Here is a 72089-nt window from a genome sequence, read left to right on the forward strand (position 1 = left end):
TTCCATTTTTGTATTGACTCAAGCACTGAATATCCTTTCTTTGTCCTTTCTTAAAAACAGTTCTAAAATATCCCAATTGGATAGAATATATGTTGTCGCTTTTCAAGTATGTTTATAACATCTCAGAAACAGTTGTTGCTTATGTCACCTATTATTTGACTGTTTTTTGTGGATTTTTAAATACGGGTAAAAATGACCCACAACATAAATCAACATGATTTTTTTTCAACATAATATGAGGGTTAAAGGACGACCGATGTCACTTTTTTGTTTCCTAACTATCATCAGAAAAACGTTTTGTAGCATCTAAAATACCCAAAGCACGCAGTATATTTGTATTCAAATGCAAAACACCAATAAAAATGACTTAAAGTGTCCAAAATCTGCAAAAAAAAATGAGCTGCGAATTGGGCATTTTCAGAAAGTCCCGCCCTCAGTTCGTGACGTCACGCCAAGACGTCTTGCATTGCTGGAGAATCAAGACAATGGCTTCTTTGTTGTTACTCATCCACTTATGAATATGATTCAAATAGCTCTGAAGAAGAAAGCATATATGTTTGCAATCGATTAAAGAATTTATTCCGTGTCATTTTGAGGCATCAGGGGTGGGAAATGTCGCATCCAAGGAAGGTAGAAAATGGCGACAAAGCCGTGTAGGGAATTAGTCAGCCCGTTTCCACAGGCTGATAAATTCCTTCCATGGAGCTTGGTCGCCCTCTTCTGGCGGCTTTTGGGTGCAACATGACGTTTTCAGACCAAACAAGTACAGCAAAATGCATTGACGTGATGGAAGGACTGCTACAATGTGTCTTTTTTTTCAGTCAGGGACGTTCATTCAGTGACGTCACGTATGGACTCGAATATTCAGTGCAAGTCTTAAAACTTAAAATATAGCTATATGCGGTGGTATATTATTAAAATACGCTCAGTAGAAGTCATTCGAAGCCATTTTACAAATTATAATACTAATAATAATATATTTAATTTACAAGCGGCTTTCAGAGCACCCAAGGACACTTTACAATTAAAAGAACAATAAACACTAGAACAATAAGAACCATAAATAAAATGATAAATAATAAAAGAGTTGAGTAAACTAAACTGAATACAATTTTAAACAGCTGGTTTTTGAGGCGGGATTTGAAAGTGTGAATAGAGTCAATATTACAGATGTTGAGAAGTGAGTTCCAGGAACGTCAGACAGATTAAAAGTTAAGGATGGACACTTTTGATAATGATGGTGAGGCCCTGTGACTTTGAAGATCCAAAAAGGTATTTGGGTCATCAGGATGCTTTGAAAAATCCTGATAATGATCCTGACTATTTCAATCTGGTTTATTAGAGGACGGAAACATCGAAAACATGTAGCATTTGTGCCCTTAAGGACCATAGTTGTTGATTTTAGATGTAAATATCCGTCCATCCATTTTGAAGACCGCATAATACTCATTATGGTCGTGGAGGGTGCTGGAGCCTATCCCAGCTGTCTTTGGGCAGTGGGCGGGAGACACCCTGAACTGGTTACCAGCCACTTGTAGGGCACACATAGATAAACAACCATCCACGCTCACACTCACACTTTAAATAACAATTTAATGTTCAATGCATAAATTGACGGCTGGGGTACGCCCCAGCACCCCCAGCCACCCCAGTGGGGAATATGCGGTTTTGAAGAATAATGAATGAAAGAATCACTGTGATGAGTTGGTGTTCACGCCTGGCTACAAAACAAGAGTTTCACTGCGGACATGAGAAAGGTATCAAAGCATGACTAATTATGGACGGAAAACGCACTTCATTGTACAGTTTGATTAACAGTTGACAATTGAGGTGGTTATGGTCTCTGCGCATTTTAACACTTTTCTCTGCTGTTTCAAATTCACTATTTAGTTTTACTTTAGGGGGACTTTGGTACTGTAGCTACATAATTGAAATTTAAAAAAGGTATTTCTTGTTTATTTGTACTTAGTTTAAGATCCCAATTCTGGATTTACGTATTTCACTTGAATCAACGACACGGGTAGCTGAACGGGGAAAAAAATGGAATAGCAAACCGTATACATTTTCATTGGCTGGTGTGTTTTTAAAACCACGCCTCCACCAACCAATCAGAGCCCTAAACAATGAGCTTATGTGTTGCAGTTGCTGGGTAGACAACTTGAAAACGACGTCGTTCAAGTCATCGCAAAACGGAGCTCGAGGAGTGCAGGCGACTACAGATTAATTTGTGAGTTATTCAAAAATGTACAAGTCATAGGGTGTTGGTAAGCAGAGTATATTGTAATGCATTTTTACAAATTAAAAAAAGAAACGATATACTCCATGCACATACCGACGCGTTGCTTGCGTCTGGTCTTTTTAAACGACGTGGCTGCTCTGCAGACGGCAAATTGCACATCTACTTATCTAGCATTATCGATTTATTGTTAGTCAAGACAGTTTGTTGGATTTATGCTTTCCCCCTGTCAGTGAGCCGTCATACTATATATGCTACCGCTAGCCATTGTTTATCAACAGTGGGACTTTGAATGAAGGGGAACCGTGGGGGTGGGCCTCTGTTGCGTTACTTCGTGTCTAGCATAATTTTTTTGTCTGACGTCTGCATTCTTCTCTGGACATTACAGGTTTTGCCTAAATCTTTTTTGCTGTTACGACATCTCTTTCCTGTTGTGTGATATGGCAGCTGACTGCGAGGCCTGGCTTAACGCAAACCCCGTCGGTGAGTGTGAGCCATTCCAAGCCATTTTATCAGCTGTGTTCGAATGGAGAGAAAGGGCTCTGTACATAGAAGTGGTATTATTTTGCCACTCTTTTCGCAATTCATCAATCGTGCAGGCAGGTAGAATGGTGATAAGGCTTAGTTTGGTGTTGATTTTTAAACACTAATTTGTAAGTCACAGTTTAGTGGACATGCAGACATTTCAGTGCACTGTATTTCTGTTATTGACGATATGTTGATAGCCTATTTAAAATATATGCAAACGTCACCCCTCATGTAGTAATCTATTTAATTACGTACTCACCAATGACATGTATTGTATACTTTGTATGTTTGCCCACTGTTTGCTAAGATGTTCTCTAAATACCCCTTCCCCCACACGTTTCAATAACATTCATATTTGGTGTTTGTTTGTTTTTCCTTCAGTTTGTCCCATCAGGAGTCACCATACTTTGAGACAGACATGATTTGTTGGTCACAATTTTTACAGATGTTGCCATTCCTGACACCACACTTCTATTTTATTTGAACCCAGGCATTTCATGTTGGGATATCAGTGCCCAGTTGTCAAATCTTCATTCACGACATGTAGTAGTAAATGTATGGATCGCCAATATCACGTTATTCTATCAAACTGAATCAACTGTACCTCCATCTGTTGACACACATTGGATGACACTTTTTTGCCATTATTATTTCACATAATGATTAATCAAATCTTTTTAAAAACCTAACAGAAGTCGACAATGGCAGTGACTCGTTTGTGTCTGAAGACGAAAACAACGGCAGTGCACTTGCGGCCAACAAGAACATTAACAACGAGATTAATGGCAACTGGCTGTTGTCGTCGAGCAACAGCATCCAAGAGGCGCGTCTCAAGGCCAAGGCTAAACGAAGGCTTAGGAAGAACTCATCCCGGGATTCTGGCCGAGGGGACTCCCTTAGTGATAATGGTGATTTGGTCAGAAGCGTTGCCCCCACCAGCCCCAAGAGTAAGCTGCTGGACAGGAGGTCCAGACTGGGTAAAGGGAGAGGTCTGCCAAAGAAAGGTAAGACAATGTATTAACTTAATAAGTAATGGCAGTCACTGTTAAGATATGCCAGAAAACATTTGTAATTAATGGATGTTATTGCCTTCAGTTTGGGTTGACGTAAACTGGTTAGTTAGCAAACATTGCGAGGGAACAGACAAATCTCTCATCTGACATACTGTAGAGGTACAGTTCTCTTGTGTCTTAACAAGGTATTTTGATGTAAGTTTAAATCAATTTTAAATGGAAACTGAAAAAGGACTCAATCTGATCCAATTACTGGTTGATTTTGTGATTTATTAAGTGTGAAATAATGGAAATGGACGTTGATGTAGTTAACATGTGCATGGAAACACACCCAACACTTCTGTTGTAGCATCATAAAATGCATCATTTCAACACCTTTGCAGTACAATGAAAAGGTAATTATTTTAAATATTTTGTTGACTTTAATATTGATTGCTGCATATCAGAAGTTATGAACAAAAGTACACATTCCACGTTCTTTTAGTTTTTTTTTTTCATATTGTTATTGAGATATCTGGCAAAAGGTTTGTGACGTTAAATCGTATCCATATCAGCCCGAATACAATTATAACATTACTCCTGGGGCTTGGCCTCTGTTCATTTTATGACGACCGTTGAGTTGTGCCTTTTTGTATTACCATTGTGCCAACCATTATACCTGAAACACCTGTTGCTCCGGTCCTATTGGTCTTCTGGCTTTAAAAAAAAAAATCATGGTTAAAATTGCTCAAACAGGTTGAAAATGAGACAGGAAATAGGTGATTCACAACACACAGAAAACGGTAGAAATACTTGTAGTATGCTCATTAAAGGACAACCGACGTCTCCGGACAAGTTGTGTCCATAATTTGTAAAATGGCTTCAAATGACTTCTACTGAGCATATTTTACAAAGATTCCACCGCATATAGCTATATTTTACGTTTTAAGACTCGTGCTGAATATTCCGGAAGTCTTGTTTTTGAGTGGGCGACGAGTCCGTACGTGACATCACTGAAGGAACGCCCCTAACCGAAAAAAGGACACATTGTAGCAGTCCTTCCATCAACTCAATGCATTTGGCTGTACTTGGCTGGTCCGAAAACTTTGTGAGCTGCTGGAATGAGTTAATATACACAAGTCTATGAACCACTAAACGTGAGCATATAAATTATGTCATTGTAGTAATTTGCATCAGTCGCTTTGATTGAAAACATTTGCTTTTAAACTTTTGTCCGCAGGTGGGGCTGGAGGCAAAGGTGTATGGGGAAGGTCTGGTGAGGTGTATGAACCAGAACATGTCGATGAGAAAGACCCCAACTATGACGAAGCTCAGGTACTTACGGCAAAGTTAATCAACGCACTGGTTGTCAATCACAAATGACCGTTATCTTTATGAGAAGTGTATTTTGGAGAAAATTCTTTTGTACCTCATTAAATCACATACATGATGTGTAGATTATTTCTGTTGTGACATTGTGCTTTAACACAAATGTGTATTTCACCATTCTCCAAATAAGACTATTAAAGGACAACCGACGTCTCTGGACAAGTTGTGTCCATAATTTGTAAAATGTCTTCAAATGACTTCTACTGAGCGTATTTTACAAATATTCCACCGCATATAGCTATATTTTACGTTTTAAGACTCACGCTGAATATTCCGGAAGTCTTGTTTTTGAGTTGGTGATGAGTCCTCACCCTACGTCACTGAAGGAACGCCCCTGACCGAAAAAAGGACACATTGTAGCAGTCCTTCCATCACGTCAATGCATTTTGCTGTACTTTGGTCTAAAAACGTCGTGTAGGACCAAAAAGAGGCAGAAAATGGCGACAAAGCTCCATGTAAGGAATTAATCAGCCTGTGGAAACGGGCTGATTAATTCCTTACACGGCTTTTGGGTGCGACATTTCCCACCCCTGATGCCTCAAAATGACACGGAATAAATTCTTTAATCGATTGCAAACATGTGTGCTTTCTTCTTCAGAACTATTTGAATCATATTCATAACTGGATGAGTAACAAGAAAGCATATTCTCCGAATCTGAAGACATTGTTTTGATTCTCGAGCAAGGCAAGACGTCTTGCCGTGACACCACGAACATGGGGGCGGGACCTTCTGAAACTGACCACTTCCGGTTTCAAATTGAAATACTTTTTAGATACTTTAAGTCATTTTTATTGGTGTTTTGCATTTGACTAAAAATATCATACTGCGTGTTTTGGGTATTTTAGATGCTATAAAACGTTTTTCTGATGTCAGGAAACAAAAAAGTGACGTCGGTTGTCCTTTAAGAGCAGTCTAATTTGGAAATCTTCAATGACTGCAGACAGCAGAGTAAACCAAAGCAAAATAAAAGCAAATGATGGAAAGTAGTCCAACTATATATTTGTTGTGAACGTTGAGAATGTTTTAACAGGAAAACTGCGTGTATGAGACTGTGGTGCCTTTGCTGGATGAGAGGGACTTTGAGAAAACGGTCACGCCCATTGTCCAGGAATACTTTGAACACGGAGACACAAATGAAGTTGCGGTAAGCATGAGGGGTGCAATCTATGAATAAGCTTAAAGACTTGATCTTTTTAAACGTGTTCACATCTCCCTGCCCATTTAGGAACTGCTAGCGGATCTGAACCTGGGGCCCATGAGAAGCGAGGTGCCCTCACTGGCTGTGTCATTGGCGCTGGAAGCCAAGGCCAGCCATCGGGAATTGACCTCAAGGCTGCTGGCCGATCTCTGTGGTCCCGTCTTAATTCGCAGTGACATGGAGAAGTCTTTTGACAAACTCCTACAAGACCTCCCGGATCTGGTGCTGGACACACCTGGAGCCCCGCAGGTGAGTGGTTCTGGCATTAAACCCATCTATCAATTATTAAAATACCATATTTTATAACAAGGCGCATCCCTAATGAATAGTGTATTTTCAAACTTTTTCCATATCTAAATTGCACCGGATTATGAGGCGCACCTTCAATGAATGACATGTTTTAAAAAGTTTTCATATACAGCATAAAGCGCTACAGTAGAGGCTGGGGTTACATTATGTACAGTGTCCGTTAGACCAAGGGTGTCCAAGGTTTTTTCTCCGCGGGCTAGTTTCCTCTCTGGGGGCCGTTATGAATTTAAGGAAGCCATTTTAATGTTTAATCCCCTCCACATATTACATATAGAGGGCACAACAAATAAATGAATAAGTAGTTTAAATATTTGAAGTAAAAAATAATGACTGTTATTATGGTTTAGTTGGGCTACTGTGCAATTTTGATTTAAGATTTTAACAAGCATCATGAAATTCCACAAGTTTGATTTGCCGTCGCGGGCCGAATAAAATGATGTGGCGGTCCAGATTTGGCCCCCGGGCCTTGACTTTGACACCTGTGCATTAGACGGCACTGCGATACAGGGAATGACAACAAAACATTCAGATAATCAGATGCTGTATAATCCAGGATTTTGTAAGAGTTTATCACACTACAATAATAACTATAATTTTCAGAGATTACAAATCTTCCTTCTAAAAATGATTTATGTTCCTTGGAGGTTTTCGTGGAATATTTTGGCCTTAAAACTTTCACAAATAAACAAATTTCGCTTTCTTGAGACACTCAAGACAAAAACAAGCAACAAATAACAATTTTTCCATTTGTAATCATTGTCCCATAAAATTGACAATTATATCATCATCGGAAAAGAAAATCCACATTGTTTGTCTCATTTCTTTGTTTGAGGCATCCGGATTGTAATCCTTCTGTGGTATTTTAGTTTTATGTCCCTGCAAATAATTATAATATTCAAATCTTTGCAGGTCACGCAATTCTAGATATTTTTTGAGGGTTTAATTAAACATTTTATTCAATTATGTTGTTGACCTGTGCGCGTGCGTGTGCGCATGCATTCATGTGTGTGTGTGTGTGTGTGTGTCCTTTTTCTGTAGACATTAGATCTGTGGTCATTGTCTGGCAGTGCAGTAAAAATGCAAGCTCAGCAAAGCGCTCTGAAAAGCCTATGAGTGTCCCTCTCCCCATAACCCCGCCCTCTTTCTCTCTCAGTTGCTCTTGCCGATTCTCTCTCACAGATCTGTGTTTATACGGCCAGTATAAACATCCCTCTGTATCTCTCACTCCTCTAGCTTTCTCAGATTCTCATACATTTACACGCACACACTGCCTTTTGTTCCTCTGGCAGTAAGTCAAGCCAGCACCAAATTGAGAGTGAACTGACTCGTCTGTACAGGAACAATAGTCAGAGTGCTGAGTGCCTGCTTTGTGTATGCCAGAGCAGTAAAGCCAGCTTTTTCATTTATCGAATCACGCCTGCACAAAAGTAAACAAGCACACGCACACATGCCACCACCCCATGTTGTGTGGTTTTGTCACCAGTTCCAACTAAATCACATTTCAATTTTGTTCTATGACACTGTCTGCTATGGATATAAACTTGCCATATTCTGTGTTACGAATGAGCTAAAGCATATCATCAGACTTTGAGCAAGAGCCAGGGTAACACTCTGGACTGGTCATGAGCTAATCGCAGAGCACATATTTTGGAATGCAAATCGGGACGTGACTTTTGAATACTTTTCATCGTCTGAATATTTTTATTGAAAACAATTTTCATCGCTGAGCAGCCCAGCATAGACGCAAATGCACCTTTAAAGGACAACCGACGTCGCCGGACAAGTTGTGTCCATAATTTGTAAAATGGCTTCAAATGACTTCTACTGAGCGTATTTTAAAAAGATTCCACCGCATATAGCTATATTTTACCTTTTAAGACTCGCACTGAATATTCAGGAAGTCTTGTTTTTGAGTTGGTGACGAGTCCGTACGTGACGTCACTAAAGGAACGCCCCCTGACCAAAAAAAAAGACACATTGTAGCAGTCCTTCCATCACGTCAATGTATTTTGCTGTATTGTTTGGTCTGAAAACCTTGTGTTGCACCCAAAGGCCACCAGAAGAGGGTGTCCAAGCTCCATATAAGGAATTTATCAGCCTGTGGAAACGGAGGTGGCCACAGGAGGTCGCCATTTTTTGCCTCTTTTCTGGTGATCGTTTCTCCCCAATGTTGCCTCAAAATGGCATGGAATAAATTCTTTAATCGATTGCAAACATGTATGCTTTCCTCTTCAGAACTATTTGAATCATATTCATAACATCTTCTCCGAATCTGAAGCCATTGTTTTGATTCTAGAGCAAGGCAAGACGTCCTGGCGTGACATCGCAAACAGGGGCCTTCTGAAACTCGCCACTTCCGATGTCATTTTGAAGTAGTTTTTGGACACTTTAAGTCATTTTTATTGGTGTTTTGCATTTGACTAAAAATATCAGCCTGCGTGTTTTGGGTATTTTAGATGCTATAATACGTTTTTCTGATGTCAGTCAGGAAACAAAAGAATGGTGTCGGTTGTCCTTTAAACAGGAAAGAAATGCTCAAACAATACAACAATCTCAGGTGGTCTTACTGCTATTTCATTCCAAGACTCCCTGTAAACTTTTATCATATCCCCCCTGATCAGTGGCGAAAAACAAATCAATCCCTCTGAAAATCATGTGATATTAAATACAGATGTTTATTCTTGTTCCCTAGCTAATGGGCCAATTCATCGCACGAGCGGTTCGTGACCAAATATTGTCGAAGAGCTACATTGACGGATACAAAGGCAGAGTTGGCTGTGAATACACAAGGTATGTGGTTTCATTTAGTTAATATGTTTATTTAGATGTGGGATGTGGGAAGTCGTTAAATAATTGCACTCAAGTTTTGATGCTTTTTTTTTAAAATCAGACCATCAATATTCAATTTTATATACAGTACTGCTAAAAAAAAATTATAAATCTGTAAAAGAGGCAAAAAATGGCCACCGAGCTCCTGTGAGGAATCAGCCCATTTCCACAGGCTGATAAATTCCTTACATGGAGCTTGGACGCCCTCTTCTGGCTCTTTCTGGTGCAACACGAGGTTTTCAGACCAAACAAGCATTGACGTGATGGAAGGAATGCTACAATGTTTCCTTTTTTTTCGGTCAGGGGCGTTCCTTTAGTGGCGTTACGTACGGCCTCGTCACCAACTCAAAAACAAGACTTCCGGAATATTCACCGCGAGTCTTAAAACGTAAAATATAGCTATATGCCGTGGAATCTTATTGAAATACGCTCAGTAGAAGTCATTTGAAGCCATTTTACAAATAATGGACACAACTTGTCCCGAGATGTCGGTTGTCCTTTAATGTTTTGATTTGAATAAACATGAATCACTGTTCTTGCAGGGCAGCCCTCGACCGGGCGGCTGTGCTTTTGAAAATGAATAAGGGTGGAGTTCGTATCGATAACCAATGGGGCGCAGGCGGCGGCCAGAGACCTGTCACGCAGCTTGTCAAAGAGGTACCGGTCCTTAAGATCCTTACATCATTCCTTTTATTTCCATTTGCGCTTGACTTTTAATGACTGAAAGTCCAGTTTCGGGAAGAGCAAAAAATACACCCCCCCCCCCCACCCCCTCTTTTTAATCTTATCAGATGAACTTGCTGCTCAAGGAATACATCCTATCCGGTGACAGCAAAGAGGCTGAGCGATGCCTGAAAGATTTAGAGGTTCCTCATTTTCACCATGAGTTTGTCTATGAGGTAAGTCAGTCTGCAGACCCCAGTGAGACATCAACTGACCTCACTCAATATAGCAACTTAATTTCGTTAAAGTACAACCGACGCCTCCGGACAAGTTGTGTCCATAATTTGTAAAATCACTTCAAATGACTTCTACTGAGCGTATTTTACAAAGATTCCACCGCATATAGCTATATTTTACCTTTTAAGACTCGCGCTGAATATTCAGGAAGTCTTGTTTTCGAGTTGATGACGATGCGTGACGTCACGGAGGGAACGCCCCTGACCGAGAAAGCGACACACAATGCATTTTGCGGTACTTTGTTTGGTCTGAAAACTTCGTGTTGACGGTGAAATTAGAAGGAAAAAACATAACGCGATGATGAATCATTGTGTTGCACCAAGACTACTATTTGATACTAGTTGACACAAATTCCCAGCAGACAAATCAGCCCATTTCCAACGGAGCTTGGGTGCCATCTTGTGCATTTTCTGGGCAATACATTGGAGTCCAGATGCCTCAAAATGAGACGGAAGGACTTCTTTAATGGATTGCAAACATTTATGCTTTCCTCTGCAGAACTATTTGAATCATATTCATAACTGGATGAGTAACAAGAAAGGATCTTCTCCGAATCTGAAACCATTGTTTTGATTCTCTAGCAAGGCAAGACGTCCTGGCGTGGTGTCACGAACAAGGGGGCGGGACCTTCTGAAACTCGCCATCTCCGAGGGCATTTTTGAACTAGTTTTCGGACACTTTAAGTCATTTTTATTGGTGTGCTTGCATATTTTGGGTATTTTAGATGCTATAAAACGTTTTTCTGATGTCAGTTAGGAAACTAAAAAATTGTGTCGGTTGTCCTTTAAGGCTATAGTTATGGTTTTGGAGTCCAAGGGAGAGAAGACATTCAAAATGGTTCTGCGGCTTTTGAAGTCACTCTCAGTGTCCTCCATTATCACCGTGGACCAAATGAGAAGGGTAAGATGCCACTTTCTGGTCTCTCTGATGAACTGCACATTATTTCACATAGGGTACTTTTTTTTTCTTCCATAGGGCTATGAAAGAGTTTATATGGATATAGCTGAAATTAACATAGATGTTCCTCGTGCGTACTTCATCCTTGAGCAATTTGTTGAAAAGAGCTTTAATATGGCAATCATTGATATAAAGTTACGAGATCTTTGTCCCTGTAGGTAAGTGAACCTTCTCTTTGCAAAATTATTCAAACATACAGGTATGAATGAAACTTATGAACAATATCGGTTTCTTCTCTCAGGGGTCGCAAGAGATTTGTCAGCGAAGGAGACGGTGGTGTCATCAAAACTGAAAGCTAAGGAAGTGCTTTTTTTCCAGCTCCAGTACCTTTTTTACTTGCATACTTTTCCAAACTAGAGGTGGGGAAAAAATGCACTTTTTAAACTGAAGCTGGATGATTTCCTTCTGTGTTTCAATATAAACAATTACATAAGTTAACCCTAAAAGTGCCACACCACTGTCAGTCATTCCATATTAAGATGTACAGTATTCAACTGAATTTACTGCCACACCTTTTGTGTGTTCGAAGAGGCAAACGTTTGTACACATGACTGCTTTGTGTCAAGAGCTTTATAGAATGACGTATGGAAAATAAAGGGGAGAATGTTGTATGCAATAATGACCCCCCCTTTACTTGCTGCTTTTTCTATGCTGTGTGACTCATTTTCTGAAGGTCAATTCAGGTTCCAAGAAGTGGTGTGAAAGAATGTTTATTTTTATATCAATAGCATTACTGGTACTCATGATTTGCCATGTATTTCTCCTTGTCTGTTCATTAAAACAACTACAAAGATTAAGACTTTTCTTGGGTGGGGAGCAACATAAAATGTTATAAATTACAGAATATAAAAATAAAACTAAAAACACAAGACATACATACTGTAGTTGTAACTGATTAATATTTCAACATCCTGCCAATCCATCAAAACATAAATATATTTAATTGCAGGCTGGTTCATATCCAACAGGGGTGATTACATTTTCCTGATTCCTTTTTCATTCAAAGCTCTGATGGAGAGAATCCACCACAGGACTAAGACTGCTCCTTCATTGCAACTTCTTGTTGTTTGATAGCCTCTTGAGCCTCCATCTGCATCTTCTCCAGCTTCTCAAGTGTGACCGACTTGAGTGGGAGGAGTTTGGGTTTACAAAGCACCATCGTTGGGACATCTTCCATAGATAGCTGCCCTGTGACGGCAAAGAAATCCGACAGCAACAGGCACAACTAATTCAGTTTTAGTGATTGATTTTTCTTGCATCTAAAAAAATTTAAGACAATGATTGGTCAAGGCAGATTTAGTTCATCTTAACATGTCTTGAAATTCTGTTTCTATAATTTCAACACAGTCATGTTAAAATGTCTGTTTTGTAGATTTTACAAACCTTGCTTCGGTAGAACTTCTCTGAATACGGATTTCACCTCAGGCATTGTGCCCTCTTGTGTGACCTGTCGATGAGTGGTAAGTATTTAAAAACTATTTTACTTGAACCGGAGTATTGACATACACACGTTTTTAAAATAAAATAAAGTTAATAAAAGTCGATATGATTTAGCCGTGATCAACAGCGCTTGGCTTCCGTACAATGTAATGGGCACAACGAAATTTAAACTTCAATGATATTGTTAACGGAATAAATCGCGATGCAATCAACACAGCATTTTTGTACCATTAGGATTCTTATGTACAAGTTCGCTATACAGTGACTGAAACACGCACGTCGTACCGTAAATCTGATGAATTGTATGTAATTCAGTGCCAATTAGACAGTTTCAAACACTGACTTGAGTGTTAAAATTAAGACTTCCAAATAAATTTTGTCTATCGATAAAGTTTTGGCAGAGAATGGTTGTACATGCAATGAGTGCTGTAATGAAAAATGCCTTTGCTCAATATTGCATGCGGCGTGAAACACGCAGCCAGTCCGAACTGGATGTTAAACGACAATTAAAGTACAGTATTTTATACTCAAGAGTTTCGTAACTTGGAAATAGCATTCGGCTAGCTGTCCTGACGCTACGATTAGCATTTAGCTTAACTACACTTAAAACAATGCTTTATTCTCTAACGCCGAGATTTGTCGAGAACGTGATCAAAACTCAGGCTTGCCGTTCTAATCTTTCCACAAATTACCGTCAAATACCGAAAATACTCACCTTTCACTGGAATTATCGCAGTTGTCAAGACAACGTTTTACTCGAAGGCGTCACTTTCTTCTTCGCCTTTGCCACCCTAACATTGTGCTACTGACATCTACAGGCAACACTTTGTAGAACATAAAGACAAGCTCCGGCCAACATTTCACTTCATTTAGTTTTAATGAAGGAAGGATAATTGCATAAAATTAACGTTTGTTGATTTCTTCACAACAAGCTGTATTATTGAGGAAATCTGGAGACGTATTTTTGACCACCATATTTTTTTTTCCCAGCAAATCGTTTTTAAAGTCTTTTTTTAAATCTGACCTGTAAAAGCTAACGCAATTGGATTTTAGGATGCATTGTAATTTATCGTTATGAAGGTTCAGAGAAAATGTTCATCGTATGCTGAGCATAATCCATAACTCATAAATATTACCATATTGCATACATTTGGTTATTCTACTGTACTACTATTATTATTATTATTATCATTATCATTATTATTATTTTTGTTGGTAGTAGCAACAGCAATGACAGCAGCATTATACATGATCAAAACCTGACATACGAAATAAACACTGACTGTAGATTCTGAATTAGCACAAAATATTAGTAGTAATTAGAGAAATAATAAGAATTAGTTTCCCTGCTTTTCTTCATCTATAATGTCCGAACAAAAATATTCAAGCATGAAGGTTTTGGTCAAATATTGATCTTTTGGAAGGAGAAAAGTACATGGTGTCCATGTATTCTTGTACATATTAACAAAGAAGGAGAGATACCACCGACAGTTGTTTTTCTGAAACATTTTTGTGCAGTTGTACAGTTCCCTTCTGAAAAGAATGTGTGCATGTAATACTGTATTTTGTTGTTGTTTTTTCTTTTCGACCCCTTTCAATGTTGCATGCTGTAGATAGAAAATGTCCACACGTGGGACGATTAAAGGCTTTCTTATTCTTATTATTCTTATTATTCTTATTATTAATCTGTGGACCTTTCACGTTGCTCAACAAGAGGGTGATTACCACTGCCTAGAATTGAAGACTAGGACACAAATCTCGCTGTGGTTTTAACCACAACACGTGCCCCTAAAGGTTAAACTACCTTCCTTTTACCACTGGTATTTTGATGTTATTTTGAAAACGTGTATTTCTAAAACATGGGAATAGATGTGAGGAGTAGATAATACAATTATTATCTATTACTTAATTATCTCATAGAGTACAGAGCATTTGATTTTGTTTATATACCTCATCAACTCATGAAATGACAAATACAGTGTAGATAAATACTTGGATGCTTGGATCGAGTACCTAATTAAATCTGATGAATATATATTTTGTTTTATTTGTATTTATTTTTTTGTAAAGCGACTTCGTGGACAGTTGACATGCACCGTGAATTTCCGTTCTTGGAAAGCTGCAGAGAAGTTTTTTGCAGCTTGTCGCGTCGTCTACGGAGCTCATTGCGCATGTCTGTCTTGCAGGAAGGCGTGGCGAGTTGGTATCAAACGACGTGATTGGTCTACATGGAATGACGTAGTTTAGTGGTTGCGATGCGAGGAGGGGCGGGGAGCGGAGCACTAGTGCTGGTTGGAAAAGAGGAGGAAGCGGTAAGGATGGCGGAGTCATACCTCTGAAGGTAAAAGCACTATATTAACACTATATTATACATGCCATTTCGCCTTGTTATGCTAATCCAGATATTGTATACTGACCAGGTTTTTGCTAAAACATACGTAACGCCAGAATGTCATTTTACTGCAACGAGCATAAACGCACTCTTTTGTTCAGCTTCGGAATGGCCGCTGTTTTTTGGAGTGTTTTCTTTTTTCGTTTGCTCGCATTCAATACACGAACAGCTTGGATGCTGTAGTAAAGAGGAGTCCGCTCCCTCGTTGTCGTCATCTCATCTTACGCCAAGATGTCGCTTGCTTCCGTGGCTCTCGTTTGTGGGTGTTTACCGATCGACTGACCGTCCGTTGGCCCTCAGCTGGCCTCATTGAGGGCTTCGCTCTTCTTGGTCCAAGTCGTTGCTTCGCGTCAGTCAGCCGCTCTGCTTGGGCCTACGTCGCACTAGGTCCATTTGAGAAAAAAAAATGCAATCGCTAGTAGACAGCAGCAAAGACAAGACGCTTGCCATCTCGCCAACTAATTGGAAAGAACAAGAGCTTGCCTAGAAGCATCGAATTGCAGCGGCGTGTTTCGGACTTGTTACATGTCTCGGAATTCAGTTAGCCCGAGTGGCTAACCTGCTGGCTCGCTGACGTTAGCAAGTTAGCAGTCTTCTACACTGACGTTTCATATTGACGTTTAGCTCACTTTTTTATTTCCTGAATCATGTCAGGCACACATTCCATTAGTTTTCATCGAATTTCGGTTCAACTAATGTTTTGCCCTTATCCAAGCAGTCGAAATTATTCCTCTTCCGCGCATTGTTTCTTAACACTTCGTTACGCCGAATCCACGTAACCCAATTAATGATCCGGGTTGTGTGTGCCAGGTTTGAAACAACGTACACAACTTTTTTTGCATCGCATGCACAGGAACTAATACGGCTAAGGTGTCATGATTTATGACATGCACGACCTGGTACTGATGCGTCGTTAATCCGATCCCCAGGATTTGTCACTTACACAACAGACAACCACGTTTGAACTGTAGTCTAAACAACTATAAAATACAAGCAATGGTTCATCTATATCAGCAACCCAAGAAGTTAATTGAATGTACTCGTCCCTTACAATTGTGCTTCGTTTCATTTTAAATCAGCACCATCCAGCAACTTTACTGCAAGCTGGATGATGCATATCTGATCGTCACACATTAATACCTTTATTGGTGATCGCCATGTTAGATAACACTAGTCAACTACAATTTGTGATTAGAAATGGCTTGATGTGTTGAAAGCTATTTTTGATGGTGATTTTCTCCGAGGACATACTATTTTTGACATATTTTCACAATTGTTTTTCAGTTTGACCTATAAAAGATAGCATATTACAAATTTAACTCTCTAATAGATTTGACTCTCGGTAATAGTTAAAAGTCTCCGATGAAACATTTAGGGAAAATGTGTTGACCAGTATTATCGTTGGTGCATTTCATTGCACATGTATTCCATGATCTGTTTTTTTCCAGAGACATAATCTAAATAAAGCGTTTCACTGAGAATTAAAAAAGCATCAAAGTTAATCATAACAACATAAGCCAAAATGCAAATGTTCAACTTAATCTTACTTAATAATATAAAATAAGTCACGCCTCTGTGTACGGACAAAGAGTTGGGTCCTTTGAGTGCTGCTACTGTCTTTATTTGGGCAGAGTTGTACTGCCGCTATTTGTTCCTATTCCCGTTGGTTTGGTAGGATGCCCAGCTGGAGCTGGTACTGACCAATTTTCTGTAACTAGTGGTGTCTATTTGTGCATCCTGATATAGTACAAGAGGCCATTTCCCACCATACCTCAGAAAATAACACACACACGCACACACACACTAAAGCCCAAATAATTAAAATTAATACATCAAGAGGCTTTTCAAAAAGCATTGAAGTATCCCTACGATTTTAACAGTGCAAGTGTTCATAAATTAACATGTTTGTGAAAATTATATCAACATTAGTTTTCATTGTTACATAATACGTGTGCAGGAAGCAGCTGAAGGAGACTTACCACAAGTTACAGCAGAAAATTGAGCGACATTAGCTATAGCGCGCCTTCTGGTTCGAGTGGATAGCAAAAACATGAAACTGGCAGCTCAGATGGGAATCATGTTTGCGGTTTGGAAATATTTTCATTTGGAATGTGACGACATTGACTGTAAATGGAGCGTTTCCATTCAAGAGATTTAATAATTTATATATTTGAGTAGTTCATCCCTATTTTGTACAATACTGAAATGATGACTTCAAATGTGATCATTCAGCTGCCCCATAAAAGTAGAGTTGAGTGCTCTGGTTGTACATCTACAGCAGTGTTTGGAATCGATTTGTTGACCACTAAAGAAGGTCGTTAGTTTGTTGCTGCACTCAGTGGAATTTTGTTTCCAGGACATGATTTTTTATTTTTATTTTAGTTTGTTCAATGTACTCGTCTCCAGATCCTTATGACAGAAACACACTTTAAAGTTTCCCTAGCCTACATTTATGCATTTTATAAGACATAATTTCTATTATTTAACCTGTGAATTCACTGACAAGCATCAATTGATGAAAAAAAAAAATGATGACTACCCAAATAAATCCATCATTGTGAATCATTGTTTAAAGGACAACCGACATCAATTTTTTGTTTACTAACTGACATCAGAATAATGTTTTATAGCATCTAAAATACCCAAAACACGCAGGCTGATATTTTTAGTCAAATGCAAAACACCAATAAAAATGACTTAGTGTCTAAAATCTGCAAAAAAATTGAGCTGCGAATTGGGCATTTTCAGAAAGTCCCGCCCCCTTGTTCGTGACGTCACGCCAAGACGTCTTGCCTTGCTCGAGAATCAAAACAATGGCTTCAGATTTGGAGAATATGCTTTCTTGTTACACATCCAGTTATGAATATGATTGAAATAGTTCTGAAGAGGAAAGTATAAATGTTTGCAATCGATTAAAGAAGGTCTTCAAGGTCAATTTGACGGATCAAGACTGGTGTGTAGTGTCATAGAAAATGCAGAAGATGGCGGCAGAGCTCCGTTGGAAATAGGTTTATTATTCAGCTTGGAATTTTTGTCAACGAATATCAGAGTTGTCTCGGTGTAACATACAACGATTCACCATTGCGTTATTTATGTGTTTTCCTTCTAATTTCGCCATCAACACGAAGTTTTCAGGCCAAACAAAGTACAAAGAGGTGATGCAAGGGGTCAGGGGTCTCAGTCAGGGGCGTTCCTTCAGTGACGTAGGGTGAGGACTCGTCACCAACTCAAAAACAAGACTTCCGGAATACTCAGTGTGAGTCTTAAAACGTAAAATATAGCTATATGCGGTGGAATCTTTGTAAAATACGCTCAGTAGAAGTCATTTGAAGCCATTTTCCAAATTATGGACACAACTTGTCCGGAGACGTCGGTTGTCCTTGAAGGTCATGCGTAGCTTTTGAAAGTAGCAATTCTTTTATTATTACATATATAATCATCTGCGGCTAGTGAAGGCTCAAGTGGGCGGGACATAACTAATTGACATATTGAGTCCAGTGAATCTAAGGACCACTGCTCTAGTGCCAAGCCATGAATCAACTTTTAGCATACTTCAGAAGGATAATCTTAGAAGACAAACAACAGTATTTTCTTCATTTACTGGTTAGACGCGCCAACTTAAATAAACATTTAGTTGAGCTTGACATGGCATGTCACTTACACACAGACACGTAGACACAGCCACTCACTCACTTGATACTTTTATGACTATTCCCTGATCACTGTTATCAGCATTTTTATTCTAAATGGTTAAACTTCTCTCCATAGCAATGTGGTTGACTTCGCACATTAGCCCAATTTTGTGACAATAGGAGAGCGAAAGCACCAAACACCATGGATGAGTTAACTTTGAATTCACTCTCAGCTGCTCAATTCCTACGTTCCTCCGTTGAATTGATAGTTTTCAGTTTAAACTGTGCTTTGTGAGCGTGTGTCTCCCGACGTGCGTTTTCAGCGCGTTTAATATTTGTTTACCCCCAAAAAGCTTCTTTTGAACGAGCATCTAGTACACTCAATGATGGATTGGTCGAGCATTGATTTACATGAATATTGACGTAATTTGTTTATTTAATCTTTCGATGAGGTTTCTTCAACCGTCATCTGTACTTCTAAGTACAGATGACGGCTGAAGAAACCGAATGAAATAAATATGTCATTGTAAACTCTGTCGTACAGTAGTGGTCCATCGATGAGAAGGTTTCTTCAGCCGTTATCTGTACTTAGATGACGGCTGAAGAAACCTTCTCATCGGTGGACCACTCTTGTACGACTGAGAGCTTACACAGACATATTTATCTCATCTTGTCTCCCAAAGAAATGATTGGATTGGATTGGATATGCCTTTATTAGTCTCACAGTGGAGAAATTTACATTTCACAGCAGCAAAGTGATGATGATGAATCTAATTGTATTTGTATGCTATGTGCAATATCAAAGCATGTTCTCATGCAGGGATATGGAATGCACAACCATAAAAGGAAGTTTCTTGTTCAGTTTGGATGAGATGACAATGGAGGGAGGATCTGGCATTTCTCATTTTATGGTCAGAATTCTTTTACACAGACGGACGGGCCTGTCACAGCCCACAGTTAACAAGTGTCCTCTGATTTATGATTTCATGTTTGATTTCGGGAAAGGTCTGTCAAACTCTGGGCCATGTATGCGGTGTCGTGATTTTTTTCCCACCCTAAAGGTCATATGATCTCTTGTTGTGGAGATTCAATGCTTTGAAGGCCACTTCTAAAGATGAGTCTCAGCAGTGCTGACCTTTTGACTTCTGAGCCTCAACCAAACACGTCTCTATTTGCTGTGGTCTCCCATTTGTGAATCCCCTCCATACACTCACTGAGACTTAACAAACCCCATCTACCCTAAAAACCACCACTTTATGTTAAAGATTTGAAGACTCAGGACATAGCCCAATGATTTCTGGAGGTAGTGACAATGAGGGGCAGCTAAATAGCAGACTTCGGATCTGGTGTCATCTGCCATGGCCATACCCGCTGCTTCGCTTATTTAGTCGCAGAAAGTTGGTGTGAGTTCAGGTGCGTTACATTCAACAGATGAGCTGTGAATGGTCAATTTTCCATGTGCGTTTTGTACTCAGTTGTAGTCACTGACACGTCACCAAATGTCTTTTTGTTTCATATTTCTATGGAATACAAAAAGATTGTTCAAATATAGAATTATCAATGCTGTTTGTTAATGAGGGAATGGGGGACTTGAGTCACATGACTTGGACTCGATTCTACAAATGTATTTCATTTAATTTTTACTGACTTGGAAAAGGGTTATTTGACTAGAATTCCATTACCTGATCCGCCAATTTCAATGTAGTGGGCCTTTTGTTTATGAAAGAAAAGTTAAATTCTTGTGATCTCCATGTCACCAATCTGGCAACCTCAGCAGTGACAACCAGCAGTGTGCACCGGCCACAGACAAGTGTTGCTGCTCGGTATGAAGCAAGCTGGGAAACATAATAGCAACTTGCAAGATTTGATACCTGAAGATTTTATATTTCTAAACTAGCAAGAAAACTTTTAATCAGTTACTGACTACTTCACATATTTCGGGTTCTTTTTAGGAAATGAAACCTGCGTATCACTCTATTGTCGCATGTAAAATATATGAAAATCATTGCATTCTGTTTTTTTTCTATACATTTGACGTAACATTCCAACTTTATTGAAATTATGTGTTTTTATAATTTGCTACATTACATATTACACACTGTTGACTCAGTCGCCGCCTTTGCTTTCGGTCGACTTCAATGTTTTGTGTCTTCTTCATACTGTTGCAGTACACACTGGTTGGGACTCATAACTCATTCACTGCCGGACATGTGCCAAAATGTGTCCACTGCAGTGACAGGGTTTTTGTCATTTTCACTCAAATTGCAGGACCCACACAATATTGAGTTTTTGGACTACATAAACATTCAATGCAGCGTAAGAAACCTTAGACTCTCTTCTTTCATCAGAAAAAACAGTTAATTCTTAAGTAAAGTGGTTCTGCAGAATTATATATATATATGAGCTTGAAATGAGGGCGGCTGTCCAAAATAAAGTTCGTTGCAATACATACATATTGGTTTATATAGCGCTTTAACAACAGCTGAAGCTGGAACAAAGCGCTAACATGAAATTCTGGGAAATTCTGCCCCCTTGTGGAAAGGAAAAATATTGCCGGAGGTCTGGCCAACGCTTTATCGACACCTAAGCAAGAAAAAAACGAACTAATTTGGGAATGGTGCTGTGTCATTTTCAATTCTGAATAAATTTGTGAATGGCAGTGAATGAGTTTATCTGTGCTCTCAAAGTTGATTTGGAGAAGTACTAACTGTTATGTTTTATTAATGATCCATGAACTGTTGAACTGTTGAACTGTGAAAGCTCAAAATCAGTGTAAGTTGTTACATTTAAAAGTGTTAAAATGCTTTATTTTTTTTCCCCTCCACAGGGCGATTAGAAAGACCTCGGTGATCCTTTGAGCCGAAAGAATTCCACAAGTTTTACCTAAAAGACCCCACGACTGTGTGCAACTTCAACGTTTAAGAATGCGGTCCACGGATGCCACAGTCCAGATTGAACAGATTTTTTACTTCCTGGAATTTTAACAAAAAAAAAAAAAAAAACATTTTAAAGGTGTTACAAAACAATTCTTTTCCCAATGCGTATCACAAGTGTGCGTGGTCCTGCACAGTGATGTTTTCTTTGAAAGCCCGCTCAACTGTCCGCATCCCTTTTTTCCTTAAATAAGTAACCTGACAATAACCTCATGAGCAACTCTGTAGGCCACCCGATAACGTCGACATGAGTAGTACTTTAGGAAAAGAAAAAGATTCAAAAGAAAAGGACCCTAAGAGTGGTTCGGGAGGCAAAGAAAGGGAAAAGGAGGCTAAGGCTCTGGCAGGTCTAGTTAAGGATGGGGGCAAAGAAACCAAGACCAAAGGGAAAGAAACCAAAGAAGGTAAGAAGGACACGAGCAGCTCAACACCGGGTGTTGCCTTCTCAGTTGACAATACCATAAAGCGGCCAAACCCAGCACCAGGTACACGCAAGAAATCCAGCAATGCCGAGGTGATTAAGGAGCTTAACAAGTGCCGGGAGGAAAATTCCATGAGACTGGATCTTTCGAAACGGTCTATTCACATGTTGCCCACCTCCATCAAGGAGTTGACACAGCTGGCTGAACTCTATCTATACAGCAACAAACTTCAGAGCCTACCACCTGAGGTGGGTTGCCTATCAGGCCTGCTCACGTTGGCCTTGAGCGAGAACTCCTTGACCAGTTTGCCCGACTCGCTGGACTCCCTGAAAAAGCTCCGCATGCTTGATCTCCGGCATAACAAGCTGAGGGAGATCCCGCCTGTAGTCTACCGTTTGACGTCGCTGGCCACACTCTACCTACGCTTCAACCGCATCACCACCGTGGAGAAAGACATCCGCAACCTTTCCAAGCTCACGATGCTCAGCATCCGGGAGAACAAGATCAAGCAGCTTCCCGCAGAAATAGGTGGGTTAAACGAGCGGGTATGTCCCATATGGAATGTCATTTAGTCATCCCCCTCCGCCCCGTTCTAATTAAAGCATGGCCAGTGATCCTCATTATATTTTTCCAGGGGAACTTCGCATCCTCATTACTTTGGATGTCGCCCATAATCAGTTGGAGCATTTACCAAAGGAGATTGGAAATTGCACACAAATTACCAACCTAGATTTGCAGCACAATGAGCTCTTAGACCTCCCGGAGACTATAGGTATGGTATTGACGTTCTGCTTTTTCCATCTCTAAATCATCATTGAATTACGTGTCATGTTGATATTTTGCTCATCTTCTATTTCAGGAAACCTTGCCAGCATAAACCGTTTGGGTCTTAGATACAACAGATTGTCAGCCATCCCCAGATCGTTAGCCAAATGTCGAGAACTGGAAGAGCTAAATCTCGAAAACAATAACATTTCAGTGTTACCGGAGGTAAGTAAAAATAATGCTTGGTGGACCAATATCAATATAAAAAAAAGTTATATTGATTTATGTTCTCTGTCTCTTATCCTCTCACTCTCTCTGTCTCTGTCTCTCTCTCTCTCTCTCTCTCTCTCTCTCTCTCTCTCTCTCTCTCTCTCTCTCTCTCTCTCTCTCTCTCTCTCTCTCTCTCTCTCTCTCTCTCTCTCTCTCTCATTAGTTGCCAATTGACAATAAGAAACAATTACGGTACATTGATTTAGTGATTAAACTAAACTATCCACAGGAAAATTACCTGGGAGTAAAATTATTTTCCGGGGAATGCATACGGTTTCTTTCGCACTGTCATGTAGTGTGATATTCAATGTTGTTTACACCCATGGTCCCATAGCATTCCGAAATGCTTATTTTGGGTAGATGCTACCTCAAAGAGGATCGTTGATCTCGTTACACGAACCTTCTTTTTTCCATGCAGTGTTAGTGTAGCGAATACAACAACCATTTTAGGATAACTACCGTGTTTTCATGGTATTCTACGAATGTGCGCCTTACAGTCTGGAAAATATGGTACTTCTTTTTGGTGGACTCATTATTGCCATCATTTTATTTCTTTATTTTTTTTCCGTTGGCCATACATGCCTTCTTCTGGACAGCAAATATATCAAGTATTGCTGCTTCAAAGGCAAAACTGTTTTTTTTTTAACACTCAAGGCTCAGAAAGTGTGTTTTCAATGGCTGTCCAGTTACAATCAAAGCTGAGTTTGTTTCCCACAGTTTCTGTGTGATCATGTTTCGCTTCTGTTGTGTCTCTGTTTGTTATTAAACAGGGTCTCTTGTCAAGTTTGGTCAACCTGACCAGCCTGACGCTAGCAAGGAACTGCTTCCAGTCATACCCCGTGGGTGGACCATCTCAGTTCTCAACCATCTACTCGCTCAACATGGAGCACAACCGCATTAACAAGATCCCCTTTGGAATCTTCATCAGGGCCAAAGTTTTAAGCAAGCTTAACATGAAGGTACGTGTAAGGTACAGAATAAATTGCAATTTGTTTCAATTACCTTCAATATGTCCAACTCACCGCGCCCATCGCGGTTGACACTGTTATATCTTACAGAGCTTTTGTTCTTTTTAGAATTTTTTTTCATGCTAGAAATACACACCCATATTTTGATATGTTTAATACATGAAAAAAAAACATACCCGTAAAGATCTTTTGATATATTTATGACATAAAATGTGTGTAATGAGAAGCAAGCAATATTTTATGGGCTTGGCTACATGTCAAATCAGCATTACTCTACTCGTCTATTGTCACCGCTCGTAAATGTCAGTGTAATAAGTTAATCACAACCCGGGCTAAAATACAGTATATTGTTGGCTTTTCACGCGCTTCGAAGAAGAATGAGGAGTTTCTAATTTTAATAATAATAATAACTCAAATAGATAGAAAGCTAGCTAGCTAGCAATAGATAGCCAATGGCTAGATAGCCACATAGCTAATAGATAGCTAGGTAGATAGCCAGCCACAATTCATCAACTAATCCACCAATATTTATTGACAAATGCACGACTATTTAGCTTTGACGACACACTGACTGACTTGTCGTCGTTGGCGAAATGGATATATCCTTGTGAAATGTGGTAGTTGTGTGATATATAAAAGGTGTACATGCCATGTTTCAATGTTTTTTTTCTGAAAAAAAATCCTCCACATTGTTTCTCATTTGTGAACAGTAATTCGACTCAAATCTAAATTGGCCTAAATAGGAAACATTGTTTACAGATCCATCGACACTGGGTGCCATTTGAGTTTGAACAAATCTGTAAGAATTGATTCTGGATCGAGGCTAACTCAATTTGCCAAGTGTGCTGGTTTGCTCTGCTGCCTGAACGGATTCCTATATTGGCCCTCTGAGTTGTCTCGCATTAGGCTGATAAATACATGGCATTGTCTTCCTCAGGACAACCAGCTAAATTCTTTGCCGTTGGACTTTGGCACATGGACGAGCATGGTGGAGCTTAACTTAGCCACCAATCAGTTGACAAAGATTTCGGAGGATGTGTGCGGTCTGGTGTCTCTCGAGGTGAGCCTTTGATGATTGTCACACAAGACGACGTGTACTCTATATCATGTCAGTGCTGTTAGGTTTGTGTTGTTCAAATGTTCGCCATGACTGACACATTAGTCCTGCTTTCTGTTGTCATGTCGAGAAGGTTTTGCATTATGTTATGTTGGAATGAAGGGACCTACAATATGTTGTTGTTGAATTCTCTTTAGATTATGTCTCCATTTTATACTTAAGGGGTGACAAAAACATCTTGAAGCAACACAATTTGACTCTTATGTGGTGAGTTATTTGCAACTTTTAAATTTACTTAGCGACAGAGAAAAATGGTTCCATTGAACCGCTCTATGCAGTAAATTTTGTAGAGTCATATTTGACTCTGAAAAGACCATTTTGGTCAAAGTCTAACTGGAGTCAAATTTACACCTGGAAGAAAGTAAATTTGGCTCAAGGTGTAGTGGATGAAATGTACCCCAGAGGATTAAAATCAACTTTTAGTTGATGAGAACATACATTACTCACCCACATTTTACACAGATGAGGGCCTTGTGTACTCTAAGTGACCACATGTTTATCTATTATGGAGATAATCGTACCCCATTTTTAAAAACATAACTCAATTACAAATATTCTGTATACAAATTGATCAACCAATTTTACTGTCTCGTTTCTTTGAATGTGATGTACTGAAGTATTATTTTAGTACGGGTATACTGTGCAACCTCCTCATGTACCCTTAAAGGACAACCGACGACTCCGAACAAGTTGTGGCCATAATTTGTAAAATGGCTTCAAATGACTTCTACTGAGCGTAATTTTACAAAGATTCCACCGCATATAGCTATATTTTACGTTTTAAGACTCGCACTGAATATTTCGGAAGTCTTGTTTTTGAGTTGGTGACGAGTCCTCACCCTACGTCACTGAAGGAACGCCCCTGACCGAAAAAAGGACACATTGTAGCAGTCCTTCCATCACATCGATGCATTTTGCTGTACTTTTTTGGTCTGGAAACTTTGTGTTGCACCAAAAAGAGGCAGAAGAGGGTGACAAAGCTCCGTGTAAGGAATTAATCAGCCTGTGGAAACGGGCTGATTAATTCCTTACATGGAGCTTTGTCACTATTTTCTGCCTCTTTTTTGGTGCTATATTTTCCCCCCTATTGCCTCAAAATGGCACGGAATAAATTCTTTAATCGATTGCAAACATGTATGCTTTCCTCTTCAGAACTATTTGAATCATATTCATAACTGGATGAGTAACAAGAAAGCTTGTTCTCCGAATCTGAAGCCATTGTTTTGATTGTCCAGCAAGGCAAGAGGTCTTGGGGTGACGCCACGAACAAGGGGGCGGGACCTTCTGAAACTGGCCACTTCCGGGTTCATTTTTTTTTGCAGGTTTTGGACACTTTAAGTCATTTTTATGGGTGTTTTGCATTTGACTAAAAATATCATACTGCGTGTTTTCGGTATTTTAGATGCTATAAAACGTTTTTCTGATGTCAGGAAACAAAAAAGTGATGTCGGCTGTCCTTTAAAGTTAAATGAGACCATGTGGAGTTTGCCCTCTCAATGTATAAATGGTGTTTGCCATTCAAAAAAAATCTTGTTCACAGGTGTTAATTTTGTCCAACAATCTTCTGAAGAAGTTACCACACGGTATCGGCAATTTGAGAAAGCTTCGTGAGCTTGATTTGGAGGAAAACAAGTTGGAATGTCTCCCCAATGAAATAGCATATCTCAAGGATTTACAGGCGAGTTTTGCAAACAAGTCTTGAAAGGTCAAATACTTTGTCCAGTCTTTTTTATGTTTTGACCATTTTGCCCTCTGACTTTATTAGAAATTGGTGTTGACGAATAACCAGCTGACGACATTACCCAGAGGCATCGGCCACCTCACCAACCTCACTCACCTAGGCTTGGGGGAGAACCTGCTGCAACATCTCCCCGAGGAGATTGGTAAATACTTCATTTTCTTACTTGAGTTTACTAGTTGCCGCTCCACCTAACTTTTTTTTGCCACCACATAGAAGTCACTCTTGACAATATTGCAAACCATTAGGTTTTAGAGATTAAGAATCCACAATTTGTCCCATGTTTGACCCTCCCCAACCCCACGGGTTAATTGGATGTGGCGAGGCACATTACTGTTACATTACAGTTGGGCATTTGACACATTTTTGCAGTCTCAGGTTTAACGTAGGTTTCATTCCGACTGGACGAAAAGAGATGTTACTAGCTCTAACATGCAAGAGACAAATGTTTCAAACAAGTCGGGGCGCGTCTGCAAAATGGAACTTTTGATTTCAAATGATTACCAAAAACCTTTATTGTACCTTAAAGGACAACCGACATCACTTTTTTGTTTCCTAACTGACATCAGAAAAATGTTTTATAGCATCTAAAATGCCCAAAACACGCAGTATGATGTTTTTAGTCAAATGCAAAACACCGATAAAAATGACTTAAAGTGTCTAAAAAGTACTTAAATTTGAAACCGGAAGTGGCCAGTTTAAGAAGGTCCCGCCCCCTTGTTCGTGGTGTCACGCCAAGACGTCTTGCCTTGCTCGAGAATCAAAACAATGGCTTCAGATTCGCAAAAGATGCTTTTTTGTTACTCATCCAGTTATGAATATGATTCAAATAGTTCTGAAGAGGAAAGCATACATGTTTGCAATCGATTAAATAATTTATTCCGGTCATTTTGATGCATCTGGAGAGAAATGTAGTGACTAACTCTTTAGTACTCACAATACCAAAAAAAAGACAGAAGTTGGCAACAAAGCTCCGTGGAAATTGTCTCCTGGGAAGTTTTGTCAGCGAATGTCAAATACACTGTAGAAGTCTTGAAGCAACACACAACGATTCACTATCGCGTTATTTATGTGTTTTCCTTCCATCAACATGGATCAACAGGAAGTTTTCAGACGAAACAAAGTACCGCAAAATGCATTGACGTGATGGAAGGACTGCTACAATGTGTCCTTTTCGGTCAGGGGCGTTCCTTCCGTGACGTGACGTGAGGACCCGTCACCAACTCAAAAACAAGACTTCCGGAATATTCAGCGCAAGTCTTAAACGTAAAATATAGCTATACGCGATGGAATCTTTGTAAAATGCGCTCAGTAGAAGTCATTTAAAGCCATTTTACAAATTACGGACACAACTTGTCCGGAAACGTCGGTTGTCCTTTAAAGCTGCTAAAAGTGGAGGCCTTCCGAAAAAAACCCTCTTGCAATAATACAGTGTATTTGTGTCCGACTTACAACCGGGTTCCGTTCCAACAAACAATCAGATGTCAAACGGTCGTAAGTCAAAATGCATTCAAAATGGCTGATGCGAACTTTATATGACAGGATAGGATACAATGTCAATGTGTTGTTTTTAAAGAACATTTTCTATTGAATACTATGATATGCCAAACTGCTTACAGTTCAATTATAAATCTTGTCAATCTTAGTGTCATTTTTATCATTTTATATTTCGTATTATCAATTTTTTTTGTGTCGTTCTGCTGACTCAAATACGCATGGCTTCCCACGCATGCGCGCTGTTGAAAAATCGCTCTACCTGTTAACGGAGAAGCCAGAAGCGGTCGCCCAACACACACGCTCGGACTCAGGCGGACGCTGAAGGAAAAAAGTCTCAAAGAGGCGGTGGCGCCGTGGGCCCCACGCAGCGTTCTCGTCACGCTGATCCTGCGAATGGCATGCTGAATGTTGAGCAGATCTGGCAACGCAGCCACAACGCTACATGTGGTTCCTTTGACAGTGATTAAAAATAAATAGTTCCTATACAATGCTGAGAGAAGTGGTTGCTCTCTGTGCTCCGGCAAATGAACATCCTACTTGTTCAATCTAAAGAAGAACCATCTTGAGTCTTTATTCTACCAAATGTATTGCAAACACGCTGCAGATCTGAACAGCGTTGCCGGGCTGCCACCGTAGCGGTCCCAGCCATAGAATTAAAAAATAAAATGGGTCTGGCGGTCGTGGTCGTAAGTACGTGTGGTCGTAACTCACACCAGTCGTAAATCGGATGTTACTTGTATATGCTTACACCCATCTCCCTCTTTAGGCACACTGGAGAACCTGGAGGAATTGTACCTCAATGACAACCCCAACCTGCACAGCCTGCCCTTTGAGCTGGCACTGTGCAGCAAGCTGTCCATTATGAGCATTGAAAACTGTCCCCTAAGCCACCTGCCGCCCCAGATTGTGGCCGGGGGGCCTTCCTTTATCATCCAGTTCCTCAAGATGCAGGGACCATACCGTGCCATGGTCTGAGGACAGAGCCCGCCCTCACGCCGGCTTGCCCGCCCCATTCCGTCTATCCTACACTATAAAAGAAGTCAGCCTCACCCCAACATCAGCGTCGGGGACAAAGCGAAGGAGATGGATGCAGAAGAGACAAAAGGAGAGTCTGATTTGCTCCACCTAATTCAAGTCAGTCTTGGACCCAGTCTTTCACACTCATCTTCCCATTCCGAATCGTACAGGAAGAAAATATTTCCATCACTTTGCCAAAACTGAAGATACAGTACATGAATTTCTATATTGAGTAACTGTGAGCTAAGTGGCAAGTCTTTTAATCATATAAAGCGTGCTCCCATTGCCAATATATTTACAGTAATTCCAAGCATCTTCTATGTCAGCAAGGTTACGGCTATATGCAAATACAAACAAAACAAGTCTTTGGATCGTCACATTTACTGCTGCTGCCATAACTTAAAGGTGTCCGATTTCTTTTGATATTTTCAATTTAAACATCAACCTCGCTCTCTTGAGATGATTACTTGTGTTACTTCTTGACCACAGAGAACAAAGGTCTAATGGTGTGTTTATACTTTTTTTGTACTTGCTTTTTCTTGTTTTTTTTTTTTTTAACAACTTAATTTTTTTTAAACTGTGCCTATGTTTAGAGTGACCCAGTGGTTCATTTCTAAACACTATTGTCCATGAGCATACAAAGACGTAAATTATTTCTTTTTTTTTTTCTTCTTTTTATTACTGCTGTTTTTACTTTGGTGGAGCTGTTGGATCTATTGCAGCGTTCTCATCGATTATGAAATAGGGCAGTTGGATTTTTTTAAATGTTATTTTAAGAAATAGCAGCAGTAGTTGTCAAATGAATAGCTAGTAATGTATACATACATATGATAAATACCAATCAAAGTTGGGTTTTTTTTCCCAGTGTGGGTGTTGCTGTGTAACTCCAGCCCATCTGTTGTGTGATTAAAAAGAACCAGGTGATGGGGAAAAATGATGGGAGGTGTTTTTATATAATGTATACAAATTCTGATTGTTGCCTTGAGTGCAATTTTAGTTTTGTTTACTTGTTTGATATTCTCTTCAGTGTTGGGCTGCATAGCTGTCATCCACTCAATCGTTGACCAACATATCAAACATTTTTAAAGGACTTCACTTGGCGAGTGCATCAAAGCCTAAAAAAAAAAAGTTTGATTAAAAAAAACATTGGCTGGTTATCCCTTGACATATTTTTATATTAATCCTTAATTTGTGTCATTAAAAAAAAAGTTCCCGTCTAATTTAATTTCTTTTTAATATGATATTTTGTCCCACACTGTCCCAGTAATGCTGCTGCTCTTATGCACTTTTTTGGAATAAAAATATTGGCATCCTCTGTTTAACACAAAACGCAGTAGCCTCTCATCGGTTATTTTTCAATGGGGGCATTTTCTTTCATTAAGAAGTAATTGATCTGTAAGTTTATCTTGTAAGTTTGCATCACCTGGAAATAATGGAGGTTTGCAGGCTTAGAGTAAAAATTGACTTTTTTTGAGGAGGTTTTATCCTGTCAATGTTAAAAGGAACTTACTCTTGTGAACAGTAAAAGTTTGCATATCCTGCTTCTTTCTTCATGGCAAGTGAAATGATTTGTTCTGCTCAGCGTTTTTGTTTGATATCATTTAATGTTTTTTTTTTTTCTAAATGTGTATTCACTTAGTATTATTTCAAGTGACTGTACATTAAAAAAATGCCAACAACGGAAATCAATCTTAACAGTCTTGTGCATGTATTCCATCCTAGCACTACACAGAATTTTCCACAGCTCCTGAACCAAGCTCAAACGAATGGTTGGACTCACTTCGTATGAGGCAGCATATTGATACGTGAAGGGCACCCACGGGGATGGCCTCCACGTCGTGAAAATGATGCATCAGTACCACAAAAGCATATCAGCAGATGAGGTGCGGACGTAATCCTCTAATATTGCACACTTATTCTTAATTTCATGTCAGGCTGCGTGGTTTACAATTTGCAGCATAGTGAAACACACAACCATGAATATTTAAATATTGACACAAGTTTCAACCTCCCAGCTATGTGCAGCACTACAACGGATTTTAAATGTGTAAAAAGCTCTTTACAATAGTTGGCCGGATGAAGAACATTCTCTTGAATGTGGATGCATTTGTGTCCAAGTCAATAGACACCTTCAGAAGAGGAAATACATTTGGACCACTGCGTGCCGATCATATCCCCAGTTTGTAGTTTCCTTTCAACATATAATTCCCTTTGAGGACTGCTGTGTTGTATGCTGTCACTGATTAGAATCTTGAATAACAGCAGCGAGCATGACATACCATTTGTCCTCATTTTGCTATTAAGGATGCACAAATGCTGGACATTTGACTAATTCTTTTTTTTAACAGCGTGCAGGCTTCTCGCACACGGACCACTTTAGTTTTAGTGGCCATCTGTTATGTCCGCTAATGTTCCACTTTTCTTTGTGGAATCATTGTGTAACGATACTCATAATCCTTGTTCTCTACATTTACAGGATGTCTTAATTGTCTTTCCTATGTGCCTGGTATGCTGTACTTTGAGGTTTCTTGAATAATAACCTGTTGTCAATTTACATCTTCTGTCCTTAGTGTTCCTCATTTTCATGTTTTGCTGTTACTGAATAGACACACACGCACACACAAACAACTCAATCCTCGGGCATCTAATTAATATGGATAGATGTTTTTCATAATCCTTATAAATTGTCCCCAATCCAGGTCACATTTGAGCTGGAATCTGTCAGCTAACATTGACTAAGAAGTGCGGGCCTCTATTGACTGGTCACAGCCAACCTAATAGCATTCACACTCACCGTGTTATCTATGGTCAGGCTAGAGTCTAAATGAACCAAACATCCATGTTTTTGGAATTTAGGAGAAAGCCGGAGTACACAGAGAAAACCCACTTGAGCAAAGGGAGTACATGAAAACTCCACATAGAAAGACAGGTGCATAGATTCTGACCCCATCTCTCAGAGGTGAGGCAGACTTGGAAACAAATAATCTGAAATTAAAAATCAAAACTGAAAGAAGAGGGCGGCAAAGCTCCATGTAAGGAATTTATCAGCCTGTGGAAACGGGCTGATTAATTCCTCACAAGGAGCTTGGTCGCCATTTTCTGCCTCTTTTTTGGTGATACATTTCCCCCCAATGTTGCCTCAAAATGGCACGGAATAAATTATTTAATCGCAAGCTTTTGGGGCCACGCTTGGCTCCCCATGCCTCGCATTTGACACCACTGGACTAGAACGACTAGGACACTCGTGTGCTTATACTGTATGTGTAATGGGGGAATCAAGCCTTAACCGTTGCTGGTCCCATTCTCTGGAATGACCTTCCACTGAACATTCAGCAAGCCCCGTCGCTGCCCAACTTTAAAACCCGCCTCAAAACTCATTGGCATTTGACTCAGCATGATTCCGACTTGACGTTGGTTTCACTCCCTGGTGCTTTCTACTAACTTTGTGACTGCTTTTTTTCCCCTGTATATGATACATGTCAATGTTAAGCGCTTTGTTGCAGCTTCAGTTCTTGTTAAAGTACAATATAAATTAATATGTATTGTATTTATTATATTGTATTGTATTGTATGATGCATTTGCTCCCTCCTGTTCATACTGACCATGCAATTGCCCCTTCCAAAGATGTGTTTTATTGTTCCAGATGGCAGGGGAGAAGCCTGGTGTTCTTGGATCATAACCAGCAAATGTCCGCAGGTATTACCGAGTGGTGACAAAACTGTCATTTCATTTCATTTTAGAAATACACAGGAAGAAATATTGGTCCTATTAAGAAAGAATAATCCATCTGTCCCTTCAAAAATATCTTAAACATTGAAGACTCACGATGTTTTAAGTTGTTTTAAATTATAATTGAATGTTCAATACAGTATGTGGTAATGGCTGTGTTGCTTTTATACTGAAAACGCCTGACCGGATGTCAGACCACGACTGCTTGAGCTCGGTACTCAAGTACCGTTGCTTGCTAGAAACCGACTGAATCTTGTTTACCCACAAGACGACACAGTACGTACTGTATTTGGAAACTACGTTTTCCTGTTAGGCAAATCCATCCCCCTGTACAACGCTACCCCCTGCTGGTCAATTTAAGAACTCATTAAATAATAAAAAATACATCCCCCTACAGATTGCTGATAGAAATGACTGCCGAGATGGCACTTAAAGGAGACGACAGATGTCACTGTATCACTTCATCTACCACCCCGTCACTACATCGACGTTTAGTCCCAAAAAGGTGAGTACACTTCTTTTCGAAAACACTGCATAACTGACGTGCATAACTCCTCTCCCCTGTCCTACACGCACACAACTAAATCATCGGGCATCTAATTCATTTTCAGTAGCACTTGTAATCATTAGAGTCACTTACGATTGAGTTGTCTTTGGAACAACAATGCGTGCTTCTCTCCACATTGCCTCCATGTTGTGGTTGTTGCATGTCCTGTTTCCCCCTAGCTTATAGGTCATTAGAAAAGGTTTTGCTTAAGTGCAAAAACTTTATTTCGGACTTCAATCCATACCACCAATGGCACTGACTGATCAGATAAGCCCCACACATGTAACCTCCACACTAATCTGAGATTTGAACCCAGAACCTCTTAAAGGACAACCGACATCACTTTTTTGTTTCCTAACTGACGTCAGAAAAACGTTTTATAGCGTCTAAAATACCCAAAACGCGCAGTATATTTTTATTCAAATGCAAAACACCAATAAAAATGACTTAAAGTGTCCTAAATCTGCAAAAAAATTGAGCTGCGAATTGGGCATTTTCAGAAAGTCCCGCCCCCAGTTCGTGACGTCACACCAAGACGTCTTGCATTGCTGGATAATCAAAACAATTGCTTCAGATTCGGAGAATATGCTTTCTTGTTACACATTCAGTTATGAATATGATTCAAATAGTTCTGAAGAGGAAAGTATACATGTTTGCAATCGATTAAAGAATTTATTCTGTGCCATTTTGAGGCAACATTGGGGGGAAATGTATCACCAAGAAAGAGGCAGAAAATGGCGACCGAGCTCCTGTGATGAATTAATCAGCCTGTTTCCACAGGCTGATAAATTCCTTATATTGAGCTTGGTCGCCCTCTTCTGGCTCTTTTTGGTGCAACATGACGTTTTCAGACCAAACAAGCACAGCAAAATGCATTGACGTGATGGAAGGACTGCTACAATGTGTCCTTTTTTCGGTCAGGGGCGTTCCTTCAGTGACATAGGGTGAGGACTCATTCCCCAACTCAAAAACAAGACTTCCGGAATATTCAGCGCGAGTCTTAAAACGTAAAATATAGCTATATGCGGTGGAATCTTTGTAAAATACGCTCAGTCGAAGTCATTTGAAGCCATTTTACAAATTATGGACACAACTTGTCCTGAGACGTCGGTTGTCCTTTAACTGTAATAGAGGGGCGAACACAATGAATCCATGCAAAACAAACGAAGCCCAATGATGTCAAATTATATTTTCTGCATTCCATCGAGGGCTCTTCACCCCATCAGGCCTTCTGTCACACTGAATTGTTATAGTCAGATGTATCCTCTTGGGCACGCACCGCTGAACTGCACACACTAGGGTTTGCGATGATCTACTCCCACTCAAGTCAAACGATGCAGCACCTTTTGTTTTCTCTGTGGTCACGTAAAGGCTGGCTTTTGAACGAAATGTTTCCCTAGAAAAAGATTATGGCGCTCTCTCATGAAGGATGAGAAAACTAACTTGAAATATATTAAACATGCATTAGCTGATCCGCAACCGTCAGTATTTATACGCGTCCCGAAAGAACACGATTGGTTTTATTTCTGTGCCAATTTTTGTAAATTAACACTTTACTCCCAGTTTCCAAATAATATCCAGCACAAGACCTGCAAAATGATTGTGTTCGATCTTTCACGTTTCAGTGTCTGGACTCGACGACATAAAAACAACTTCACTTTATCATCCAACAAATATTGAGTGCAGTGTCCTGCAGAAGAGTTGGAGAGAAGCTTAATGAGTAATGTAGTTCTCTCACAGATCCTTAAAAAGTTTCATTTCCTATCTTAGAACACTTGGGGGCAGTTTAAATGTGTAACTTTGTGGCAATAAGGGCCCTCCATTTCCAATGTGGGGGTTTGTGAAAATAATGGTTGCCTTGTCTGGTCGTTTAGGAGGGAAGATGTGTCATCTCCAAAATAGCTCATGGATGAGTTTTTATTTGGTGGAATTTCAGACCAAACAAGTACAGCAAAATGCATTGACGTGATGGAAGGACAGCAAAATGTGTCCTTTTTTGGGTCAGGGGCGTTCCTTCAGTGACGTAGGGTGAGGACTCGTCACCAACTCAAAAACAGGACTTCCGGAATATTCAGCGTGAGTCTTAAAATGTAAAATATAGCTATATGTGGTGGAATCTTTGTAAAATAGGCTCAGTAGAAGTCATTTGAAGCCATTTTACAAATTATGGACACAACTTGTCCGGAGACGTCGGTTGTCCTTTAAACCGTAATAGTGATGAGGTTGACTGGTAAAGGCAAATACTTGGGGTATTTGTATTTTTGTATTTTTTTTTTGTCTCTAACAAATACACAAGAGCAAAACCTGATGGGCTAAACTACAGTCTTCGTGTCAAGACAATAGCACTCATGTTGACAGTGTGAGGATGACTGACGGGTTCCGCGTGCTTGTCATGCTCCAAGCTTGCCAGGTGAAGATCGCTCAAGTTATGTCCGCGATCACACGAGTGAGATGAGCTCAAAATTTCTCACGGGCGTTGCACTTGTCACAAATGAAAGGTGTCGAAAGCCTAATAACATTCCGCAGGTGATTCATCCATGCATGGACATAGGGTAGGGAGGCTCTGACTGCTGCTAGGCAACGAGCTGCACACTGCAAAAAATGTCTGTCCCAGCAGGGTGTGCAAAATGCTTTAAAAAGCCCATCCATTCAGGCAAACATTTTCTTTGGAGATGATCTGCACTTTATTTACTACCCTGGACCCTGGGCAAGAAGTGACTGGTCACCAGTCACTGGAACCCACAGAATATTGAGTTTTAGGACTACATAAACATTCAATACAGCGTAAGAAACCTTACATTCTCTTCTTTCATCAGAAAAAAAACGAGCTTCCTAAATTATATGGGTCTGGACTTATATGTGCTTGAAATAAGGGCGGCTGTCCAAAATACAATACAATACCTGTACATACATACTGATTTATATATTGTATTTTATTTATTATTGTATCCATGCTTGTCTGTGACTGTAAAGTGTCCTTGAGAGCTTTGAAAGGCGCTTTAAATAAAATTATTATTATTATTATTATTATTATTATTATTATTATTATTATTATTATTATTATCAAAGCTCCACCCTGAAATACGGAAATGTCCTGTGAAAAAAAATCCATAGCTTTACACAAACAGGATTTTGGACTCAATCAGTGAGTTAAAATGTCGAGACACTTTTAGCAGCTCGTATTTATTTATTTACCGGCATTTTGAGGTGTGTGTGTGTGTGTGTGTGTGTGTGTGTGTGTGTGTGTGTGTGTGGGGGGGGGGGGGGGGGGGGGGGGGGGGGGGGGGGGGGGGGGGGGGGTAGACACGTCAACGCGCCCGCATGTAGCACGCAGCTGCGTGGCGGGTCATTTCTTACAGCGTGCGGGCTATAAAGCGAGGGAGTGGCGCCCGGCGAAGCGCACTTGGAGAACAAGAAGCCCACAGAACGCTCGCCGGAGCTCAGCAGCGGCCGCTTAAACGTAATAACGCAATAAGAACATGATTAGCGCTTTATTGGCTCCACAAATGCTGTGCACGAGTACGTGCCGCACGCCCGTGGAAGGTGGTCCGGGCAGAAAGGACTTCATAGCCGCGTCTTGGATGGAGCTTCTTCGCTTCCTCATGATCCGCTTCAAGAAGTTGCACGCCGACAGTTGTTAACGTCACTCGACCACCGGGTCGCTCAGGTAACATAGTTTCCTTTTCAATGCTTTTTCAAATGTCGCTGACGTCAGAGTTTAAGAATTGTAGTATGTAAAACGTTTCGTGTCTATATTCCTAACTATTTCAAATAACACACTTATATATATTTTAAGAAAGACGTGTAGTGCATAATGCAATATATTCTATTAAGAGTCAAGTATGTGAAGCAACAAATGAAATAGTGATACTTGTGTGCTTCCTTGAGTGCTGTCTAGATTCCCTTGACCAATGCAATGATTCCCACATAATTCAATTAAGCACACACCGTTTCATTATTAGGAAGGGGAGGAGTACTCTTGCCTCCATATTTCTCAACACATGTGCGCAACAAGATAATAGTGATTGTGGATTAGAAATAATTTATACATTTAAGGTAACATTTAAAAAAAAACTGATTGAAGTTGATGTTTTCAGGTGGACAACACAACACCTTCTCAGTGACCAGGCTGTCCCCAAAGGACTGATTCATTCCCTCTCTGTTCCATGTTGAGCGATTAGCTGTATGCATCCTTGTGGATGATATTTGTCAACCTGGCGTTTATCGCACGGGAAGTGGGACAATCCGCCACCATGGAGTTCGACAATAACACCAACCAGACGCTCCCAGGGGTGATCCCGTTGAGCCTGCACAGTTCACTGCCACTCATGGTGCTTGTGAGCATCATAATACTGCTCACTGTGTTTGGAAATGTACTGGTGGTCATCGCCGTATTTACAAGTCGGGCTCTGAGAGCACCACAGAACCTTTTCCTGGTGTCTCTGGCGTCAGCGGACATTTTAGTGGCCACCTTGGTGATGCCCTTCTCGTTGGCGAATGAGATCATGGGATATTGGTACTTTGGGGAGATATGGTGCGAGATCTATCTGGCTCTCGATGTTCTTTTCTGCACCGCCTCCATTGCACACCTCTGTGCCATCAGTCTGGACCGGTATTGGTCCATCACGCAGGCCATCGAGTACAACCTGAAGAGGACGCCGCGCCGCATCAAGTGCATCATCTTTATCGTATGGGTCATTGCAGCTGTTATCTCCTTCCCGCCACTAATCACCATGGAGAAGGAAAACAGCAAGGAGGAACCCATTTGCAAGATCAACAACAAAAAGTGGTACGTCATCTCCTCCTGCATCGGGTCCTTCTTCCTCCCATGTGTCATCATGGTGCTGGTCTACATCCGGATCTACCAGATCGCCAAAAAGAGGACACGGGCTCCCCCGGGGGACCGCAAGCGGATAGACAAGTCAAACACTGTCGCAACCTCCAACCAGAAAGCGAATGGGGTGGATGCAGGGGAGGTCGAGAAGCTGAAGGAGCAGGAGGACATTGAACTGAAGGAAGGTGTTGGAGGCAAAGAAGGCGAGGTTAATGGTGTGGACATTGAGGAGTCGTCTTCTTCTGACCACAAAGTCAACAATCCGTGCTCTTTGAAGAAGAAAACTGCCAAGAGCAGAAGTAAAATCAAGCCAGGGGACGACGAGCTGCAGAAGAAGCGCTCTAAAGGAAGCCGCTGGAAGGGTCGGCAGAACCGGGAGAAACGCTTCACCTTTGTTCTGGCCGTTGTTATTGGAGTCTTTGTCATCTGTTGGTTCCCCTTCTTCTTTACGTATATGCTCATGACGCTGTGCAACTCATGCCTCGTCCCAGACACCCTCTTTAAGTTCTTCTTCTGGTTCGGCTATTGCAACAGCGCGCTGAACCCCATCATCTACACCATCTTCAATAATGACTTCCGCAGATCATTCAAGAAGATACTGTGCAAAAGGGATGTCAGACGATATGGATGATAGACTGCAGTTCTTGTACATACCCACACCCACACCTTGTGGAAACATCTGATATATAAAAATGTGAATATGCTCCGCGGGTGATGATTGATGAGAGGACTGCTGTAGCGTTGGGTATCCCGCATCCAAGAAAATCTTTATGTTCCTGTAGTATAGTTCCCGTCCGCTAATCCAGCACTAACCAAATTGGGCTAAAATAATTGGCGCCGACATTTGTTAAGAGTTGGAATATTTCACAAAAAACATTGTTTTTGTTTGTGGCATTGCCCATCACTAATTCCAGTCATCAATCTTAGAAAGAAAATTACTGTGGTTAGTGAGGATGCAGACGGAAAGAATCTGATCTGTCCTACATCCAAGTCAAAACAAGGTACAGTAAAGTCTCGTTATATCGATATCGGATATATCGATAGTCCCGGTTATATCGATACTGTTTCTATGCACGCACGAAGAAAATTACATGCAAACAGGGTCGGATATATATCGATAGTCCCGGTTATATCGATATTTTTTCGGACTCCCTTGAATATCGATATAACGAGACTTTACTGTATATTATTCTTCCTTTTCAAATATGGCCCCCAGCCCCAACATTTTTTTTTTCGCATGAGGGAGCCACACCTTTCCCCCCACGCTGCACCATCACTGAAGAAAGAGGCTTTTGCCAAATGAACGCTACATCCACCATTACTTTCTGTTGATTTCTTGACAACATCTTCCACAACAGCTTCAGCACAACTTGATAACACAAAGGAGTACTCAGCAGTACATTTGTTTTTTTTATAAAGACATCAATGGCATTGTTTTATTTTGCTATTATTTGATGTCAAAAACCTGTTTGAATATTGCTATGTATTGTGCCATTTTGTACCATATGAAAACTGTCTGGTGTTGATGATGCTGATCAAAATATTGGGGAAATGACGGCACTCAAATAAAACCCATTCACTGAAACTGTTTCTGGACTGCAAATTAACTTGGGATATCAATTTGGTGATGTAGTGTAGCATTAACTGACGTGCGTGTGTACACGAACACACACACACACACACACACATGCACGCACACACGCAGTCTGAAATGTTGAGTGGAAAGAACTTAGAAAATGAAAGCTACAGTTTTATCTCAGCCATGCGGTAAACAAGAAGTCCACTCTAATGAATGAATGTAAATCAGTGACCATGACCGACCTTCCAGCAAAATCTACGAGGAAAAAGTAAACAACCAGTGAGTCTGACCTTTACAAGCAATTAAAACGGAGCCTTCTTCATGTGCCTGAATTCAACATGTGTAAATATTCTCTGGGCCTAAGTTAATCATGTTTAGGATTAGATAGAGGTTGATTTATTTCATATGGCTGATTCTCCACAGTAAATAACTTTTCTCATTATCTGGGAGGCTTCTGGGGATATAACGCTTATGAATCCAGTGCGTGCGTGAAGCAATGCGAAGCAAGAAATCAAAGTGGTAATGGTTCATTTTCACTTTGGTGTTGTGGTGTAGGTGTCATAAAGTAACAAGCTCGTCAAACCAGAATGTCTTTCCCTTTTCGCGCCTGACTCTGTCAAGCATAAAGAGACGGGTGGTGGGGACAACAAAAGCGCCACGGCGAATCCACACAACTTCGCTTTTCCCAGCAGAGGGAGCGTAAGTAAAAGTGGTCCGTCTGCCAGGCGCAGGATTTTTAACAAGGCCCTCCTCGGGAAGATCAATGATGCTTCTGAGAGTTTCCGTCTAGCGGCTGCTGTGTGTGAGTTTCTTCCTGCATGTCTATCATTTCGGTGTGCGGCCCTGTGACATAGAGGCAGGCTGGCTGAAAATGTGTCTTTCAACATGTAAATAGTTGGCAGATGCTTCCCTATATTCACAAGTTCACCGTGTTGTTACGGTAGCGGACTAAACTTTCAATTTAAAGGAGATTTTCCTCCAGAGTTTGGAATGTTTTAATGCATGCGGATAACACGATGAGACAGCAAAGGTTCCAATGTTTTTTGATAGCGCATCCAGTGGAGACAATGCGCACATCTTGTAGCACCGAGCCTATCAGCTACTTGAACGCTATTCGATTGATCAAAGTTGTGGCACTTTAGAACACGCGTCAGAAGCTAATGCTGAGAACTATGCAGCTCTGCTTTGCTTTTTCTAATGTGGTCGGTAGAGTCGTTGATGATGGTGGTTCTTGTGGCAGAAAGAACTCCGGCTGCAAGAAATTGGGCCACTGAGTCAGAGGCGACTAGTTGGAGTTCCAAAACTGGAAAAAAAAGGTAAATTATTTTTGGACAGTGCTCGTCTGCATGATTGGTGGTTGCTGTTGTGGTGCCCTAAAGCAAGGCATTGCCTCTACCGGACAGCTCAAGTTTCCAATTACACAGCACCTACTTCGTTCTGAATCTTTTCCTGCCTGCCCGCCTGGCTGCCTGCATAGTTGTAATCTGGTTTCCATGTGTGGTGTGTCACAAATTGTTGACATCAGTGTGAGGTGAATTTTCCCATAATAGGCTGTAATGGCTGAAAGAACTATATTAAATAAGAAAAAAAAGTACTTCAGCAAGTCATGTCGGAGAGACTCGCCGTGGGGTCTGCGTGATAAAAGTTAAGTTGGGGGGGGGGGGGCAGTGGTCGCATTAATAAAATGCTAGAACTCGATTTTTATACACCTTTATGTACCTTTATTAACAGTGCTAGCAGCAGGTAAATGACAAAAGCATGCAACAGATTCGAAAGAACAACTACTTTAACTGAAGTGGGTGAATGAAATGACCAAAACAAAATTGGGGGTTTTTTGTAGATAGAACAATAAAAGTGAAGCCGCATTATGTTGTTACGTCACCATATTGACATCGCTCTCCTGAAAGTCACCACAGAGCTAATATAGAGCATGAAAATATGTAACTATCCATAAGACTAAATCTAGAACTGTTAGTAACGTATTGTCTAGATTTTTTTCTTTAAATTTTATAATAATAATAATAATAATAATAATAATAATAATAATAATACATTTTATTTCAAGTGCCTTTCAAAGCTCTCAAGTGCACTTTACAGTCACAGACAAGCATGGATACAATAATACATAAAATACAATTGTAAATAGAATACAATAAATAAAATACAATTATAAATAGAAACAAGCGAGAGCTACACAGAAAATGCAATTTTAAACAGGTGGTTTTTGAGATGGGATTTGAAGGTGGGAAGAGAATCGATCTTACGAATGTTGGGAGGAAAGTGAGTTCCAGCGTTTGGAGGCAGAGCAGCTGAAAGCTCTATCCCCCATCGTGCTGAGATGGGCAGGGGGGCGCACAGAGGTGGAGGGACGAAGAGGATCTGAGGGAACAAGAGGGAATAGAAATTTGAAGAGGGTCAGATAGGGGGGTCTTTATGGCTTAAATACAGTATTAGTGTTTGATGAATTAGACAAATAGCTTCTTGATCTGTCCATCATAGACGGCTGTTAATCAGAGAATTGGGTCAATTTTCAAAATAAACAATTTCAGTATCATGGAGAAAGCGGAAATAAAGTCGGTCTTTGATTCTTTCATCTGCACAGACTTCCGCAGCCCACTCCAAAAGTGTCCTGGCGCGTGGTGGGTGGGGACCGGTGACCGAAATCGCTTGTAGCACCAGTGTCTGCTTTTTTTGCTCAGGTCATTTTGTTCACCCATTTAATTGATTCTCCTTCTCTTATGTTTACCACATTGTCTCAGTCAATGTTGTCTATTTTTCTCCTTTTGGATCTCTATCTAGTTTACTTCTGTTATTTTATTTTATTTTTTTGCTGTTCTGCCTGCATCACGGCTGTCAGATCGTTCCTGCCTCCCGTCTGTGCCCTTTATTTTGCTTTGGGCAGAGAATTCACATCATATATTCTCCTCATGTTGCGTGTCACCTTTGCGGCCAATTTTGCTGGAGTAATCCATATCATTTCTGCCTCCTGCAATATGTTGCCTGTATTGCCCGGTCCCCTATTCTTTGTCACCTAGAGAGAGAAAGCCAGGCTGGGCAATTGACATTCATTGATAAATATGTCCATTTTTTTTCTCACTATCTCTTTGCATCTTGGTAACCAACTACCACCAAGTAACAACGATTACTATACTTACCAAGAGCCGATTGGTGGAAGCCAGCTGTTGATGTCAGAAGATCCCCATACGCAGACACACACACGCCTGCGTGCACACATCGCCTTTGGGAATCGAATCGAAACATGGATCATCATGTTAGAGTGCGCATCTGTCACTAGCAGGCTGAGCTGGGTTGGCTTAGCAGAGCTACAAGGATAAAGTGTCAACAGGAGTCAGCAAACTTTAAGGAAAGATTCCCCATTTGTAGACGCGAATGAGACAAGGCACAAAAAGTTGCATTTATAACACGACTGAACACAAAGGCTCATTTAATTTCTTTGCGCAAAGATGTGGGAGGACGGGCGTGCCGTGCCGGCTGTGTGCAAACGCTTCGTAGGTGTTAGGGTGAAAAGGACGCAGTGATGATGAGTGTTAAGCGTAGCACCCACATACGACAAACTAGTGTGTGTGCATGTGTTTTGCAGAGTGACATCCGCCCATTTGGGAGGATTTCAATATGACTATTTACAGAGTCACAGATGAGTCACTCTTGTTTTTTTTTCACCTACTTGAATGATGGCAATTTCACAGGGGTGTCTTTGCAGTCTATGTGACCAGCGTCGTCCAACAGTGTTTGAGTGAGGGACAAGTGGCGCCATTGCTAGCTATTGGGTGTTTTTTTTTCACAGAAGACTTTGAAAAGTGTCTCACAGCTATCATTTCAAATGAGATTCTGGTCTCATTAAGAGGAGCTGATTAGCTGTCAAGCCTCTGGGTAAGATTGGAAATGCAAAACAATGGCGAGCCAGCGGATATTTCCCTGGAAAATAATTTGTCGAGACAAATCTATTTTCCAGGAGCTCATTATGATCGAGAGCAATCAGCTCAGAGACCATGCTGCACTGCGCGACGTGTTTATTAGACCTGCCAGGCAATTCATTCTGGCCGAAGGAGGGACACGTCGCTGGCTTTCATGTCCCTGTTTGAAAATGTTTTCAAAGTTGGACGAGTGGTAGTGGCGGTAGGGAGGGGGGTGTTCAAAAGAGATCAGTTTTATGCGGGAAACAGTTTAGGGACAATCTTAATGAGAAAGTTACAATTAAAGCACAGAAATGAAGAGTTTCTCAATTGAATGCAGGCAATTCCCAGGGAGAAAGCAATGGAAAACCCATTGAAGCATGAAGGAAAATCACAGCCAGCTTCAGAAAGCAGCACCATTGTAGAGTCGCACCTTGTGTTTACTTTTATTCAATCAAATGATTTTTAACAGTCTCCATGGTAACTCGGTATATGCTCTGCTTCCCCTTGGGAGAGAGCCCAGCTACTTGACATCACCTGGCTGAAGTGTGGAATGTAAAAGCTGAAATTGAATTCATTTCTCACTTACGCATACTATGTAAATGAAGACTCATTGTTGGCCTTGTAAAATGATAGAAATCCTGACATAAGATATGATATACACAGATGAACAGCAATGCGTAGGCCCTATTTCAAAAGTAAGCTTTTAAACCAAGTTCTCAATGAATGAATTATCTGGAGTCTTGTTTCCTCTGTTTGATGACCCCCATTGCCCCTCAAAAATAAACTTCTTGTTGGAAGTATGCAATGGAATAAGATCTGCAAACTAAAATAAATAAACAAATACCATGTTAAACAGAAAAGGAGACTAAGCTTATAAAAGAAGCCAATCATTTTTCTGTAATATATAGTTCAGAAAGCGCATTTTCTGAGAGAAGAACAAATGGACTTTGGGATTTTGTAATGTGTTTATTTTTATAAAACCACACGAAATATATGTCAAATGTGGCCGAAAAAATGGCCGACTTTGCGACAGTGATTTTTGCTTAGGATCATGGGAGGGTGAAGGAGATTTATATCAGTCAAGGGACTGTTGCTGTTTTTGTTGTTTGCCAATTTTAGATGCTAGTCATGACTCTTTATATTGAATTGTTTGCCTTGGCCAAAGATATTTATGGATTTCCAATCTTCGGGAATCTCCTTAAAAGTAAAACAACTAAGTCCTCGAGACTTTAAAAGTGTTTCAGTTTATTTATAAGATATCTAATAATAGTTAACCATAAACATCTTAAATTGATAAGTTAAAAATAATATGAACAATACATTTAATTTTTAAGCGCCTTTCAAAACTCCTCAACAACACTTTACAGTCATGGGATTTTTTTGCGCGGGTGAGCAGCGGCAGCCATTCGCGCCAGCGTTCACTTTACCCGGAAGTAACACAGCACGATGATGGTAAACAGTAGCATTAGGGCTTTTAATATGGTGGGAGAGTAACAAATAAATAAATAAATTCAACAGCACATGTCGCTCCACGGATAAAAGCTCTCTTTGACGACTCTTTCTGGACCTGTGTGATAAAAACCCGACCCTATCCACAGATGATGGACAGCCCGGATGAATAGAAGTTTGTCAGGGTGAGAGCAGCGGTGCCAGCGTGGAGGAGAGGGCAGCACAAGTGGGAAGCTCTCGTGTCTGTAATGGTTGACTAGTGCACGCTGATGGGCGGGCCGGTGGGCGTTTGAAGGAGTTTACATGTAAGCACTCATTCACTGCAGCTCTCGCCTCTTACTTCATGGATTCGACTGTTTGGTAAATAGCTCAATGTTTGTCATGCATATGCTTGAAAGAATCATAGGCACGATAATAATGTCGCCTTGATTAATCTTTGCTCATTTTAATGAGACTTTTTGAACGGTTACGTAGGGTTAGTTTCCTAACTGACATCAGAAAAACGTTTTATAGCATCTAAAATACCCAAAACACGCAGTATGATATTTTTATTCAAATGCAAAACACCAATAAAAATGACTTAATGTGTCCAAAATCTGCAAAAAAAATGAACCCGGAAGTGGCCAGTTACAGAAGGTCCCGCCCCCTTGTTCGTGATGTCAACCCAAGACGCCTTGCCTTGCTGGAGATTCAAAACAATGGCTTCAGATTCGGAGAATATGCTTTCTTGTTACTCATCCAGTTATGAAAATGATTCAAATAGTTCTGAAGAGGAAAGCATACATGTTTGCAATCGATTAAAGAATGTATTCCGTGCCATTTTGAGGCAATAGGGGGGAGAAATGTAGCACTAAAAAAGAGGCAGAAAATGGCGACACAGCTCCGTGTAAGGAATTAATCAGCCTGTTTCCACAGACTGATTAATTCCTTAGACGGAGCTTTGTCGCCCTCTTCTACCTCTTTTTGGTGCAACATGAAGTTTTCAGACCAAACAAGTACAGCAAAATGCGTTGACGTGATGGAAGGACTGCTACAATGTGTCCTTTTTTTGGTCAGGGGCGTTCCTTCAGTGACGTAACGTGAGGACTCGTCACCAACTCAAAAACAAGACTTGCGGAATATTCAGCGCGAGTCTTAAAACGTAAAATATAGCTATATGTGGGGGAATCTTTGTAAAATACGCTCAGTAGAAGTCATTTGAAGCCATTTTACAAATTATGGACACAACTTGTCCGGAGATGTCGGTTGTCCTTTAAGTCCTTTGCCAAAATCGGGTAAATGACACTTGTCATGAGCAAATTTTAGTCAGAGATGATGTGTTCCTCAATGTATTTTTTGACACAGATTTTTTTTCTCCAGCAAATGTGGTTTTTGAATTAATTTACAAGTATTATTCAATATACAGTATCAATATTATTTTAGCGTTATGAAACCCTGATCCTCCAGGGAAAAAAAAACTAGTGCAAATGTTGCATCTGTGTAATAAAATTAATCTATACATTTTTATTGCAAATCTGATTTAAAAAAATAGTTAAATAGGGTTACCAGTGTTATTTTATTCCTCCAAATGCTACAGCTAATGTTTCATATAATTCTTGAAAATCAAATACATATAAAAAGTTGTGGAACCTTTTTGGATGTGCCGTGTGCTGCCAACTACGCAGCAACAGTTTGGTGTCGATCCTTTAATTTACCAGTGAACTGAACACACTCCAAAAAAAGGCTGCTGACACCAGGTTGGTGTGGAAGAACTCCAGAGCCATTACCCAAAGACATTTGTCAAAGTAAAATTTTACGTCAACAATTTACAGTTGAAGGCTAATTCACTCCATTATTGGAGCTTGCGAGTTGCTTGTTCTGTAGCCACAAAGGGACATATGTCTTCTTGTGCCGGTCCCAAGCCCGGATAAATACAGAGGGTTACCGATCCATGCGCACCAAATCCAGCAGACATTTAAACAGCTTCTTCCCCCAAGCCATTAACTCTTTGAACTCTTTCAACAGTAGCCAAAATGGAACTGTATAGTGCCACTTAGCAGTTTTTTTTTTTTTTTTTTTGACAACGATACTAGTGCAGCGTGTTCTACCGGAAACAAATTCCTTGTGTGTTCTACATACTTGGCAATAAAGATGATTCTGATTCTGATTCTGATTGTATCAGGAAGGGCATCCGACGTAAAAGCTTGGCCAAAACAAACATGCGGATCAAACCTCTAAAACTGGAGGACACTGATTTGATGTGGCGACCCCTTGAAGGGAAAAGCCAAAAGGAAAAGAAGAAGAAGATTGGAGCTTCATTAAATATGATTCGCTTAAAGTCACTGAGAGTACACTTTACACAACAGACAAAATATGAACAAAAGTGCCTCTGAGAGGATTATTCCACCCACTCCTTCCAGGTCGATCCAAATCAATTTATTTCACCCAATGAACTAATGTTCTTTTCTTCTTGTGTTTTATTCTCATGTCGTATGATGTTATTTTTTTTTCCCTATACTGACAAATGGCTTTTAGTAAACATGTATCTTCTAATATGCAGCCCAAAAAGACTGAGTGTGGTTTCATTAAATGGCATGATTTATTTATTCATTTATTTATTTATGTATTTATTTATTTGCATAGTCCCTACTCAAGTATGACTTTCGGCTTCAATGTAGGAGGGAAAAAATGAAATACCTCAGATTACCGGTCTAAAAATAAAATACAATAGAATTAAAAAATGGTATATAACCGATGGAACAAGAATTCTAGCAACATTTTGATCTTCTGGTTTGTTCCGTGTCACGCAAAAGAGCTTCTGCTCATCCTGAGGCCCTGAACTAGCCGTACAGGAGCAAAGCTGCACCCATCAACATTGCAGCTCTGCTTAGCTGTTTGCTTTTCAACAATAGTGGCTCTATATAGTCTGCTTTGCTTGTGAAAAATAGGCAGGTCTTTACCCTGTACAGGTGTGTCCAAACATTTTGCGAAAGGGGTCAGATTTGGTGTTTGGTGACATTAGTCACTATAAATGTTGATTGGATTATTAAAAGCTGATTATTCTGAAGTGAAGACTTTTAAACAATTCTTCAGACTTACGTCAACGAAACATGACTTTTGTGTGATGAGTGAAACTGAGATCTGGAGTGCAGGACAAAGGCCAGGTCTGGCTCTACAGAAGTAGTATCGCAAGATACCTTGTGAGAGTCTGATAGCAGTGTCCTCACACGGCTCTTATATTTAAGTTCAGACTTTATTGCTTTTATGACAGAGGCTGTGGGCTGGATGAACATTACCACGGGCAAACTTAACCATTTGGGCAGAAGCAATTGAAAAGTGAAATTTCTCCCAGTATGTCCTCTTTAAGGAAAACATTCAACTATCCCTGTGTCAATTTCTGCAGCTCTTTACAGAATCATTTTTTGTTCTGCCTGACTTGTTCTGAACAGGTCTCTGGTTGAGTGATGGATGGATTTGTCCAAATGGAGTAATTTCAAAGCAATTTGGCTTCCGATTATAAGCCATTATGTTGCTCAATAGCTTCCAGGAACTGTAATCTGATATTATTCTCCTTTCATAGCTCTTTCCCTTCAGATACCCAACTGAAGCCTAATTATCACGCTATGCACACTAATGTCAATACTCAACAAGCTAAAAGACATTCTGACACATATAAATTAAGCTTTTGTCATCACATTTTTCAAATTAGCCATTACGTACCATGTTAGCTCATGCTCCTGAAATGTTTGGCGTGCAGAAAGTGACCCCCCCAAAATAATAATCATCTGTCCTCAGAAGTCCTTTAATAAGTGGCTATTTTGTCACCAGAAAAGGAAAACACCTCCATATATTGGTGCATACGAGCAGGAAAAATGATCAAGTATGAAATAACGTTTTAATTAAAAATCAGGGGTGCGCGTTATACACGTGTGCGCCTTATACTCGAATAAATACGGTATATTATCAGATATAGCAATTTATTTGCTACCCATCTTGGGATAAATTATTACCCATTATTTGCTACCCAATTTATTTGCTACCCATTCTCATGTGATCTGTGAACTGGATGAGTCACTGGATGAGTCACATTTCCACCAAAAGATACAATTTGTTTTATTACTCCTATTCACACAAAATTTCTGACTATAAATTGTTGGATTAACTAATTGAGGAGGACTGATGTGAAAAGAAACAAATCACCGACAAACCCTGTTACAATCTGGTTGGCGACCAATGGATAGCGCTGAAGGCCTCGCCCTCAATTGCACAGGTGTTGGTCGTCCTCATCAGTGGCAGTTAAAAGGACTCCCGGCACAACCATTCTGTGTCGGGTCATTGTAATTGCATTGCACTGTGTATGTGTTTGCTGCACCCTGTCAGGTTTGTTTCATCTTGGCATATTTGATGACTTAATGTTTTCGATTTTGTTCCTGCTGACTTTATTTTAATACAATTTGTCAAATACAACCTGCTGCTTCCTCCTGCCTGCTTTTTGGGATCCACCACCAAATTAACAAAACCTTATCTTGCACTCTCAAACCCACACCAAGGCGTTTGATTGACACAAGGAATGTAACAATTGCAAAATTGTATTTTGGAGCACACACCTACACGCACGCATGCAGACGCACGCACACACACACACACACACACACACACACACACGCACACACACACGCACACACACACGCACACGCACACTTACATTTACATTTAGCTTGTAGTCTTCTTTTCCTTTCGGCTTTTCCCTTCAAGGTGTCGCCACAGCGAATCAGTAACCTCCATCTTCAGAGGTATGATACGCATGTTTGTTTTGGCTTGTAGTAGACGTGCAAATTCCACCATGACGTCCCTGATCCACTGCTGAAATAGATGCTTTGATCCTCTCCTCTTTCATCTAGAACTGCTTCATGTCATCACAAAGAGGGTACAGCAAGTCCTGAAGAATGAATGACTCTGTGTCTTTGTGTTGTCATATTATTATTTTATTTTTAATTTTTATCCCAAGATGGCGGCGCGTATACACGCAGCGGCTCCCCTCTCCCAGCAAATTGGCGTTTTCATGTTTATTATGTTTGTTAAAGTCATTATAAGTGCCTTGCATGCTTGGTCCGAGAGTACAGTAATTTCATCTGTGCTGTATGTCATGCATATTAGCATATTTGACAATAAAGCTGACTTTGACACACACACACACACACACACACACACACACACACACACACACACACACACACACACACACACACACACACACACACACACACACACACACACACAAATGTTCGACAGATAATCAGAAACAATGCGACGTCGAAATGTTTGTCCCTCAGAGTTCAGACAATTATCGGGGAAAGAGAGGACACAGTGAGCTGGCTCAGAATGCGTAGGTGTTCTCCTCCCATCCATCCTGTCTGTACAAAACGGCCAGCCTCCAATAAGAACCAAAGAGAAGCAGTCTGAGAGAATGGGTAGCAAATAAATTGGTATATCTGATAATATACTGTATTTATTCGAGTATAACGCGCACACGTATATAACGCGCACCCCTGATTTTCAATTAAAAATCGGTATAAATTTTTGTTTCACTTTTTCTTGGTTCGGTAACAGTATATCAATTAAAATATGAATAACACTGAACCAAAACTCTGGATATTGGTAATTGTGCAAAACAGCAATGTTTAACTCACGTTTGTTTCAGTGTGAGGCGAGGCGAGGAAAGGAAATGAAGCGTAGCTAAAGAAATGGTAATCAACAATCAAAAAAAATGTGTGTGATCCGCGTCTTTCCGAAAATCGAAACTGAAGGGCACAGCTCGACTATGGAGAATAGCCATGAAAATGCTGCTCCATCCTGGAAGGGATAAGGCATTAAATATATATGAGAATTTTCCCCAGGCCTCATTTATAACGCGCACCCAAACTTTGAGTTCTTTTTTAGGTGGAAAATTTTGCACATTATACTCGAATAAATACGGTACTTGTTTCAGCACTTGAACTGTGACCCGCGAGTGTAAAAGTAGTTCATACCCCCCACCCACTTCTCTGTTGTGACTGAATGAAGCAGCTACTGTATGTTCGTATCTTACGATCAGACTCACACGAGAAACGTGGGGCAAAGTGACATTTCATCTTGGGTGTGAACGTAGGCATACAGTACGGGAGGACAGGAAACACCAGCCTAGGCAGATGACAGCAGAGGGAGTGTGCATGACAAAGAGCAGCAACAACAGAGGCAGCAAAGCACTTGACCTGATTCAATCTCGTGAAAACAAAGCGCTAATTGAGAGCACCGCCAAAGGGGTTGAGGTGCACGGGCCGCAGGTGTGTTTTATATATCTGGAAGCCACTGGGTGAGCTTTTGAGTGAGTACACTAACGACTTTGGTGGAAACACAAAGTCTATCTAATTTATATGATCAGTCTTCCACCCCATTTGATCTTGAAATCTTTTTACGCTCAACCCCCCTAATTCCGGAATGTCTAGAAGTTCGCTAAGTGACTCCACCTCTTCCCATCAATAAGAACATTTCCTTGGGACAAGGATCATTTCAATGCCAGTGGAAAATTAGACTAGCCCAGTCTTGGCAAATGAACAGGATGGTATGGCTAAAATGGGTTATGTGGCTTGCAAAAAAAAAACAAATAGTAGAACACCAGTAGAGTTCTCTCCGAAAGACTCTCCGCCAATATGAACACAGAAGACTAGTTGATGAATCAATGGAGCGGGTGGGAGCAAATGGCTTTTGGAAGCAGACAATAGCCCAACATTGTGCATAATTAAAAAATAACAGCTGCTTGCGGTGTGTCACGGCAAGTGAGGGCCAGCGCATCTGCGCTTCCCTGACAGCCTTCATTTTTCTTCAATACCGAACCCCAAAAAAGGAAAAGCCAAAATAACTTACTGAACGGCCTTTCTAAAGGATCATTGAATGCAATGTCCCTTTGAGAAAGGTGTCTTACCAAAGAAACATAATTCATCTTGAGCAGATGTACCCGATATGTCGATCACGATTGACCGGAAGCTCGCAGACTGGTCCCAAGTCGATCACAAGGGGCATAGAGGGGAAACAAAAAAAAAAAAAAGCAAAACAGTGGTGTATCTCTATAGTGTATGTGTTATTAATAGGATATTTTAACATGTTTTCCTATGCCCTACATACTTAGCATGGTATGAGTCTCGATTTTACAAAACGTATTAAAAAAAATAAAACAGTTCACAACAGTTCAAACCAGCTAGAACAGGTTACTGACCGGAACCGGAATCGGTTCCAACCGGTCCCGTTTTTTTTGCGGATTGTCAGTTTTTCAGCAAAACCAGGCTTTCACGTTTTTCACCAAAACCCGATTGAACCAGTTGCAGTTGGAAGCGGTTCCAATCAGTTCTAACCCGTCCCACCTGGTTTTAGCATGTTCCATAGTTTGATTGATCAGAACCGGTTCTGTCCGGTTCTGTTTCCGTGTTTTTTGTATGTTTTCATGGTTTTCAGTTTCTAATAAAACATTTAAAGAAAGACAGAATCAGCGAAAGTTGCAAAAAAACATAGAGTAGGGGTTTTTGATGAAAAACTGCATGGGTAAAAGAAAAATGCTCTCCTGCTCAATATTTCTATTTGCATACAGCATTTACCCCCTTTTTGTAACTAATTGAGCTTTTATTCACTTTTCTTTACACTCTTCTTTGGATTTTAAAGAGACTCAAAAAGCAGCAACATGCACACAAAGAAAATCCTTTTAGAGAGTGATAAATTGAAATCTTCACAAGGGAGAGTGAAAAAGGAGAAAGCACACGTTTGAGCAGCACAGCGGTGGCCAGGAGAACATCGGCTGTTGAATACTGATACTGTAATCATTTGTGTTTTTGCATGCAAAAATCTCAAGGCGCACTGGACCGCCGTGTGCAAGCTGATCTTCGGGGAAAACCAAACATCTGGCACAGTCGCTCACTCCCGTCACATTTTTTTTGGTGGTCTCTACTTGTTTCTTAGGGAATTGTCCACGTGGGAGTAATGTTTGAGAAATACAGACATCAATCTCTCTTGCGTGATGACGAACAACTTGAGATGTTCCCAGAAAGACAGACGGGTATTTATCAACAATACGTGCCATGACACTCAAACGCGCCACGGGCTGGGTCATGTGTGCTTCCTGTGGATTATTTTTTTGCATAAAATGGCTCAAATCAAACCTGTCACGCCGGAGATTTTTGAAGTAAAAACGGATTCTGACTGAGCTGTCTGGTGCGCAACACTTAGCCCCCTGCTGAGTTGGTCGACATCGTGCGACACTGCGCGTACGTGTGTGCGCGTGCGTATGTATGTGAGCAAGCGTGTCCATCCGCAAGGATCCCGGTTCCACAGTAGTCAGTTCCCACAGGATTTGAGCTTCCTCTGAGGGAAAGAAAGCATAAACAGAAAAGATTATTCTGGAGCTGCTCCCCCCCGCTCATCCTCCCGGCCACGTCGCCCTCTCTTTCGTCATCATGACTTCCCTGCTTGCGCTCTTCCTCCCCTTTTATCACTTGATGCTCCCATTGTCGCTCATGTCTCGCCGTGATTGTTTTCTTTTTGCCTTTCACCTATTTCATCAAGTCCTCATTTCAATAATAATAATAATAATAATAATAATAATAATAATAATAATAATAATAATAATAATACATTTCATTTTTTGAGCACCTTTAAAAACTCTCAAGGTCACTTTACAGTCACAGGATCAGTTTTTCTGTGGGTGAGCAGTGGCAGCCACACGCGCCAGCGTTCAGTCAACCCGGAAGTAATTTAAATAGATGGAAAGCTAGCTAGCTAGCCAATCGATAGCCAACAGATACCTAGCTAGATAGCCATCGAGCTATATAGTGGATAGCTAGCTAGGCCGCAATACGTCTGTGTAAGCTCTCAGTCGTACAGGAGTGGTCCATCGATGAGAAGGTTTCTGCAGCCGTCATCTGTACAAATTTGAAGGTTTCAGACGTTTCGCCTCCTATCCAAGAGGCTTTATCCTGACGAAGCCTCTTGGACCTCCTATCCAAGAGGCTTCGTCCTGACGAAGTCTCTTGGATAGGAGGCCTTCAAATTTGTACAGATGACGGCTGAAGAAACCTTCTCATCGATAGCTAGCTAGATATGCAGATAGCTAATAAATAGCAAACATAGGCAAATAATAATAATAATAATAATAATGATAATAAAGAGATTAAGATTAAGATTAGGATTAGGATTAGTATTAAGATTAGGATTAGGATTAGGATTAATATTAAGATTAAGATTAAGATTAAGATTAAGATTAGTATTAGTATTAAGATTAGGATTAGGATTAGGATTAGGATTAAGATTAAGATCAAGAATAATACATTTCATTTGGCGACTTTCAAAACGCCCAAGGTCACTTTTCAGTCACAGGATCAGTTTTTCTGTGGGTGAGCAGTGGTGGATAGTAAAATAGATAGGCAGAAAGCTAATACATAGCAAACATAGGCAAATAATAATAATGATTAAGATTAATATTAGGATTAGGATGAGGATTAGGATTAGGATTAAGATTAAAATTAGGATTAGTATTAAGATTAAGATTAGGATTAGGATTAGGATTAGGATTACGATTAGGATCAAGATTAAGATTAATATTAATATTAAGATTATGATTAGGATCAACATTAAGATTAAGATTAAGATTACAATTCAGATTAAGATTAAGATTAAGATTAAGATTAAGATTAAGATTAAAATTAAAATTAAAATTAAGATTAAGATTAAAATTACAATTCAGATTAAGATTAAGATTAAGATTAAGATTAAGATTAAAATTCAGATTAAGATTAAGATTAAGCCTTTCAAAACTGCCAAGGTCACTTTACAGTCACAGGATCAGTTTTTCTGTGGGTGAGCAGTGGTGGATAGTAAAATAGATAGGCAGATAGCTAATAGATAGGAAATATAGGCAAATAATAATAATAATAATAATGATTAAGATTAAGATTAGTATTAGTATTAGTATTAGTATTAGTATTAGTATTAGTATTAGGATTAAGATTAAGATTAAGATTAAGATTAAGATTAGGGTTATGATTAGTATTAAGATTAAGATTAGGATTAGGATTAGGATTAGGATTAGGATCAAGATTAAGATTAGGATTAGGATTAGGATCAAGATTAAGATTAAAATTAAGATTAAGATTAAGATTAAGATTAAGATTACAATTCAGATTAAGATTAAGATCAAGAATAATACATTTCATTTGGCGCCTTTCAAAACGCCCAAGGTCACTTTACAGTCACAGGATCAGTTTTTTCTGTGGGTGAGCAGTGTTGGATAGTAAAATAGATAGGCAGATAGCTCATAGATAGCAAACATAGGCAAATAATAATAATAATAATAATGATTAAGATTAATATTAGTATTAGTATTAGGATTAGGATTAAAATTAAGATTAAGATTAGGATTAGGATTAGTATTAGTATTAGTATTAGTATTAGTATTAAGATTAAGATTAAGATTAGGATTAGGATTAGGATTAGGATCAAGATTAAGATTAAGATTAAGATTAAGATTAAGATTGAGATTACAATTCAGATTAAGATTAAGTTTAAAATTAAGATTAAGATTAAGATTGAGATTAAGATTAAAATTCAGATTAAGATTAAGATTAAGATTAAGATTAAGATTAAAAATAAGAATAATACATTTCATTTATAAGCACCTTTCAAAACGCTCAAGGTCACTTTACAGTCACAGGATCAGTTTTTCTGTGGGTGAGCAGCCGCAGCAACACACGCCAGCGATCTCCTGTCCCACATAAATCCGCTTCAATTCTAAACCGCGACAGTTCTACACGTTAAATATGTGTGCATAACCGCTCGCAATTCTCTCTGTAGCATTCAGATTTTTTGTTCTTACTGTATGAACAAGAATGGTTGAAAAAAGACACTGGCTTTCACGTTGGCTTGACTTCAGTCTATTTAAAGGAGGTATGAGACATTACCGCTTCACTTCCATTCAATGAAGACACAAATGCTAATTCCTCATGCATACCAATGTACAATTAAGGCAGCGCGACTGGTCACGCTCCCGCATATATTACAATGGTGAATAGCAAATCTTTGTGTGCTGATTCAGGCAAGCAGTTCAACACTCTCCAAGCAACCTACCTGTTTGGTTAATGCAATTTGTTTCCCAGAGATAGACAGTTGTTAAATGCATTTACTAAATGTGTTGACAATACTATTTAACATATTGCTCCGTGTTGTACCTCCACATTAGCCTTCATCTCTGGAGATTTACAAAGCGAAGATGGGGAACGAGTGACTAAATAAATAATGAAATAAAATCTAATTTGCAGCAAGGACTCCAACATGTGACACCTTGGCTCCTGTAAAGATATGCTTGCACTTTAAATATTGTGTTTCATGCATTGCTCCCAGTAGAGGATTTTACCCATTTGGTGTGCTTTAACATCAGCCCAGCCGTCATTCTGCACACGATGCTAATAGAAGACCTTTCATATCAAATGGAACAAATGGAATGGTTGTGAAGATGCACGGAGTTTGAAATAGTACGCAGATTGCCGCCTTTCTCTAATGGGATAAGCAGCTATTTCATCAATATGTTGCATTTTGCTCTTGTCTGAAGAAAACATTGTGAAATGGAGGGTAGCAGAAGGCGTTATTTTTCCACAAATCTGAATGTTTCTGGAATTGCATCATGTTCTTGCTGGCCAAAAAGAAAGAAAATTTAAATTTTACTTTCGCAATTTAAAAAAAACAGCTTCACTCTATCCAACCAGAACATCATTTTTGTCATCTTATAAAAATGAAGACGTTTTTAAGTCTGTGCAAATTAAATGGAATGAGTTAATGGAGAAAACAAAGCGACAAAACATCCCCAAATCCCAAAAGTGTATAAAATAAAATCTGCGAGTGGCCAGTGCACGTGTGGCGGTGGCTCAATCAAGCATCAAAAACCAGCACAATTGGGGAGAGTGAGTTCACTCATGGATGAGTTTGCAAAGGATGACTGTGACTTTTCACGACGTTCCTTGACTTTTCACTGTTGTGTGTGAATGGATATTGTTAAGATGTTTTCATTGCAGACGAGATTGAATTTTGCTCACAAAAAAATAAGTATATATGAGCAAAGGGCAACATTATCAGAAAAATACACAATAACCTTTGTATGTATGTTCGTGTGTATGTATGTATGTATGTATGTATGTATGTATGTATGTATGTATGTATGTATGTATGTATGTATGTATGTATGTATGTATGTATGTATGTATGCTTCATGTCATCACAAAGAGGGTACAGCAAGTCCTGAAGAATGAATGTCTCTCTGTGTCTTTGTTTTGTCATATTATCTCTATGCTGTCATATTATTTGTTATTTAGTTTTTTTTTGTTCTTTTGACTTCAAGACGGCGCCGCGAGAGTGCTGCCTTTCCAGAAGCTCATGTATTTCGTTTTTCTACTTTCATTCCTTTCATCACTTTGCTGCTGTGAAATGTAAATTTCTCCAATGTGAGACTAATAAAGGCATATCCAATCCAATACATACACACACATACACGAAAAAAAAACGACCATGTATAGTAAGGCGTTTTTAGCGCAAAAAAAACGACCATGTATAGTAAGGCGTTTTTAGCGCAAAAAAACGACCATGTATAGTAAGGCGTTTTTCATCCATAAAATGACCATGTATAATAAGGCGTTTTTAGCCGAAAAAAAACGACCACTTATAGTAAGGCGTTTTTAGCCGAAAAAAACGACCATGTATAGTAAGGCGTTTTTAGCGCAAAAAACGACCACTTATAGTAAGGCGTTTTTAGCCGAAAAAAAACAACCATGTATAGTAAGGCGTTTTTAGGCCGAAAAAGACAACCATGTATAGTAAGGCGTTTTTAGCCGAAAAAAACGACCACTTATAGTAAGGCGTTTTTAGCCGAAAAAACGACCATGTATAGTAAGGCATTTTTAGCTGAAAAAAACGACCATGTATAGTAAGGCGTCTTTAGCGCAAAAAACGACCACTTATAGTAAGGCGTTTTTAGCAAAAAAAACAACCATGTATAGTAAGGCGTTTTTAGCCGAAAAAACGACCATGTATAGTAAGGCGTTTTTCATCCATAAAACGACCATGTATAGTAAGGCATTTTTAGCTGAAAAAATGACCATGTGTAGTAAGGCGTTTTTAGCGCAAAAAACGACCATGTTTCATAAGGTGTTTTTAGCGCAAAAAACGAACATGTATAGTAAGGCGTTTTTAGCGCAAAAAACGACCATGTATAATAAGGCGTTTTTAGCGCAAAAAAACGACCACTTATAGTAAGGCGTTTTTAGCCGAAAAAAACGACCATGTATAGTAAGGCGTTTTTAGCGCAAAAAAACGACCATGTATAGTAAGGCGTTTTTCATCCATAAAACGACCATGTATAGTAAGGCATTTTTAGCTGAAAAAAATGACCATGTGTAGTAAGGCGTTTTTAGCGCAAAAAACGACCATGTTTCATAAGGTGTTTTTAGCGCAAAAAACGACCATGTATAGTAAGGCGTTTTTAGCGCAAAAAACGACCATGTATAATAAGGCGTTTTTAGCCGAAAAAAACGACCACTTATAGTAAGGCGTTTTTAGCCGAAAAAAACGACCATGTATAGTAAGGCGTTTTTAGCGCAAAAAACGACCACTTATAGTAAGGCGTTTTTAGCCGAAAAAAACAACCATGTATAGTAAGGCGTTTTTAGCCGAAAAAGCGACCACTTATAGTAAGGCGTTTTTAGCCAAAAAAAACGACCATGTATAGTAAGGCGTTTTTAGCGCAAAAAACGACCACTTATAGTAAGGCGTTTTTAGCCGAAAAAAACAACCATGTATAGTAAGGCGTTTTTAGGCCGAAAAAGACAACCATGTATAGTAAGGCGTTTTTAGCCGAAAAAAACGACCACTTATAGTAAGGCGTTTTCAGCCGAAAAAACGACCATGTATAGTAAGGCGTCTTTAGCGCAAAAAACGACCATGTATAGTAAGGCATTTTTAGGCGAAAAAACGACCATGTATAGTAAGGCGCTTTTAGCGCAAAAAACGACCACTTATAGTAAACGTCTTTAGCGCAAAAAACGACCACTTATAGTAAGGCGTTTTTAGCAAAAAAAACAACCATGTATAGTAAGGCGTTTTTAGCCGAAAAAACGACCATGTATAGTAAGGCGTTTTTAGCGCAAAAAACGACCACTTATAGTAAGGCGTTTTTAGCCGAAAAAAAACAACCATGTATAGTAAGGCGTTTTTAGGCCGAAAAAGACAACCATGTATAGTAAGGCGTTTTTAGCCGAAAAAAACGACCACTTATAGTAAGGCGTTTTTAGCCGAAAAAACGACCATGTATAGTAAGGCATTTTTAGCTGAAAAAAACGACCATGTATAGTAAGGCGTCTTTAGCGCAAAAAACGACCACTTATAGTAAGGCGTTTTTAGCAAAAAAAACGACCACTTATAGTAAGGCGTTTTTAGCCGAAAAAAACGACCATGTATAGTAAGGCGTTTTTAGCGCAAAAAACGACCACTTATAGTAAGGCGTTTTTAGCCGAAAAAAAACAACCATGTATAGTAAGGCGTTTTTAGGCCGAAAAAGACAACCATGTATAGTAAGGCGTTTTTAGCCGAAAAAAAACGACCACTTATAGTAAGGCGTTTTTAGCCGAAAAAACGACCATGTATAGTAAGGCATTTTTAGCTGAAAAAAACGACCATGTATAGTAAGGCGTCTTTAGCGCAAAAAACGACCACTTATAGTAAGGCGTTTTTAGCAAAAAAAACAACCATGTATAGTAAGGCGTTTTTAGCCGAAAAAACGACCATGTATAGTAAGGCGTTTTTCATGCATAAAACGACCATGTATAGTAAGGCATTTTTAGCTGAAAAAAATGACCATGTGTAGTAAGGCGTTTTTAGCGCAAAAAACGACCATGTTTCATAAGGTGTTTTTAGCGCAAAAAACGAACATGTATAGTAAGGCGTTTTTAGCGCAAAAAACGACCATGTATAATAAGGCGTTTTTAGCGCAAAAAAACGACCACTTATAGTAAGGCGTTTTTAGCCGAAAAAAACGACCATGTATAGTAAGGCGTTTTTAGCGCAAAAAAACGACCATGTATAGTAAGGCGTTTTTCATCCATAAAACGACCATGTATAGTAAGGCATTTTTAGCTGAAAAAAATGACCATGTGTAGTAAGGCGTTTTTAGCGCAAAAAACGACCATGTTTCATAAGGTGTTTTTAGCGCAAAAAACGACCATGTATAGTAAGGCGTTTTTAGCGCAAAAAACGACCATGTATAATAAGGCGTTTTTAGCCGAAAAAAACGACCACTTATAGTAAGGCGTTTTTAGCCGAAAAAAACGACCATGTATAGTAAGGCGTTTTTAGCGCAAAAAACGACCACTTATAGTAAGGCGTTTTTAGCCGAAAAAAACAACCATGTATAGTAAGGCGTTTTTAGCCGAAAAAGCGACCACTTATAGTAAGGCGTTTTTAGCCAAAAAAAACGACCATGTATAGTAAGGCGTTTTTAGCGCAAAAAAACGACCACTTATAGTAAGGCGTTTTTAGCCGAAAAAAACAACCATGTATAGTAAGGCGTTTTTAGGCCGAAAAAGACAACCATGTATAGTAAGGCGTTTTTAGCCGAAAAAAACGACCACTTATAGTAAGGCGTTTTCAGCCGAAAAAACGACCATGTATAGTAAGGCGTCTTTAGCGCAAAAAACGACCATGTATAGTAAGGCATTTTTAGGCGAAAAAACGACCATGTATAGTAAGGCGTTTTTAGCGCAAAAAACGACCACTTATAGTAAACGTCTTTAGCGCAAAAAACGACCACTTATAGTAAGGCGTTTTTAGCAAAAAAAACAACCATGTATAGTAAGGCGTTTTTAGCCGAAAAAACGACCATGTATAGTAAGGCGTTTTTCATCCATAAAACGACCATGTCTAGTAAGGCATTTTTAGCTGAAAAAAATGACCATGTGTAGTAAGGCGTTTTTAGCGCAAAAAACGACCATGTTTCGTAAGGTGTTTTTAGTGCAAAAAAACGACCATGTATAGTAAGGCGTTTTTAGCGCAAAAACGACCATGTATAGTAAGGTGTTTTTAGGCCGAAAAAGACAACCATGTATAGTAAGGCGTTTTTAGCCGAAAAAAACGACCACTTATAGTAAGGCGTTTTTTAGCCGAAAAAAACGACCATGTATAGTAAGGCGTTTTTAGCGCAAAAAACGACCACTTATAGTAAGGCGTTTTTAGCCGAAAAAAACAACCATGTATAGTAAGGCGTTTTTAGCCGAAAAAGCGACCACTTATAGTAAGGCGTTTTTAGCCGAAAAAAACGACCATGTATAGTAAGGCGTTTTTAGCGCAAAAAACGACCACTTATAGTAAGGCGTTTTTAGCCGAAAAAAAACAACCATGTATAGTAAGGCGTTTTTAGGCCGAAAAAAACGACCACTTATAGTAAGGCGTTTTCAGCCGAAAAAACGACCATGTATAGTAAGGCGTCTTTAGCGCAAAAAACGACCATGTATAGTAAGGCATTTTTAGCCGAAAAAACGACCATGTATAGTAAGGCGTCTTTAGCCGAAAAAAATGACCACTTATAGTAAGGCGTTTTTAGCCAAAAAAACGACCATGTATAGTAAGGCGTTTTTAGCGCAAAAACGACCACTTATAGTAAGGCGTTTTTAGCGCAAAAAACGACCATGTATAGTAAGGTGTTTTTAGGCCGAAAAAAACAACCATGTATAATAAGGCGTTTTTAGACGAAAAAAACGACCACTTATAGTAAGGCGTTTTTAGCCGAAAAAAACGACCATGTATAGTAAGGCGTTTTTAGCGCAAAAAAAACGACCATGTATAGTAAGGCGTTTTTAGCGCAAAAAAACGACCATGTATATATAGTAAGGCGTTTTTCATCCATAAAACGACCATGTATAGTAAGGCGTTTTTAGCGCAAAAAAACGACCGTGTATAGTAGGGCGTTTTTCATCCATAAAACGACCATGTATAATAAGGCATTTTTAGCCGAAAAAAAACGACCACTTATAGTAAGGCGTTTTTAGCCAAAAAAACGACCATGTATAGTAAGGCGTTTTTAGCGCAAAAAACGACCACTTATAGTAAGGCGTTTTTAGGCCGAAAAAGACAACCATGTATAGTAAGGCGTTTTTAGCCGAAAAAAACGACCACTTATAGTAAGGCGTTTTTAGCCGAAAAAACGACCATGTATAGTAAGGCATTTTTAGCTGAAAAAAACGACCATGTATAGTAAGGCGTCTTTAGCGCAAAAAACGACCACTTATAGTAAGGCGTTTTTAGCAAAAAAAAACAACCATGTATAGTAAGGCGTTTTTAGCCGAAAAAACGACCATGTATAGTAAGGCGTTTTTCATCCATAAAACGACCATGTATAGTAAGGCATTTTTAGCTGAAAAAAATGACCATGTGTAGTAAGGCGTTTTTAGCGCAAAAAACGACCATGTTTCGTAAGGTGTTTTTAGCGCAAAAAACGACCATGTATAGTAAGGCGTTTTTAGCGCAAAAAACGACCATGTATAGTAAGGTGTTTTTAGGCCGAAAAAAACAACCATGTATAATAAGGCGTTTTTAGCCGAAAAAAACGACCACTTATAGTAAGGCGTTTTTAGCCGAAAAAAACGACCATGTATAGTAAGGCATTTTTAGCTGAAAAAAACGACCATGTATAGTAAGGCGTCTTTAGCGCAAAAAACGACCACTTATAGTAAGGCGTTTTTAGCAAAAAAAACAACCATGTATAGTAAGGCGTTTTTAGCCGAAAAAAACGACCATGTATAGTAAGGCGTTTTTAGCGCAAAAAACGACCACTTATAGTAAGGCGTTTTTAGCCGAAAAAAACAACCATGTATAGTAAGGCGTTTTTAGGCCGAAAAAGACAACCATGTATAGTAAGGCGTTTTTAGCCGAAAAAAACGACCACTCATAGTAAGGCGTTTTCAGCCGAAAAAACGACCATGTATAGTAAGGCGTCTTTAGCGCAAAAAACGACCATGTATAGTAAGGCGTTTTTAGCCGAAAAAACGACCATGTATAGTAAGGCGTCTTTAGCCGAAAAAAATGATCACTTATAGTAAGGCGTTTTTAGCCAAAAAAACGACCATGTATAGTAAGGCGTTTTTAGCGCAAAAACGACCACTTATAGTAAGGCGTTTTTAGCGCAAAAAACGACCATGTATAGTAAGGTGTTTTTAGGCCGAAAAAAACGACCATGTATAGTAAGGCGTTTTTAGCGCAAAAAACAACCATGTATAGTAAGGTGTTTTTAGGCCGAAAAAAAACAACCATGTATAATAAGGCGTTTTTAGACGAAAAAAACGACCACTTATAGTAAGGCGTTTTTAGCGCAAAAAAACGACCATGTATAGTAAGGCGTTTTTCATCCATAAAACGACCATGTATAGTAAGGCGTTTTTAGCGCAAAAAAACGACCATGTATAGTAAGGCGTTTTTCATCCATAAAACGACCATGTATAGTAAGGCGTTTTTAGCCGAAAAAAACGACCATGTATAGTAAGGCGTTTTTAGCGCGAAAAACGACCATGTATAGTAAGGTGTTTTTAGGCCGAAAAAAACAACCATGTATAATAAGGCGTTTTTAGATGAAAAAAACGACCACTTATAGTAAGGCGTTTTTAGCCGAAAAAACGACCATGTATAGTAAGGCGTCTTTAGCGCAAAAAACGACCATGTATAGTAAGGCATTTTTAGCCGAAAAAAACAACCATGTATAGTAAGGCGTTTTTAGGCCGAAAAAGACAACCATGTATAGTAAGGCGTTTTTAGCCGAAAAAAACGACCACTTATAGTAAGGCGTTTTCAGCCGAAAAAAACGACCATGTATAGTAAGGCGTCTTTAGCGCAAAAAACGACCATGTATAGTAAGGCATTTTTAGCCGAAAAAAACGACCATGTATAGTAAGGCGTCTTTAGCCGAAAAAAATGACCACTTATAGTAAGGCGTTTTTAGCCAAAAAAACGACCATGTATAGTAAGGCGTTTTTAGCGCAAAAACGACCACTTATAGTAAGGCGTTTTTAGCGCAAAAAACGACCATGTATAGTAAGGCGTTTTTAGCCGAAAAAAACGACCATGTATAGTAAGGCGTTTTTAGCGCAAAAAACGACCATGTATAATAAGGTGTTTTTAGGCCGAAAAAAACAACCATGTATAGTAAGGCGTTTTTAGCGCAAAAAAACGACCATGTATAGTAAGGCGTTTTTCATCCATAAAACGACCATGTATAGTAAGGCGTTTTTAGCGCAAAAAAACGACCATGTATAGTAAGGCGTTTTTCATCCATAAAACGACCATGTATAATAAGGCGTTTTTAGGAGAAAAAAAACGACCACTTATAGTAAGGCGTTTTTAGCCGAAAAAACGACCATGTATAGTAAGGCGTCTTTAGCGCAAAAAACGACCATGTATAGTAAGGCATTTTTAGCCGAAAAAACGACCATGTATAGTAAGGCGTCTTTAGCCGAAAAAAATGACCACTTATAGTAAGGCGTTTTTAGCCAAAAAAACGACCATGTATAGTAAGGCGTTTTTAGCGCAAAAACGACCACTTATAGTAAGGCGTTTTTAGCGCAAAAAACGACCATGTATAGTAAGGCGTTTTTAGCCGAAAAAAAACGACCATGTATAGTAAGGCGTTTTTAGCGCAAAAAACGACCATGTATAATAAGGCGTTTTTAGCCGAAAAAGCGACCACTTACCGAAAAAAAGCCGAAAAAAACGACCATGTATAGTAAGGCGTTTTTATCGCAAAAAACGACCATGTATAGTAAGGTGTTTTTAGGCCGAAAAAAACAACCATGTATAGTAAGGCGTTTTTAGCGCAAAAAAACGACCATGTATAGTAAGGCGTTTTCAGGCCGAAAAAGACAACCATGTATAGTAAGGCGTTTTTAGCCGAAAAAAACGACCACTTATAGTAAGGCGTTTTTAGCCGAAAAAAACAACCATGTATAGTAAGGCGTTTTTAGGCCGAAAAAGACAACCATGTATAGTAAGGCGTTTTTAGCCGAAAAAAACGACCACTTATAGTAAGGCGTTTTCAGCCGAAAAAACGACCATGAGGCGTTTTTAGCCAAAAAAACGACCATGTATAGTAAGGTGTTTTTAGCGCAAAAAAACGACCATGTATAGTAAGGCGTTTTTAGCCGAAAAAAACGACCATGTATAGTAAGGCGTTTTTAGCGCAAAAAACGACCACTTATAGTAAGGCGTTTTTAGCCGAAAAAAACGACCATGTATAGTAAGGCGTTTTTAGGCCGAAAAAAACAACCATGTATAGTAAGGCGTTTTTAGCCGAAAAAAACAACCATGTATAGTAAGGCGTTTTTAGGCCGAAAAAGACAACCATGTATAGTAAGGCGTTTTTAGCCGAAAAAGCGACCACTTATAGTAAGGTGTTTTTAGGCCGAAAAAAACAACCATGTATAATAAGGCGTTTTTAGCCGAAAAAGCGACCACTTACCGAAAAAAAGCCGAAAAAAACGACCATGTATAGTAAGGCGTTTTTATCGCAAAAAACGACCATGTATAGTAAGGTGTTTTTAGGCCGAAAAAAACAACCATGTATAGTAAGGCGTTTTTAGCGCAAAAAAACGACCATGTATAGTAAGGCGTTCTTAGCGCAAAAAAACGACCATGTATAGTAAGGCGTTTTTCATCCATAAAACGACCATGTATAATAAGGCGTTTTTAGCCGAAAAAAAACGACCACTTATAGTAAGGCGTTTTTAGCCGAAAAAAATGACCATGTATAGTAAGGCGTTTTTCATCCATAAAACGACCATGTATAGTAAGGCGTTTTTAGCCGAAAAAACGACCATGTATAGTTAGGCATTTTTATCTGAAAAAACGACCAGGCGTTTTTCATCCATAAAACGACCATGTATAGTAAGGCATTTTTAGCTGAAAAAAATGACCATGTATAGTAGGGCGTTTTTAGTGCAAAAAACGACCATGTTTCGTAAGGTGTTTTTAGCGCAAAAAACGACCATGTATAGTAAGGCGTTTTTAGCGCAAAAAACGACCATGTATAGTAAGGCGTTTTTAGCCGAAAAAAACGACCATGTATAGTAAGGCGTTTTTAGCGCAAAAAACGACCATGTATAGTAAGGTGTTTTTAGGCCGAAAAAAACAACCATGTATAATAAGGTGTTTTTAGCCGAAAAAAACGACCACTTACAGTAAGGCGTTTTTAGCCGAAAAAAACGACCATGTATAGTAAGGCGTTTTTAGCCGAAAAAAACGACCATGTATAGTAAGGCGTTTTTAGCGCAAAAAACGACCATGTATAGTAAGGTGTTTTTAGGCCGAAAAAAACAACCATGTATAATAAGGCGTTTTTAGCCGAAAAAGCGACCACTTATAGTAAGGCGTTTTTAGCCGAAAAAAACGACCATGTATAGTAAGGCATTTTTAGCCGAAAAAAACAACCATGTATAGTAAGGCGTTTTTAGGCCGAAAAAGACAACCATGTATAGTAAGGCGTTTTTAGCCGAAAAAAACGACCACTTATAGTAAGGCGTTTTCAGCCGAAAAAACGACCATGTATAGTAAGGCGTCTTTAGCGCAAAAAACGACCATGTATAGTAAGGCATTTTTAGCCGAAAAAACGACCATGTATAGTAAGGCGTCTTTAGCCGAAAAAAATGACCACTTATAGTAAGGCGTTTTTAGCCGAAAAAAACGACCATGTATAGTAAGGCGTTTTTAGCGCAAAAAACGACCATGTATAGTAAGGTGTTTTTAGGCCGAAAAAAACAACCATGTATAGTAAGGCGTTTTTAGCGCAAAAAAACGACCATGTATAGTAAGGCGTTCTTAGCGCAAAAAAACGACCATGTATAGTAAGGCGTTTTTCATCCATAAAACGACCATGTATAATAAGGCGTTTTTAGCCGAAAAAAAACGACCACTTATAGTAAGGCGTTTTTAGCCGAAAAAAATGACCATGTATAGTAAGGCGTTTTTCATCCATAAAACGACCATGTATAGTAAGGCATTTTTAGCTGAAAAAAATGACCATGTATAGTAAGGCGTTTTTAGTGCAAAAAACGACCATGTATAGTAAGGTGTTTTTAGCGCAAAAAACGACCATGTATAGTAAGGCGTTTTTAGCGCAAAAAAACGACCATGTATAGTAAGGTGTTTTTAGGCCGAAAAAAACAACCATGTATAATAAGGCGTTTTTAGACGAAAAAAACGACCACTTATAGTAAGGCGTTTTTAGCCGAAAAAAACCACCATGTATAGTAAGGTGTTTTTAGGCCGAAAAAAACAACCATGTATAATAAGGCGTTTTTAGACGAAAAAAACGACCACTTATAGTAAGGCGTTTTTAGCCGAAAAAAACGACCATGTATAGTAAGGTGTTTTTAGCGCAAAAAACGACCACTTATAGTAAGGCGTTTTTAGCCGAAAAAAACAACCATGTATAGTAAGGCGTTTTTAGGCCGAAAAAGACAACCATGTATAGTAAGGCGTTTTTAGCCGAAAAAGCGACCACTTATAGTAAGGCGTTTTTAGCCGAAAAAAACGACCATGTATAGTAAGGCGTTTTTCATCCAAAAAACGACCATGTATAGTAAGGCGTTTTTAGCGCAAAAAACGACCATGTATAGTAAGGTGTTTTTAGGCCGCAAAAAAAGACCATGTATAGTCATGCGTTTTTAGCGCAAAAACAACGACCATGTTATAGTAAGGTGTTTTTAGGCCGATAAAAAACCAAACCATGTATAATAAGGCGTTTTTAGACGAAAAAAAACGACCATGTATAGTAAGGCGTTTTTAGCGCAAAAAACGACCATGTATAGTAAGGTGTTTTTAGGCCGAAAAAAACAACCATGTATAATAAGGCGTTTTTAGCCGAAAAAAAGCGACCACTTATAGTAAGGCGTTTTTAGCCGAAAAAAACGACCATGTATAGTAAGGCGTTTTTTAAGGCGTTTTTAGACGAAAAAAACGACCACTTATAGTAAGGCGTTTTTAGCCGAAAAAAACCACCATGTATAGTAAGGTGTTTTTAGGCCGAAAAAAACAACCATGTATAATAAGGCGTTTTTAGACGAAAAAAACGACCACTTATAGTAAGGCGTTTTTAGCCGAAAAAAACGACCATGTATAGTAAGGTGTTTTTAGCGCAAAAAACGACCACTTATAGTAAGGCGTTTTTAGCCGCAAAGAACGACCATGTATAGTAAGGTGTTTTTAGGCCGAAAAAAACAACCATGTATATAAGGTGTTTTTAGCCGAAAAAAACGACCACTTACAGTAAGGCGTTTTTAGCCGAAAAAAACGACCATGTATAGTAAGGCGTTTTTAGCCGAAAAAAACGACCATGTATAGTAAGGCGTTTTTAGCGCAAAAAACGACCATGTATAGTAAGGTGTTTTTAGGCCGAAAAAAACAACCATGTATAATAAGGCGTTTTTAGCCGAAAAAGCGACCACTTATAGTAAGGCGTTTTTAGCCGAAAAAAACGACCATGTATAGTAAGGCGTTTTTGGCGCAAAAAACGACCACTTATAGTAAGGCGTTTTTAGCCGAAAAAAACAACCATGTATAGTAAGGCGTTTTTAGCCGGAAAAAACAACCATGTATAGTAAGGCGTTTTCAGGCCGAAAAAGACAACCATGTATAGTAAGGCGTTTTTAGCCGAAAAAAACGACCACTTATAGTAAGGCGTTTTTAGCCGAAAAAAACAACCATGTATAGTAAGGCGTTTTTAGGCCGAAAAAGACAACCATGTATAGTAAGGCGTTTTTAGCCGAAAAAAACGACCACTTATAGTAAGGCGTTTTCAGCCGAAAAAACGACCATGAGGCGTTTTTAGCCAAAAAAACGACCATGTATAGTAAGGTGTTTTTAGCGCAAAAAACGACCATGTATAGTAAGGCGTTTTTAGCCGAAAAAAACGACCATGTATAGTAAGGCGTTTTTAGCGCAAAAAACGACCATGTATAGTAAGTTGTTTTTAGGCCGAAAAAAACAACCATGTATAATAAGGCGTTTTTAGCCAAAAAAAACGACCACTTATAGTAAGGCGTTTTTAGCCGAAAAAAACAACCATGTATAGTAAGGCGTTTTTAGGCCGAAAAAGACAACCATGTATAGTAAGGCGTTTTTCGCGCAAAAAACGACCACTTATAGTAAGGCGTTTTTAGCCGGAAAAAACAACCATGTATAGTAAGGCGTTTTTAGGCCGAAAAAGACAACCATGTATAGTAAGGCGTTTTTAGCCGAAAAAAACAACCACTTATAGTAAGGCGTTTTTCATCCATAAAACGACCATGTATAGTAAGGCGTTTTTAGCGCAAAAAACGACCACTTATAGTAAGGCGTTTTTAGCCGAAAAAAACAACCATGTATAGTAAGGCGTTTTTAGGCCGAAAAAGACAACCACTTATAGTAAGGCGTTTTTACATACATACATACATACATACATACATACATACATACATACATACATACATACATACATACATACATACATACATACATACATACATACATACATACGCACATACATACATACCATACCGTACCGTACCGTACCATACCATACCATACCATACTGGAAAAAGTGATATTTGAACAAAATTGTCGAACCAACCTTAAACTGACAAAAAGCTATTTTGGAAGAATATTGGCCAAAAAGTGACCACGGCAGCACTCTGAAAATAACTTGCAACAGGCCCAGAGATGACAAAAAAATCCTTTTATTTATTTTTCACTTGGACAAAAATCTCCAAAAAGCAATGATTTTCCCAGCTACCTGTGGAAAAGGTTTTAAAAAAAATGTTTGGCTTGATGAGGTGGCCACTTTCTGTTGCTGATCACAGCCTAATGCTCTTCTCTTCCGACCCTCTTCTTCCACTACACAGTGACAGCATTGCCTGCCTCATGACCCCTGCCATGTTCTGTTTTCTCCTACGTTTTCCTATGACGCTGTTTTCAATGCTGTTGTTATTTTTGTTGTTGTGGGGGGTGGAGTGAGGCGGTCTTTTTTTAAAACAACATAAAACCTATACGACCCTGAGAACGGACATTCTTACCCAATCCCGGAAGCGGAGCAAAGTAATTCACAATGCTGCCGCTTAGCGACATCATCATGAAGTATGTTGATCATAAAATGGGGAAGCGGCGTGCTTAAATACTGCCTGACATAATCTATTGAGTCTGAAGTAACAAGAGGCTATATGGGAGCATTTATAGATCATGCCAAAAGTTGATACATTTTGCCAAAGACACTTGAAAGCCCAGAATGTTGTTCCCTTTCGATCGAAAGTTTGCACAAAGAAGTCATTTATTAAAGAGGGACAAACCTAATGAGCTGCTTGCTTACCTTTTTATCACCATTATCTGCTCTCCGATGGATTTGCAGATGTCTGGTAGCAGATGTATATTCAACGGATGTTCAACGGGTGTTCTATGGGAGCATCCATTTAGGATGATTGGCAGTTTGAAATGGCTGCTTACAGGCTTAAATTCTGTTTACACTTCTACAAACTAGCAGTCACGCTAATTGATGGAGGAAATTTCTTTCATGCATGATTCTTTCCACCGTTTGTATTCCTATTCTCTTGTTCCCAGGACTCCCCAAGAGGTTGCCTCTTTTGTTTCCCATTGATTTTCTGCCTCCGCTTGTGAGCTAATGGACAAGATCAGATTCGCAAACGCTTTAAGGGTGGCCGTCCTTCACCTTCAGCGCCTTTGCCAGCAGCAGCTACTGGCATTTAGCGTAATTCATTTAGGCAGGGATCGGTATCAGATCTGCCAGGTTAAGATGGAAGCTCTCATTACATAAACCAGAGATTACGGACCGACAGACCGACAGATTGACCGACCGACAAACCGACCGACCGACCGACCGACCGACCGACCGACCGACCGACCAACCGACAGACCGACAGACAGACAGACCGACAGACAGACCGACAGACAGACCGACCGACCGACAGACCCACCGACCGACCGACCGACAGACAGACCCACCAACGACCGACCGACCGACCGACCGACAGACAGACCGACCGACCGACCGACAGACACACCGACCCACCGACTGACCGACAGACCGACAGATGGATAGATCTGTCGGTGATTGGTTGTCTCTCCTGAGGCGTGACGGTTTGCTCTAAATCAAAGTGAAGGCACTACATTGCATTTTTTCCACAGATACAGTAAAGTCTCGTTATATCGATATCGTATATATCGATAGTCCCGGTTATATCGATACTATTTCTATGCACGCACGGAGAAAATTACATGCAAACAGGGTCGGATATATCGATAGTCCCGGTTATATCGATATTTTTTCGGACTCCCTTGAATATCGATATAACGAGACTTTACTGTAATTGTATTCATGTAG

At 39.6% G+C, this 72089-nt stretch overlaps 4 protein-coding genes across 4 annotated transcripts; 3 read left to right on the top strand and 1 right to left on the bottom strand.

Annotated features, from left to right (window-relative positions):
- Nucleotides 1-2128: 2128 nt before the first annotated feature.
- Nucleotides 2129-11945, top strand: pdcd4b (programmed cell death 4b). The gene is made up of 12 exons (XM_089006762.1): nt 2129-2227; nt 2625-2719; nt 3457-3768; nt 4997-5091; nt 6177-6290; nt 6372-6593; nt 9346-9443; nt 10025-10139; nt 10274-10381; nt 11232-11342; nt 11418-11557; nt 11641-11945. Exons 2-12 carry the CDS (start codon nt 2677-2679, stop codon nt 11696-11698), a joined length of 1416 nt encoding a protein of 471 aa, XP_088862888.1. The 5' UTR covers nt 2129-2227; nt 2625-2676; the 3' UTR covers nt 11699-11945.
- Nucleotides 11946-12093: 148 nt separating this feature from the next.
- Nucleotides 12094-13648, bottom strand: bbip1 (BBSome interacting protein 1). Its single transcript, XM_089006763.1, has 3 exons — nt 13555-13648; nt 12783-12846; nt 12094-12587 (listed from the first exon to the last, which is right to left on the bottom strand). Exons 2-3 carry the CDS (start codon nt 12826-12828, stop codon nt 12433-12435), a joined length of 201 nt encoding a protein of 66 aa, XP_088862889.1. The 5' UTR covers nt 12829-12846; nt 13555-13648; the 3' UTR covers nt 12094-12432.
- Nucleotides 13649-15032: 1384 nt separating this feature from the next.
- On the top strand, nt 15033-32144 carry shoc2 (SHOC2 leucine rich repeat scaffold protein). The gene is made up of 9 exons (XM_089006625.1): nt 15033-15180; nt 21691-22746; nt 22853-22990; nt 23078-23208; nt 24024-24212; nt 25159-25281; nt 26879-27016; nt 27104-27221; nt 29340-32144. Exons 2-9 carry the CDS (start codon nt 22044-22046, stop codon nt 29546-29548), a joined length of 1749 nt encoding a protein of 582 aa, XP_088862751.1. The 5' UTR covers nt 15033-15180; nt 21691-22043; the 3' UTR covers nt 29549-32144.
- Nucleotides 32145-37245: 5101 nt separating this feature from the next.
- On the top strand, nt 37246-40286 carry adra2a (adrenoceptor alpha 2A). Its single transcript, XM_089006885.1, has 2 exons — nt 37246-37534; nt 37965-40286. The coding sequence occupies exon 2, from the start codon at nt 38067-38069 to the stop codon at nt 39330-39332; it is 1266 nt and encodes a 421-aa protein (XP_088863011.1). The 5' UTR covers nt 37246-37534; nt 37965-38066; the 3' UTR covers nt 39333-40286.
- Nucleotides 40287-72089: the final 31803 nt, after the last annotated feature.

Source organism: Hippocampus bargibanti, linkage group LG10, assembly GCF_051943395.1.
Source record: "Hippocampus bargibanti isolate YZ-2025 linkage group LG10, ASM5194339v1, whole genome shotgun sequence".
NCBI classification, from domain to species: Eukaryota; Metazoa; Chordata; class Actinopteri; order Syngnathiformes; family Syngnathidae; genus Hippocampus; species Hippocampus bargibanti.

Bases quoted from the DNA above. Each gene is read 5' to 3' on its own strand.
- pdcd4b (XM_089006762.1), top strand. From the start codon at position 2,677: ATGGCAGCTGACTGCGAGGCCTGGCTTAACGCAAACCCCGTCG. The intron at 9,444-10,024 runs GTATGTGGTTTC...CTGTTCTTGCAG, and splicing joins GTTGGCTGTGAATACACAAG to GGCAGCCCTCGACCGGGCGG. The intron at 11,343-11,417 runs GTAAGATGCCAC...TTTCTTCCATAG, and splicing joins CCGTGGACCAAATGAGAAGG to GGCTATGAAAGAGTTTATAT.
- bbip1 (XM_089006763.1), bottom strand. From the start codon at position 12,828: ATGCCTGAGGTGAAATCCGTATTCAGAGAAGTTCTACCGAAGCAAG. The intron at 12,588-12,782 runs GTTTGTAAAATC...TTGCCGTCACAG, and splicing joins AGAAGTTCTACCGAAGCAAG to GGCAGCTATCTATGGAAGAT.
- shoc2 (XM_089006625.1), top strand. From the start codon at position 22,044: ATGAGTAGTACTTTAGGAAAAGAAAAAGATTCAAAAGAAAAGGACCCT. The intron at 24,213-25,158 runs GTACGTGTAAGG...TGTCTTCCTCAG, and splicing joins TAAGCAAGCTTAACATGAAG to GACAACCAGCTAAATTCTTT. The intron at 25,282-26,878 runs GTGAGCCTTTGA...TCTTGTTCACAG, and splicing joins GCGGTCTGGTGTCTCTCGAG to GTGTTAATTTTGTCCAACAA.
- adra2a (XM_089006885.1), top strand. From the start codon at position 38,067: ATGATATTTGTCAACCTGGCGTTTATCGCACGGGAAGTGGGACAATCC.